General features: G+C 39.7%; 2 protein-coding genes across 3 annotated transcripts; both read right to left on the bottom strand.

Moving 5' to 3' along the window:
- Positions 1-4716: 4716 nt before the first annotated feature.
- LOC105929405 (histone acetyltransferase KAT5) lies at positions 4717-24919 on the bottom strand. 2 transcript variants are annotated; one of them, XM_012867175.3, is made up of 16 exons: positions 24776-24919; positions 24630-24696; positions 22300-22368; positions 21895-22031; positions 16439-16489; positions 16204-16272; positions 13410-13580; positions 13255-13329; positions 9653-9715; positions 9110-9358; positions 8406-8495; positions 8171-8311; positions 7979-8072; positions 7721-7880; positions 7544-7625; positions 4717-6285 (listed from the first exon to the last, which is right to left on the bottom strand). In XM_012867175.3, exons 1-16 carry the CDS (start codon positions 24803-24805, stop codon positions 6151-6153), a joined length of 1683 nt encoding a protein of 560 aa, XP_012722629.1. In that variant the 5' UTR covers positions 24806-24919; the 3' UTR covers positions 4717-6150. The 2 variants fall into 2 exon arrangements, with proteins under 2 accessions (XP_012722629.1, XP_035999103.1); XM_036143210.1 differs by having other exon boundaries at positions 16198-16272.
- A 7752-nt stretch (positions 24920-32671) lies between these two features.
- Positions 32672-55164, bottom strand: abcg4a (ATP-binding cassette, sub-family G (WHITE), member 4a). Its single transcript, XM_012867222.3, has 15 exons — positions 54174-55164; positions 48584-48821; positions 41311-41428; positions 41034-41166; positions 40876-40926; positions 39148-39293; positions 38922-39045; positions 38569-38683; positions 38337-38476; positions 35574-35672; positions 35285-35453; positions 35082-35182; positions 34839-34997; positions 34130-34248; positions 32672-34043 (listed from the first exon to the last, which is right to left on the bottom strand). The coding sequence occupies exons 2-15, from the start codon at positions 48810-48812 to the stop codon at positions 33815-33817; spliced, it is 1932 nt and encodes a 643-aa protein (XP_012722676.2). The 5' UTR covers positions 48813-48821; positions 54174-55164; the 3' UTR covers positions 32672-33814.
- Between the last annotated feature and the right edge of the window lie 352 nt (positions 55165-55516).

Consider the following 55516-nt stretch of genomic DNA (forward strand, 5'->3'; position numbering starts at 1 on the left):
GAAAACTTATTTGGTGATATGAAACATTTAAGTGTGCCAAAAACAAAAAGGGAAAATCCATGAGGGGGGCAACTATTTTTTTTTTCACCTCCACAAGAATATATTTCTAAAGTGAGTTTGATTAATTTCACAGAAAGGTCTGGCCGGCAGCTTTAAGACCTCCTACGTGAACAGAAAAAAAACCAACAACCTCTCTGCACGCTGGAGATAAAGACACAAAAAGCTGCAGGGGGGGGGGGCAAGGGTGAAAACGGGAGTGTGTGCATCTGTGTCACAGTGTGTTTATTTATAAAGACCTTTGTGAACTTTCTACACGTAAAGCCAGTGCGGCTCGAGAGCATCACGACACCCGACCTGCTTAGCAGCAATGAGATTACAGAAGTTTAACCCCGTCGTTGTTGTTTTTTTCATCCCCATCATCATCATCATCATCATCAGCCGGCAGCACATCCAAAGAAACGACATACCTGCAAATTTGAGCAAAGCGTTTGGTGATGCTCAAGGAGAGGAGAGGATGAGTCAGTCTGCCTAACCTCAGCAAAGTGTCCGGCACCATCCCCCTAATTACAGCGTGGAGGTTCGTCCCAGCCGTAACATATGGCTGTGTGTGTGTGTGTGTGTGTGTGTGTGTGTGTGTGTGTGTGTGTGTGTGTGTGTGTGTTACGAGGTCAGCAGCTCCGGTCTGAGGTTGGGGGCAGGGAAGAAGGAGAGGCCTTGCCGTGTTGGTGGAGCGTGTCTTGAGGAGATAAGAAAATTAGAGACAGAGGCAAGAGATGATAGTTTCAAACTGCTTTCTCCCAAAACGAGCTCACTTCTTAGAGTGTCCATTAATGGTTGGGGGGGGGATTATTTTTTAAATAAGTATTAACCAGACAGGCGACCAACAAAACTGTACAAAGCTCTGAGTATTCACAGCGTGTAAGAGCAAAAAAAAAAAAAAATCATGTTACATTTTACCAAGATGACATTTGCGTTTACGGCCTGAGAGAAATAAAAGTGCAGTTGAATATTACTCGTTTTCTGACTGGTGCTTTCAAAACATCGTCCACGCCGTCACTTCCACACACACATGACGCAAAATATCTACTTACAAGATGGCAGCACTTTGACCTAGAAAAAGGAATTAAACCGTCTTTGATTTTTGCAGGTAGAGTTCCCCCCCCCGGGCAACTTTTGATATTACAGTGACACCGTGTGGAGATAATCTCGTCTCAATAGGTAGAAGCGTTTATTGTTAGAATGGTTTCATCGTATTTATGGGTGGACTCTGGAGAAACTACAATTTCTTCAAAAAAGTTAGTTTGAGCGAGTCCGTCAAAGAAGTGAAACACATCATATATTCATTACACACATATTCAGGTGTTTATTTCTGCTAACTTTGATGGTCAATGTTTAAAGCAAATGAAAAAACAAAACTGTGTTTCTCAGAAAGTATCAGTATTATATGAAATGGATTTATAATACAAATATGTCTGAACATTAAAAAGTACCATACGCAAAATCATCTCTGAAGAAACCTCTCTCTGGACCTTAAAAAATCTTCTGTGCCTCTAAAATAGTCACGGTCTGTAACTAGTGGCTCATTGGACCTCCCATGATGACTCTTAATAACTTTCCCCAAAAAATTATAAAGAAACAACAAATGTTTTTCAATAATGGTATAATACCAAATGCCGGTTTAAACAGTTTTTCAGTTTTTAGTTAAAGTACCTGTAATGTGTGCTTAGATCTATTTTTTCCTGTCATTACATTGGAAACACTGATGTCCTTTTATTTTGCGTTGTTTTTCCACAGTATAAAAGAAACAACATTAAACTAGAATTTTATTCATTATTTCTGTTAATTATGATTTTCAAACTACAGCGAATGAAAAGGCAACATTTAGGATCAGAATATTACACCAGACCAGGCCATTTTTTTTACTAAAATAAATTAAAATAATTTCTGTATTTTAAATTATTAAAACAATTTAATACAGAAATGTGGACTTTCAGATTAACACCTGCTTGATGTTTATTTTTAAATGATCTGACAACGTAACCTCATTGGAAAACATGTTCTGTTTCATGAACATAAACGTAGATATTTATAAAAATGTATTTTTTTGAAAGGTTAAAAGGTGAAAATGGCTTTTTAGATGGTAAAGGCCACAGACCCCTTACTTTGCCTGTAAGATGAATTCTCTTAACGAGATAATGTGCAGAGCTAGAGTATCAATCTAGCTGGCCTGGTTAACGGACCCCAGCTTTCTAAACTCTTCCTCTGGACTCTGATTTCCAGATAGAATTAAGTAATATACTATCATCGTAAAAGAGGAGTTTGCAACACCGAGCAACAGCTTAGTCCTTTTTTATCTATAGCCCAGGTAAGATGGTTCTTACATTGTCTCTGGTTCATGAATGGTTTAATACAAGGAATATATGAGTTGTAGCCCATATCATGGTGACTCTCAAAACTCTGACTCCAGCCATAGGGCAACATTTCCAGATGCACACCAAACTCTTTATTAGGCTTCCACAATCCTGTCAAGGCTAGATATCCCTAGTGTTTTCGCACCTTTTCCAAGATTTGTTCCTTCCACTTAACTTTCCCATTAATATCCCAGGATAAAGCACTCTGTGAACTGCCAACTCTTTTTGTTTGTTTTTTTTTTTTGTTTTTTTTTGCAAATACCTTTGGTCAAACAAAAACAAACCAAACAAAACAAGCACCTCCTCATGTTTGCAGATGACACTATTATAGTCACTCTGCTGCAGGATAGAGGGATTCAACATGGACCTGCTCGACTGCTTTGGGAAGCGATGTGATGAACATTACCTGAAGTCGAGTATCGGTAATAGAAAAAATAAAAAATAAAATAAAAAAAAGACATGGCCATAGACCTCAGGAAAACTCCCCACCCAGCTCCACCATCAACAATCATGGGAACTCTACTGGAGATAGTGGACAGTTAGAGCATCTGGGAAAAATTCGGAGACGGTTCTCTCAACTTTGACCAACACACTGCAGCAAATTGCAAGAATATTTTTTTTTCCAAGACCTTTTTAGCATCGATAAAACACAGATGGTTTTATTCTATACATCTTTGATTTAGTCTGTTGTAACGTTTGGTTTTATTGCTTGGTATGGGAACTCGTCCTTGAGAAATAAAAACAGTGTTTAGTCTTGTTCAAAATGCCAGCAAAGTAATTTGCATTCAACAGTACCCCCTGTCTTACCAAGCTTGGTGCACTTCGGATGCTTGATAGGTTTTCTTTATCCTTGTTGATATGTTTTATTATTAAGTGTGGAGGTTGTGTTGACGTGTGGATTATCAGTGGATAGTTTTTTACTACTGTGCATTAAATTTCCCCCTGTGGGTCAACAAAGAACTGAGCATCTGGCTGAACTTCCTGATTGAGTGTCACCGACTGTGTCTGACAACTATCAAATCAGCTGTCTTCCCCATAATTATGTAGACCTTAGTATTTATACATCTAAACTTTTTCTGTTGTTGGTATTGGGTGATCAAAAAGAAATACTTTGAATTTTGAAACTAAACGAGACGCAATGTGTTTTCTGCATGACACTGTTGTGGCTCTCTGGCAGCTGGAGCGAACATGCATGCTGGGAGAGACTTAATCAGAGATATAGGCTACTATGTGGTCGAAAATAATGGAAAATCGGGTGTTCCAGTCGATTCCATGTCCACAGGTGTATAGAATCAAGCCTCTAGGCACGCAGACTGTTTCTACAGACATTTGTGAAAGAACAGGTCGCTCTCAGGAGCTCGGTGAACTCCAGCGTGGTTCCGTGACAGAATGCTCCCTGTGCAAGAAGTCCAATCATGAATTTTCCTCGCTACTAAATATTCCCCAGTCAACAGTCAGTGGTATTATAAAAAAGTGGAAGCAATGGGAACGAGAGCTACCCAGCCACAAAGTGGGAGGCCATGTACACCAATGGAAGAGGGGAAGCAGACGCTGAGGAGCATCGTGCTCCCACCTTCCAGTGAGAAGAACTCTGATTGCTTCACCTGACCAAGAGATTTTGGACACCTCACTGCTCCCAACCTTGTGGGAACAGTTTGGAGATGATCCCTTCCTCTTCCAACACGACTGAGCACCTGAGCACAAAGCAAGGTTCATACAGACATGGATGAGAGTTTGGTGGGGAGGACCTCAACACAACACACTTTGGGGATGAACTAGCAGAGACTGAAAGCCAGACCTTCTCGTCCAACATTGGTGTCTGGCCTCACAAACGAACTTTGGAAGAACGGCCAAACACTCCCAGAAACACTTCAGACCAACGTCACATTAAACCCTGTGGATTAAGAATGTCACTTAATACGAGTTAAGGTTGCAACGTACTGTCCTATGTACGTGGTTGGGTTACGTTCCTTTATCCAGGACATTTGTCTATTATGTCACAAATATCTTAACTTTGCCATGCACAGCAGTTACAAAATGGATAGTTGATCTAATACTGCCTCCTAGTGGCCAAATGTTTCTCAATCAGTGTAAACGAATGTACTGTTTTCTACAAAAAAACACCCTGATGCAACATTTCCCCCGATTAATGTAGCATCTACAGAAGTTCTGCACGCCGCTTACCTGATTGATAGGTAGGTGGACATTGCATGACTTTCTCTGCATGCAAACCGCAAAACATCGGCCATAAAAAAAAAAAAAAGGCTAAATATAAACTATTAAAGACACCGTTAAAAGACACTTGTAGGGTTTTGGGGCATTTTTTTTTATGAATTCAACAAGGTTGCCATATCAAATGTTCAAATGACACTAGAGTGTTTTACACAAAGATATGCTAAGTAATTTCAACAGGACAAATTCACCTTTTCGCCCCCCCACACATGTAAACATTAAAACAAGTTTTTCACTTAATTCTTTCATATTGTGCAACCTGTTAGATAAAGAGCTAAAAATAAAACAAAACTGTACAATAAATTTTACATTCCTCTAACAGTTCTGCATGGCTTGTGTCTTCAGTATTTAGTCTCCGGGAAGATGTTGAACTGACGGTAAATACTCAGGATGAGAGGAAAATAAAAATCCTAAGGATCAGCAAACAGCAACATCTGTACTTCTGCCTATTTAAACATAGTGTAACAGAAAAAAAAAACAGAACTCGGCCTGTGATAAACCTGAACAATCACGTTGGTTTATACACTTATGTACAAAGAGGATGTGAAGAATAAATGTTTTTTCAAATTGCCGTTGTTCCAAGATAAGCTGGTGCAAGATACGGCAATTAATTTGACTGAGAATGGGCAAAAATGTTATTCTGTAAATCCAATTGTTCTGTATAAATGCCAATAATATACATTTCAGTGTAAGATGACAACAACAATCATCTTCAAATCTGATCTGTGTCTCCCCCACTAATGTTTCCACCCATTTACCCACCAAGATGGATTAGAAACACATCCGGCTGCCTGGCTGCTCTGCAAAAGGCAATAATGTCACTTAAAACAGTAAAATAATATATATTCTTTTTTTGCGTGTAGCACAGCCATGTCATTGTTTAAGGGGGTTGAACATTGTTAAAAAAAAAAAAAAAAGAACAACAGTGTATAAATTAAGATTACATTTGAAAAAACAGAGTTCTGGCCAGAGTTCAATTGTTTTTGAAGTCTTTTCAGGATAAATAAATTGGTTGACAACATTCCCACTGAAAGATGAAAAAGATATAGACCAAAAAAATATATATAAAAAAATGAATAATAATGTCAATTTCAAGTTTTTACAAAATGTGGAATTATGCCAACAGAATAAATATTTTATTTTTGATCTAAAACTATAAATGCCACCATTGGACAGCCTGAATGTTTGCAACGATGGGTCTTAATTTGACACTATTAAACAACTTCAGTCACTTTAAATGCACCCTTTTAGTCATTAACAGCAAGGTTTCGACAGTGGAGAGTGTGCTGAATATCGTTACAATGCTGTTAACCATTTCCAAAAAAAAATGTGCAGCTCTATTAAACAATGAGTCCCAGGAACTGAAGCTTATTCATCTCAAGTAAGTCCATGTTCACCGTTTATCTAAAGAGAAGTCCAAGAGTAAAAAAAAAAAAAAAAAAAAAAACTCTGTCTGATCCAACATGTCCTCCAGGGCTGAGGGTTCAGTAAAACGGGAGCAACATTTTTACCACTTCCCCCTTTTGCTCCAGTCTTTTGGGGTAAAGTGTAAGCATTTAGGATCTATACGCAGGTGCCTCTTCTGCATGGCTTTTTCATGTCCGTCCACGATGTCCTCAGAGAGAGTTAGGATGTACTGACCCTGGAGGAGAGAACACCGTTATCATACATGCTCTACATCACAGAGCACGTGTTTATATATATATATATATATATATATATATATATATATATATATATATATATATATATATATATATATATATATATATATATATATATCGCAGCTCTACAATAGTTCAGCAGACAAATATTGTTAGAAATTGTGCCAGAATCTTAACTTTCTTCTTTATATTACTGGATAATATTGGCTTTGAAATAATTAAACTTAAAAAATAAGAAAAAGTTGCCCAAGTTTGAGATTTATTTATTTTTTTGCTTTAGTTTTAATACTGCGTTATGCACTGTATGGATATTTTTCACTATGCAGCGCTTTGCATTAGTATTCATGTACAACCAGAAACCTCAATGCATTTTATTCATATTTCATTTGACAGACCAACGCAAAAGGAGCGCATAAAAAAAAAAAATGCATCGGCCTCAAATTTGAAAAAATGAAAATTAGTACAGTGCTTTTCTATTCCAGTCCGTGAGTTAACAATTTGAACGCCGCAATCTTTTGGAGTATCTTTACCCATCAAGAGACTAAATCTTTTGATGATTATTCTTCTTTCCAAAATATATATAAGAAATTTTATGTCTAAACTTTAACTGGGCCACATACACAAATGTGCTTTGATCTAAGCTAATGTAGCCTAGACCAGTCTCTAGTCTTTCAGTCTAGCACGTTTTCCTCCAGGAATGCCATCCGTATTCATATTCACTCTGTCCAACATCCCTGCCTGCTTGCATCTCTATCTTAAAGGCCAGGTTTAAAAAAACAAACAAAAAAAAACAAATAGTTTGAATTGTGAACACAAAAAAATTAATAAGTTTTACTTTAAAAGACATGTTTAAGGCCATGTCGAAGAGGGATGTATTCAAATCGAAAATATCTGGTAAAGCCAGACGGAACAAATGCAGCGTTGTTTTATACTTGAACACATACAGAATATTTATGTGCAGAACCGCGAACAGAATGCAATATTCTGTAGCGTGACTTTAAGAAGTGACGGCAAAACAAAACAAAGGCTCCCAGCTAAAATCTGCCAACATTAAAGTTTCTCAGGCAACTACAGTGGAGAAAAAAAAAAACGGTGGATTGAACCAATCCACCAAGGTGGAAACTGTCATCATTAGTATTTTTTTTTCAACTTCGGATTTAATAATACATTTGCAAACTGTAAAGAAGCATCCTTGTTTGTGAATTGGTGTATTTACAATCATTTCTGGTCTCTCACCTTGTAATAGTTGATTAGGTTCAGGTACTGGAGCGTTGAAATGACGTCTTCCTTCTTTATACTTGTGATTTCACTGATCTCACTGTTTGTGTTGAAACAATGAAAAGAAAAAAATGCTTAGATTAGCGTTTCGAAAGAGACTCCTTGAACAGATGGTGAGGATAAACTGTTCTGTACTTTATGGTTATCTGCGGTCTCTCTCCGTTTTCAGGTTTAAGGTCCATAAGTATTTCTAGGATCGTTTGGGACCAGTAGGAACGATAAGACAAGAGGCCAAGATCAGACAGCGGCTTCTCCGGGGTTCCCGTCTTCCCCTCTACCTTTGACAACTCGTAACCTGGCAAAATAAAAACACTTTAAAAACTGTTCAAAAAAAATCAAGCCACGCGAAAAGCGTTACGGTTCTACAACGCCGGCTTTCAGAGGCAGACTTACTGAACTCGATGAGCAGTTTCCCGTAACCTCTGCGCTGGTAGGGCGGCAACGTCAGGATGCAGGCGACATTATAATCTTCGGTCGACTCTTTCTCCTGAACAAATCAGGACAAAATTAGAGTTTCTTTTAGGCAATTAAATATAAACCTGTTTCCAGGTGAGCGTGTTAGTTTAAACTTCAAAATCTGTGTACCTTAGAGAAGTAACCGACTATATGGAAGCCCTTGGAATCATACTCCGTCATTACATAAAAGAGGAACGGGTCGGTGTCGTAATACAACGTTTTATGGTCCAGGAAACACTTTGCCAGTAAACACAGGTTTTGGGAGTAATTCTGGAAAAGTGAAAATGACATACATGAAAAAAAAAGGTTAAAAAAAAAAAACACACCAATAAACATAACAGAAGCAAAACTATATCTCTGTTACTTTGTTTTTTCTGCCGTCAATCTCAAAGAATGAGATGGTGCCTTTGCGGTAGATCTCATTGCCTGGAGGATGTCTTAAATTACATTTAGTCTGGAAAGAAAAAAAGAAAAGAAAAACAACAATTACAGCAACGTGGAAGAGAGCAAAACTGTTTTCAGACAGAAAAAGTAATTAACAACGACCTCATGGAGGTGCAGGACATGTTTTGTTTTTGATAGGCTCAAAGTTTTTTGCACAAGTATTGACAGTTTGCAAGGAAACGTCTACAGACGGACACTTTTTGCTCATTCAGCCCAGATCCTGGCAAACATTCTCAGTCTAATCCTTCACTCTGTCTCTCTAACAAAAGAATTGGCTGCTGTTGGTTTTCTTCCAGGACGGTCCTGTATTTAGCTCCATTCATCTGCACGGCTTCCCTGGTGCTGCTGAAGAAAAGCATCCCTGCAGCGTTAAGCAGCAGATACCATGTTGCCCAGGGGAGAGGTGGTGTGTTCAGGGCACTGAGCAGCGTTGGTTTTTCCTAAATAAACAGAGTTCTGTGGTATGTTTGCTCGTCTTGTGGCAAACTGCGAACTAGTTTTTTTTTTTCCAAGGAGCATCAGAGCAAATGCAGCCACTTTATTACCCAACGACTTTAAAATACTCTGTGTTGCCATTGGCTTCCGCTGGGCATACAAGTTAGGACGTGACAACGAGGTTCTTACCAAATGCCTCTGAAGACACTTGAGGCTTTTGAGGTATTTCAGACAGAATTCACAGAGGTAGAGGATGGGCAACGTGGTGAGCTCTTGTGGATACGGGGAGAAGTACCAGGGCTTCAGTCTGTGTCGGCCGAGCTCTATACACTCGATGTTTTTCATGCGGGTGACGATGTCGTCGTGGCTCCGATCCGACACCAGACTGCCCGTCATCCGCGGAGCACTCGGGATGCCATCTGAACTATCCTGAGAATCCTGATAAGGAGGGGAAAAAAAGGCCATAGAAGACATTAACCTGCAGCAGGTAGTCATTGCCTTCTGTTATAAAATTAAAAGATCAAATGAACAGCCATTATTTTTATGGATTTTGATTATTCAGTTTCCTTTAAATCAGCATGAGCAATCACGATGACGTTTATTGTTTAGCCAGAAGAACTAAACTAGGGTCAGAGGGAAGCACCGCCTCTTGTTTTATTGGACCCACTATGGCACAGCTCAATCTGGACACCAACACACAATCAACGGGCAATAGTAGGAAATCCAACAGACCTCTGGTGGTGGTAGAAAGACACTGGCACTTTGAGGCTTGTTATACTGCAAAACCTTTATCATCTAGCAGAAAGAGACACAAAAAACACGGGCTTTTGGAAACTAATGAGGGGAATAAAATGAATCATTTCACACTGAAAACTTGAGTTACGGGGAACACATTGGGCGCATTTCTGAACTAAACAGTTTCAGTACGTTCCAGTGTGAGCTCATAATGAGTCCGCCAACCAGAGAGGATATCATGGATCACTAGAGACTTCAGTAAACACACATTTCCCTCTACATAGTCGGGATAGAATGATGAATGCGTAAAGATTCCCTTTAGCACTGTGGCTTATATGGGCAAAATTTTGACTTTGTTGAGAATAATAACATATTGCCACTGATTTTCAGCGAGAGTCACCCGGTGTTCTGATTAAACAAGAAAAAAGATTCACAACCTGCCACCTTACCCCTTTCTTCTATGATGAAATTAACAAAACCTTTAAAAGATGGCTTCTGGGTTTTCCTCGTGACATTTGCTAAAATTTAAATGAGCAGATCAGAGACTAAACACAGCAGTATTCATGGCGTACTAACAGTTAACAGACTGAATGCTGGGAAATAAAAATGCAGAAAAGCACAAAGTCTGGTTTTCGATAACTGCTGGCAGGTAACACAGGTGCATCTCAATACATCAGAAATATGATCAAATGGTTGATTTCAGTAAACCTGCTTTAAAAGGTAAACTCATACAGTTGTTACACCCCAAAGTTATATCAGTGTCTGATATAATTTGAATATTTCTGTTCATTCTGATTATTATCTTACAGTTAGCGAAAAGGGAAAGCTGTTTCTTGGATAACTAGAACATTACAGAGCCTTTGAAAGAAAAATGTTTAATACAGAAATGTTGGAGCAGGGAAAGATATTCCCATCTACTCTACAGTATCTGCAACCACTACTTGGTCAGAGCTTTTTAGACGTCAACTGCAGCATAAATGCACCGCAGCATGGAGGCGATCAGCCTCTGGCTCTGCCCAGGTGTTATCAGTGACCTTCAGCTCGTCTGTATTGTTGGATCTGTTGCATCTTTACATTACTCAGATTTCTAAGGGAAGCTCAAGGAAGTGTCAAGTCCTGCTGGAAATTAAACCAGCATTTTCATACAGCTCATCAGCAGAGAAAAAGGAAGAAGTGCTATGAAATGTCCTGGTAGACTGCTGCTTTGAGTTTGGACTTGATAAAACAAACTAAATCAATGCTCACAGATGAAATGGCTTAAAAAAAAAACAAGGACTGTGGAAACACTGCAACTAAAAATAGTTGATTGTGTCTCCCATCACTAACTGGAAGCCATAATCAAAATGAACAGAAATAAATGCTTGAAAAAGTATCACCGTGTGTAAACATAGGTTTGATCTTTTTGAACTGAATTGCTGAAATGGATAAACTTAAACACATTTTTAATTTATAGAGATGATCCTGTAATCCATCCCTTCTTGGAATCAAATTCATAATCCTATAAATCAAATATTATCTTGCAACAGAGCAGACTGTTCAACGGAAAACCGACATGATTAAATAAAGATCTGGAACATGCAAAGAGTTTTGATATAGTTTTCAACATAAAATGTCTTTATTTGTTCTTTGCAGTTATTGTTCAGGCTGTAAAATTATAAAATTACAATAGAAGTTTGGTTAATAGATTGTAATCCATCTAAATTGTTTTACGACTCTTACCACATCTGTGATGAAAGGCAGTTTGCATCATTTCTTTATACGAATCAGAAAATTGATCGATTTAATTTTAGAATTAAAGTAAAGATTTTAGTCTACAAAGTTTGTCCATACTTATTCAAGCTGCAAATGACAGACACTTATATATAGATGTAGTATAAGAAAAAAAGAAGAAACGGAAATTGAAAAAAACAAAACAAAAAGAAAACATGAAATGCAAAATTTGCAAAAAAGTACAATATGATGGGAAATGTAATTTAAATAATGACTTATTCCCCTTTTCTTTGCAAGAACTTAACTTTTTACTATCTGGGTATAGTTGCGGCAAATACAAATGGTAATTTGATAAAATTACATAGATATGTTTGTAGAATTTAAGGTGACCTTCCTTTTAAACATTAAGGATAGGTCTATGGGCCATACAAAACATGCTTATTCCAGTTTTTGCACAAAATCATTCTCACATAATGTGATTTCACCTCCCCTGGTTGACCTATTTTGATCTCCTTTCAGAATGAGCTGTTTTAGGGCTCTGCCACTTTTATGCAAATAAGCTGTTGGCCACACACCCAACTCATTGTTTACATTTGCACTTTATACGCGTTAAAATGGCTGCAAACAGATGCACGACGGTACAACAGTACATCTTTGACCCTGAGTCAGACTCAGAAGGCGAAGAAGAGGATCCTCCGGCACAACCAGCAAAGATGCAGCAACAACTTCTGAATAGTACCGTATTTTTATGGACTATAAGTTGCACTTTTTTTCATAGTTTGGCCAATCCTGCGATTTATATTCAGGTACGCTCTTAACGTCCCGTTACTCTGAAATTTAATAAATTGGATTACCAGTTTTTAGTCTTGGATTGTGTGAAATAAAAGTCTACATAAATGCGTATAGTCCTGTGTAGGGCTGAACAATTTTGGAAAATAATCTAATTGCAATTTTTTTTAATCTTAATATTGCGATTTAGCAGCATTATTTTTTTTCTGTTTAATTTATCATGTCTTTTTAAACATATAAAAACAAAAAAATCAATCTGTTTCATCGCTGTGCAGATTAGGTGCTAACTCCTAAAGGACGTGTCTGATTCACTAATTGTTAAAATTGCGATTATGTTGCAAATGCGATTAAATCCTGTGCGACCTATACATGTATTTTCTTCTTTATGAGGCATTTTTTGACTGATGCGACTTCCAAAAAATACTGCAGCTTATTCCTACAGGGCTGCCTTCGAGAGCGTTCCAGTGCTACGATGTTCCTACAGTGTCAAACTTTTTGGTTGTTTTAGATCAAAAGAATCTGAGAAACAAATAGGGTGCTAATAGTGCTGGCATCCCTATGGAATTTTCAATGCAAACTAGCATCATGCTAACCATTAGTTGTCTATCTTTTCAGCTGTAGTTAAGTCTAAGAGAATTATATGCGCATTTTTCCACATGTATTAATGCCAATTTTAAGTTATAACATTAATTATAAATTCAATATAAGATGTGATTTAAAGTAATTTTTGTATATTGTAGTTTTACTTCAATTGATTGCTAGGTGAGGGGCAGCGACCGCTGATTGTTATGTAACAATTGGGACGTTTTTGAAACGGCTGGTTTTTCAGACACCAACAAAACATTCACGTATTGCCAAAAATCAGCTGGATGCTTATTTTCTTTTTAGCACTTGGACTGTTTCTAGAACCAGTAGAGACCCAAACTGAAGTACAAAAAGAGATGATTTCATAATAGGTCACCTTTAAGTTAAATGCTAGAGAATATCATAATGTAAATGTAATTTACAGATATAAATGAAAAAAAAAAGAAGCAAATGAAAACAGATGATGAGACATTTAAAAACAAATAAGCTGACATTAAAATATAATAGCCACATACCTCATCTGTGCCCCCACAGTTTGTTTTTCTCTTTCTTCCAGGCTGGGCGGGGATGAGACGCCTGGCAGTGCCATTCTAACAAAAGACAAAACTAAGATGTTTACTGGCCATAAAAAAAGCCTTTCAAACTGAATTAAAGTTGGGTGTTTTGCTACCGTTGTGAGAGAGGAGAGCTGTTCATGGTCCTCTCTGGACTTGAAGGTGGTGGTCTCTCTGACAGCGGGGAAAACGGCAGCCTGAGAAGCTTCAGCTGAACTCGGTAGAGAGGGCACGGGCGCGGCTGGGGGCACCTGTGTCACCAAGGGAACGCTCTCGACTTTCCTCTTCTGCAGCAAACAAACGCAGACGTTTAGCTTTAAATGCACCAGGAGCCGACAAATGGCACATGGGACTAAACCAGACACAAAAGACACTTTACATCACAATTTAAACTACCCTTTTTTTTTTTTTTTATATAAAACCTAACTCTACTCAATGTGACAGTAAACCAGGCTACATGATTCCTTTTTTCAACATAAGCAAAATTATTTGATTTGCTAAATAACAGAATATGGAGAGGTTTTGTTTTTTTAAAGCTTGTTTTGTAACTTTCACCACATTTAGAAGTCTGCATTCATCTCCCCAGTATCTGGAGGAAATGTCCACGCTGATGATCTTCTCTGCTGACCTAATTGTTTTGTTGCTCTTTGGACCGGCCCTGTTTTGTGGAGCCAATCCAAACAGTGATTGGTAGCAGTCTAGAGGATGACCAGCAGCTTTTGTGGAAGGTGGTATTTCATGAGTTGCTGCAGGAAGAACTTCTTCTGAACAGTGTCTGTGTGTGAGTGAGATCCTGGGACAGGGTGGCTCCTAGGAACCGGAAGTGATCCGAAAGTTTTCTCGAAAAGGTCCGCCATCATCTCTACAGTCTTGAGCGGGTTCAGTTTCAGGGGGTTCTGACTGCATCAGTGAACCAGCCGATCCAGCTCCTGTCTATATGGGGACTCGTCAGGCCAAAGACGGCGGTGTCGTCTGAAAATTTTAGGAGTTTCTTAGACAGCTCCATTAAAGCGTAATGAAGATCTGTTCCCAAGTGAACCGCCTAGGTCTACTGGTGGTTCCCAGAGTTTCTAAAAGTAGAATGGGAGGTCGATCTTTTAACTATCAGGCTTCTCTCCTGCGAAACCAACTCACAGTTTTTTTCCGTGTGGTAGACACCCCGTCTACTTTTAAGACTAGACTTAAAACTTTCCTTTTTGACAAAGCTTGTAGTTAGAGTGGCTTAGGTTACACTGAGCTGTCTCTGTAGTCATGCTGCAATAGGCCTAGGCTGCTGGAGGACATCAGTGAGTTCTGCATTATTTGTTGTTATTTCACCTTTTAATTTTATGTTCTCTTTGGGTTTTTTCTTGTCATAGTAGGTACATCTGGCCTGACCTTCTGTTCGAGGAGCAGATCATCTGCCATTACCCTCTCTAACATAGAATAGATTCCTAGATCAATGTGTGCTTCTGTGCTTTTTGTGTTTTCTCAAACCACCAGTCAGTCGAGGCAGTCAGTCATTTACACTGAAGCTGGTTCTGCGGGACGTTTCCTTCTGTTCAAGGGGAGTTTTCCTCTCCACTGTCGCTTCATGCATGCTCGGTATGTATGAGGGATTGCTGCAAAGCCATCAACAATGCAGGCGACTGTCCACTGCTACGCGCTCTTTTAGGAGGAGTGAATGCTGCCAGTCAACGACTCAATGTAACCTACTGCATTGAGATGACGTGTGTTGTGAATTGGTGCGATATAAATAAAATTTAATTTAGTTGAAAAAAGGTAACCTGGCATTTTATGTTGCTTTCACTGTAACTGGTTGTTCCTTTCTGAATGGCTTTTCAGTCAATGTGGATACAGAAGTCCTTTCACTCTGGATAAAGACTCTCAGCAGCTTCAGCCAACATCTTCACAAGGTCTTTAGCTTTTATTTTAGGATGGACACACATTTTTTAAATCAGAGACACGTTCATCTGTGTGCCAAAGAACCAGTTTGATTCCTAAAGGGTTTGATTGCTGTGCATGATAATACTGTTTGGAATTGCTTATAATAATTTGGATGGGTTAATGTGGCCCCTTTGAGACATCTGGGGAACGTAGCTAAAGATGAAACCAGTTTTGGAGGTTTCACAATTCTGATTCAGATTTCTTTTGGATTTTTCATAATATTACAAAGGGGAAACGTGTGGCCAAGGTGTTGCTTTAAAATACATCTACAGGTGGCCCTCCAGTCAATTAGAAAGTTGTATACCAGAACCTTACAATGCCACGACATCATCATCATCTGGGCTTTCCCAAAGTCTTTAAACAAATAGTAATCTGAGCGAACGCCAATTAAACCAGCGTACGCTAAAAAAAAAAAAAGGTTCTGTGTTATTCTGGTATTTAGCAAATAGAAATAATTTTGGCAATGATAACTGATCATAAAACAAGAGCTTAACTTGATTAAATGTCAGATAAGTTGCGAATTACACCACATTTGAACCTGACATTAAAATGAAACAGAGGCAAACAGGCCAATTTGCTTTTCTACAAGACAGAAATACTTAATCATGCCCTTTTCCATCTGTTATTTTAGTTTACTTATGTTGGCTGGTTTAGGACTTGCGGTTCTCCATGTTTTGATTAACACCTCCAGTTAAAGGCTCAGAGTATAACCCACCCTGATCGTGACTACAGAGGAAATTCCCACAAGCATCAAGCAATGAGAGCTACCCATCAAACCTAAAAACCTGTTAAAATAGATAATATCTGCACAACATGCTCAAATCTATGAGTATCTGAGCTCTGGATAACAGGGATACAATCTTCATATGATTGCTGCTTCCTTCGCAAACATGAGAACGTGGCTGTACAATCAGAGAGAGAAACATTGACACCAGGTTTAAGAAGGTCTCAGTAATCTGTAGGATGGGTAAATTTAACCTGTACCGGTGTGGGGAGGGTTTTGCCTCTGGATGGAGGTGTGGCCGATGGTAGGTTGAGATCTAGACTCTTCCTCTGAACACAAAGGAAGAGAAGAAACGGGATTAAATTGACATCCACATTTACTCTTATGTTAGCACTCAGGTTTTGCAAACAGTCAATACAAATGATTTAGCCAGCTTTGGTAGTAAACGTGATCAAACAGTCCTGCTTTGGTTAGCTTGACGCTGCGGTAGATTACCTGTTTCTTCTGTAAAGCTGGGTCAGTCTCTGTGTCTCTTCTCTCACTCACCTCACAGGAGAAAAACAAGCAGATGTTAAATGGCTTATACGGGAGGAAAGAGGCGTGACCAAAAATTCATTCAGCTTTTAAAATCACATTAAGGAGAAATACCAAACATGCATGGTGCAGATGAAGGCATACGTTTAGTAATAATCAGCAATGGTGATTGGCTCACACTCGCTGGTCAAAATTGCCCATCAAGTTTCTCAAGTAGTTAATAAAGAAGAGGCAGAGGGCATTACAGACACAAAAATCGTAAATACAAAGGCCGATTCAGCGATTGTTTCCAACCTAAGAGCAGGATTGCAATCTAGCAATAGATTGACACTTGACAATTACTCGTTTAAACTTTTGCTCATCTTTTAAAATTACATTCATACATTTACTGAGCATTTTTCTGAACCAATGCAAAGTGCAGTGAAAGGAAAACAAAACATGATTTTAAAGTTCTTTTGCACAAATATGGGGTAGACATCCTAAACCAACTTAACAAATCGGACTTTTATTGCAGAGTGGCAGGAAGAAAGCCCAGTTTGTTGTTTGCCACAGGAAACCTTCAACCTCGTCTGGTTTCAAGTGTTTTTCAGACTCTGAGCATAGACCTGAATGGCACAAGTCCAGACCTAATCTGACTGAAAAGCTGTGGGAAGACCTGAAAACTGATGTCCAGATTCCCTCCATTCACTCTGACAGAACTTGAACGATCTCCAAAGAAGAATACGCAATAATTTCTGACTCTGGATGAATAAAGTTGGTAGAGAACTATCCCATAAGTAATGTAGCTGCAACAACAGTAAAAGTTGGTTCTATATAATGTTGACTCAGCAAAGATTTTAATTTGCATATATTGAGATAACCATCAATCATTTTCCTTCCACTTCACAATTATAGAGCACGCTGTGCAGGTCGATCGCATGAAATACCAATAAAATGCATCAAGGTTTGTAGTTGTAATGCGACAAAATGTGAAAAAGTTTAGAGGGTGTGAATACTTCTCAAAGCGCTGTACTTGCAAGTGAAAGCAAGCTAAAATAGAAAGGATTAACCTGTATGGGTCACAATTAACAGTTCATTAGGACAGCGCACAATGGACGATGCACGATGTTAAAGGCGACACAGATGAGTCTAAGATGAGTTTGGCTGCTGCAGAGATCATTTTGTGGGAATATGTAGTCCATTTGCAAAGCACTAATAATAATGTGTTATATTTTAAAAATAACCACTTAATAGGAAAAGGTTTTTTTTACTTATGAATAGGGCTGTGCATAAAAATCGATATAAAGATTAATATCGATTTTTTTAAAAACGATTTAATATCGGTATTCTGGTTTTCAATATCGATATACCTCCCTACCCCTAGGGGGCGTTGTTACAGCGCCCCGTTACTGTTCACAGCGAGGAAGAATTTGCATAATGGCTGAAAGAATAGTTGATGCGCCTTCGTCTTTAAAGTCCGACGTTTGGGCACATTTTGGTTTTAAAGTCAATGAAAAAAGCCAAGGACTTGACAAAACAAATGCAATATGCAAGTATTGTAATGGTGTAGTACGCTATACTGGAAACACGACCAACTTGCGGGCTCACCTACAGAGGCACCACGCTGACAAGCTAGCAGCACCAAAGACGCAACAGAAACCCGTAGACCCGAAGCAAATGACTTTGGACAACGCCACGTATAAGTTTCCATCTACCTCACCCCGTGCCATCAGGATTACCGACTCACTGGTGCGTTTTATCTGCCTGGATTTGCGTCCTTACTGCGTGGTTGAAAACAGAGGATTTCGGTACATGGTAAATACGCTGGAGCCACGTTACGTCATCCCAACCCGTCGCTATATTACCGATATAGCTGTGCCGAAGAAGTACGAAGAAGTCAAAGAACGTGTCAAAACTTCGCTAAGTTCAGCTGCAAGAGTGGCCCTGACGTGTGATGGGTGGACGTCTCGAGCCACAGAATCATATGTGACGATCACGTGTCATTTCATTACCGAGGACTGGGAGCTGAAGGCGTTCGTTTTACAAACACGAGCCATGCATGAGAGCCATACGGGGACCAACATAGCGGAGTTACTGAGAACGGCGCTGGATGAGTGGGGCATAGCAGCCAAAGACCCGGCCATCGTCACAGACAATGCAGCTAACATGACCATCGCAGCTGAGCTAACTGGTATGTTGCATTTCAAGTGCTTTGCCCACACTCTTAACCTGGCATCACAACGCGCACTGAAGCTTCCCAATGTGGCCCGTTTGTTAGGACGAGTGAGGCGCATAACCAGCTTTTTCAGGCGGAGTGCTACAGCGAGCAATGTCCTGCGACAAAAACAAAAGTTACTTCAGCTGCCTGAACATAAACTCCTAACTGATGTCATAACGAGGTGGAACAGCGCTCATGACATGCTCCAACATTTCCTGGAGCAGCAACCCGCTATATCTGCCACTCTACTATCTGGTGAAGTAAGGAAGACAGAGAAAGAGGTCTGCACCCTCAGTGAGTCAGACATAACATCTGCTGAGGAGATTGTGGATGCCATGAAGCCCATGAAGACAACTACACTTGTAATGTCTCAGGAAACCTCCCCAACCTTATCAGTTGTGGCACCACTTCATGCTCAGCTCCTCCATGACTTTCAAGAAAACCGATCTGATTCTGCATTAGTGAAAGAAATAAAATCTGCCATTTATGAGGACCTGAACAGGAGATACAAGGATCAGCAGAGAGAGACTTTATATGTGTGTGCAGCTATGGATCCAAGATTCAAGGCCCTCCCCTTCCTCTCCGAAGATGAACGCCAGGACATCTACATGAGGGTAGTTGCAGAGGCAGGAGAAAGCCAACAAACATTTCAGGTGATGTATTTGATAAAATTTTCACTAAGTTACTAATTTATAAAAAATTAGAAAAATATTTTTTTCTAACCCTGTTAAAATGTATAGTCGTATGTTTAGGTTTAAAAAATGCTTATAATGGGTACTTCCATAATGTTTGGAGGGGGGTAGAAACATGGTACATTGTTAACTTATGGAAAATTTAATTTCAGATACATGTTATATTAAACCTGATTTTTCTTTTTCTTACTTACTTCTATAGGAAGGGGCTGAAACCAAAACTGAGCCTAATGAGGTGCCAGTGAAGGACAACACTTGCGTGAATATCGACAAGCAAGACATTGCTACTAGTCTGCCCACAAAGAAAGCAAGGCAGTCATGCAGTCTAGCAGATCTTCTAGGTCAAACGTACAGTACAGGTACTGCAGCGAGACACAGAACCACACAGGACCAGGCTGAACAGGAGCTGACACGGTACAAAGAAACTGCTCCCATGTCTCTTGCAGGTGACAATCCACTCAACTGGTGGAAAGAGCACCAGACAGAATATCCACTTTTGTCACGTCTTGCAAAAACCTACCTGTGTATTCCAGCAACAAGTGTCTCTTCAGAACGTGTATTTTCTACTGCAGGGGATATAGTCACTGCACAGAGAAGTGCGCTTAACCCAGAACATGTTGACCAACTACTGTTTCTAAACAAAAATATTACGGAGTAGAGTTGCATTTGTAGTAACTTTTTTACACATTTTTTTGAGGAAGAGTTCATTGACAATGTCAAATTGACATTCTGTTCTGTTTTTCTTCAGTACTGATGTTTCAGCCAGCAGATTTTGATAGGCTAGTGAGAGTGGGTGTCACTCCTGGTTTTCAGTATGTTAAAAGCAATATAGTAGCACTTTTTCTTTGTTTAAAAAACTGAAGATGAACATTTTCTAGGTTTCTTTTGCACAAAAAGTTGTTATAAGCTAACTACATTGTCCTAGAAAACTGGGCAAAATTTGTAATATATTAAATGTATTGAACCACATGCACTTTATTGCACAGTGTTCAATAAATTGAACATTAATAGAATATTTGGCTGTTTTTGTTGATTGCATGACTTTGAGCATTAATTTAATAGTAGTAAATATCAATATTGGAGTCAAATCAAATCATGCTGAGCTATATCGAGAATCGTATCGTATCGTGAGCTATGTATCGAGAATCGCATCGAATCGGCTCATCCCAGATGATACCCAGCCCTACTTATGAATATTTGTATGTTTAACAGCTTCACAAAATCTAAGTCAAATTTAGTCATTCCTGTACTTTGGGGTTATAACCTCATTCTTTGTGTGTTGATTGCTAGATTAAAAACATAGATATAGTGTATTGAACTTTATTTAACCAGAACACTTACAATAGTTAGGAAGTGTTGTGTTTAAAATATACAAATCTGAAACCCTGTTATAGTTGCATCTAGGCTGATGTTTTGTTTAGTGTGTTGTATTAAACTGGTGTAAATCGTAGAACACCAAGTCCTCGCGTTCTGCCCACCATCAGACTTAACGCTCGTCTGCTTCAGTGCCACGCTCTGTCTGTGCTCTCATTTACTGCAATTTAATATAGCTTCCTATAAAACCCACATTGTTTACACTTCTGTTTGTTTCTCTGGTTAAACAACAGGATGAAACTGAAAGAAGGACGTCAGTGTGGAGACTAAACTGGCAGTAGTGAGATTCCACACTCATAAAACACAGACAATGAAAAAGGGGCGAAGCTACAAGGTGAGCGCAAGAACAAATACAACCATAGGAGCTCTACAGATTAACCTAAATCTCTAACTATTAATCTAAAATTCAGCTCGTTATTTTAAATCGAGTTAATTTGTCATTCAACCTTTCCTGAAAAAGCAGTATTTCAATTCAAACATTCAAACTGGAGAGCACTTTTGTACAAAAAGGGAAGAATACATATTTAGTGTTAACTCCGCACAGTCAGACCCTGCAAACAGAGTCCAGCTCTTTTCATGGACGTCAACATCAGGCATGGGAGCGTAAAGCGAGGAGCATCAAAACGTGACAGTCTATGGGACAGGAGACGGGTGACTGATGCTGCGGAGGCAGAACTGATCAGTTTAAAGCTGACCGGTGAACAACAACTACACGGTAGAAATAAATGTTTATGTTAGGGTAAAAAAATAATCACCAACCAGAATCACCGACTTAGAAACTGTCAGGAATATGATTGGACTGAACTGACTACACACTCCCTTTGTTTTTTTATTCATTCTATTTTTATTTATTTATTATTTATAAATAATAATATTTATTATTTATGAATAAACTAAATTTATCATTTTCTTCTTTAGGACAGTGAAAATCTATATTTTTATGATAGTTTAGTGATAAGTAAATGTGTCCCTCCAAAGAAGGATACGTGTACTGATCTGTTTTGGGTTTTTTTTTGGTAAAAAGGCATCAGAGATCTTCGGTTTAAGGAATAAAATAAATAAGTCAATGGTGGCATTCAAACAGCATACATAGTCTTATTTGAATCCCTCCTACCAACATCATCCAAAGTGAGCTAAACGAGGTAAACACTTACCACCTCTCTCTCTGGTGAACTGGGACGGGAGCCCGACAGACCATTCTTCGTAGGAGTTTTAGCTTCTTTCTTAGGAAACTGGAGCTTCTTCATGTCCAGCCGCTCCGTTGTGACCCACTCATCCAGGCGCTTGTTGACTGTGACAAGGAATTTTACACAGACAGGGAAACCATTTTTTTTAGGATTTTAACATTTAAATATATGGAGCAAGAAAATGGCTATTATTAAAATAATCATAGAAATTAGTTATTAAGCGCAAAAGCCTAGCAAATTAGAGTGGACATCAAAGACATGGCACGCTTTAGTGGATAAACTGAAACAATATATTTATCGATAATTCCAGGAACCTGGTGACAATTTGTATTTATTTTGTTGAAAAAGTAAGGAAGGAACAGCTTTACTCACAGTCGATGTAGTGAACATAGTACAGCTTTCTCCCGGAAACTTCCTTCACACTTAGAATCTCAGCCAATGCTGTAAGAAAAGCAGAAAAATATAAAGTCACCCGAAGCGTGCGTCAACAAACTATGTTCTTTTAGGTTGCTTAATACCGCTTAAAATATTATCACGGGTACGTAAACAAAATTTTCCAAAAAGTTCCAAAACATTTTAAAATGAAAGAGCGTTTAAATAACTTTAAGAAGCTTATTATAAATGATGGAATCATGCAAAAAGTTGGTTAGAAATGACAAAACTGACTTGAATGCTGCAATGCCGATAGTTTTCCCCTAATTATATCTACTGAATTCTACACAATCAACATCAGCTGCAACTACTGTTTTGCCCCGTAGATTTTAGGTTTTGGGTGTCATCGACCAGCTACGGCAGAGGTATCCAAACTTTTCATCACGTCGGCCAAAATCATCAAGGCAAAAGTACTCAAGGGCCAAAAAATTATTTTTTATACAGAATTTTTTTTTTCCGTAACTTGAATACCTCTAAAACTGCTTTTTATCTGCTCCACAAAATATGAGTGTGCAATATTTGAATTAAACAAATTAGTCAGATTTCCTGCAGACCCACATTCTTGGCTATTCTTAGCAATAAGAAAGGGATTTGGGTCAGTCTTTCTTTGAAAACGTTTGTTTTATTTTACCCAATTTTAAAAAATGAATTTAAAGCAGGTTATAGTTCGGCAACATTTGCATTTGAGTAAAATGTGTTGGATAAATGTGATCCTAATCACTATGAAACTAAAGAGAAGGTACAAATTGCAGTCATTAGAAGACAAATGCTTTGTGTTGTACCTGAGATTCAAGTATAAGAAGATTTCAACTTTTCTTTAATCATTTTGCCCTAATTAAAAATGAAAAGTCACAATCTGCATCAACCACCTGTACTGGTGCTGGGCCAAATGATCCTGAAATCGCATCTGGGGTGCCGCACAAAATCTGGGGCCCCATTTTGGACATGCCTCAGCTGCAGCATCCTTATGGACAGCACAAAAGTCTGAAGCCCCACAATGTAAATGTGCGCCCTGATATGGAAACAGTATTTGTACACACATGAACATTTATCCCTGCATCCAAGCTCTGCTTCTTAATTTATGCATTAAAAGCATTAATGTGCTTATTAATAGTTAGTCCATTGATTTCATTTGTGCTACTGGTCAAAAACAGTGTTTTTATTTGCCATAGCAGATTTGAGTTTTGAGAATTTCAAACAATTATCTAAATTAAATGCACCCAAAATCTCTCTTTTTTTTTTTTTTTTTTGGTACAATTTATTTTCATCTGTGTTGGCAGCGTACGGCGCCTTATTGTTGAAGTTTTGGTCCAACTAAACCCTGTTTGATTTACCAAAGGCAAGTGAACATTTTAAATGATCCGAATGGTCTTTTAGTCTTTTTTTTTTACCCCCCCCCACCCCCGATAGATATAAATCAAAATTCAACTGATTTAAGATTTTGATTTAGCTATCATCTTTACGTTGACAATGTAAGCAAAATGCTTTTGTCAAGGCAAAACGCACTCTGTCAATATGTTCCAGCATATAATTATTTTATAAACAGTTAACAACAAATGTCCCTGTGTGTACAAAATCAGTTTAGTAGGGGGAAAAAAACATACATTTTATTTCATTATGTAAATTATTTTTCACCTTTTCAAACTGAAGGCAGACTATGCGAAGCAGAGACTGTGACATTGTGAAGTATGAGCTCCCTAAACCAGTCTGCAGCCAGAGACCTAAAGTGTTTATTATTTTTATTTTATTTTGAGCAAGACTGAATGGGGTTGCGGCTGCAGAACCTTTGCACAAAAATACTAACCACCTTCCTGGGTAATTTTCTTTGGAGGACAGCGGTAAGGACCAGGCAAATGTTTCCAAGTTTGAACGACACTGCTAAAAACGAGTGTATGCACTGCACTCAAACACACCACCACGAGCTTTACGTGGATTTTACTTGTATTGCCTCCAATCACGTCCAGCTGTGTTTTTATCCTCGCGGGATGAACGTAACCTGCGGCGTTCAGCCACTTGATTGACCTGTCCAGCCTTCAGTGTGCATCGCTCCAGGTTGCAGCTGAGATGAGTGGTGTCAACAACGTGGTGTGTGTGAAATAATAAAAGCGTTTAAGCGAAGGGGCTTCATGGTGGTCCCGGTCACACGGCAGAGTTTAAGTTGAACCCTGACCGCACAGCGTGGTGCTTTAAACGCAGGCCGTGTGTTTGTGTCCGTTAACTACAGCCAGCTGAGGCTGGGTACTTAGCTTTAGCTTTCTGGCAACACTTACGCCATTCGTCTTCGTGTTCTTGGTTTTTACGGAGTACGGGGAGGCGGCAGCCCTCGACGATCTCCACCTGAACACGACAGCAGGTTATTTAACACCGTAACAATGCTCAACGTCGCCGAACAACGTTGTTTATTCGGAGGACCTACCGAAGACGAGTTGTCCGCCATTTTCGTCATCTGTGAGTGTCGGGGAGCGGGGTGTTGTGGGAAAATGCCGGTCGACGTCAAAGACGAGGTGCGCGGCAAGATGGTTCTTCGGCAGCTAACCGGAAATGGTAACGTAATCAAAGAGTACGGCTGTCAAAGAGAGACGAGAGTGGTGTTTAGGGCTGCTAACTTTCGGAAAATTAGAAAACACCAAGGGAAATGCAACAACTCTAAAAAACCTTTGTCAGAAAAGAACACACAGGTGCATGTAAGAATGAAGCTGGCATGAATTCGGTCAAATTTACACGATTTTGTCGACGTCAATTCGTCAAAAATAAGACCCTTTTCCCATGACGTCACTCAACTTCCGTTTTGAAGCGGAGCAGGGTATCTCTACATCCGGCTACATGCTTTTACATAGAAAATTCGGGAGGTCAAGACGTGTTTCACTGATAATCAGCGCGATTTCATAAGGTAAGACTGAGACCACAATATTAAGCGTGTCGTATTGACTCTCTTTATTTTCCTTAGTATTGGTAGCGATCATTGCAGTTATATAGATGCTTTGATCGGTACAGTAACATGAAGATCAAAGCTAACATGCAGCAGCTTGTTAGCTTACCATACCGAACTTCTACCTATCAGAAATCAGCGCGATTTCATTAGGTAAGACTGAGAGCACAATATTAAACGTGTAGCATTGACTATCTTTATTTTCATTTGTATTGGTAGCAATCATTGCTGTTGTATAGATGCTTTGATCGGGACAGTAACATGAAGATCAAAGCTAACATGCAGCAGCTTGTTGGCTTACTTTACCTATCATTAATCTGATGTAGATGTTAAAAAATTATTACTGTAGCTTTGTTATTATAGGAATAAATCTAGTTTTTCTCTGAGTGAAAAAAGAGACATTTATCTGCTACATTGTTCCCCTTACTTGATTATGGTGACGTGTTATAAATAATTGCAGTCACTTAATTCAAAAGATCTTATTCCATTTGAATGTTTTTGTTCATTCCTAAAAAAATAACAACCGTGGGTCTATTGGACAGTACCTCTGTGTCTGAATTGTGAATTTTCTGTGTATTATTATGAATTTTCTTTATAATATTATTTGCACTTATATTAATGCCCTTTTTTCCTTAGTTTTTGTGCACAATACTGTGTATTTTAAGTAGAGGCCTGAAATTGTTTTGTTTATTATACTGTATTAGTAATTACATGTGCTGCAGACCTCCCATTGAGATCTCAGTCTCAATGGGAGTTTATCTGGTTAAATAAAAAGTTTTAAAAATTATTATAATTAATCTATTTTTTTCTCCCCTTGTCCTCCTTGTGTCCATCTCTCAGCAGCATCATATCCACCAAGCATGGCACAATCACAGAGAAACTGCTACTGCAGTGTCCCACAGTGCTCGAACAACAAAAACTTTCCATATCTCAGTTTTCACAACTTCCCGGCTGATGCTGAGACTCATGCACGTTGGGTGACGGCAATAAGAAGCGGCGAGGGGCCAGATTTTAAAATCCTTCGCGGCAGCACTTACGTCTGCAGTCAGCACTTCTCTTCGGAGGAGACCAACGTTTCTGCAAGTGGTCGAAAGAAGTTAAAGAAGGGAGCAGTACCATCTAAATTCCCGTGGAGTGATTGGGGCAAATCTAAGAGTACAGTATTTAAATTGGTAATAAACTACTAGATAACTTTTACTCAGAACTCAAGAACTTACCTTAAGGGGTTCATGCTAACTCTTTCTTTTAAAATAGTGGTTGCTGTTTTAAGTATGGCAATCACATTGATAGTTTGAAATGACATCTAAACAACAACATTTTTTATTGTAGGTGAGCAATTTGCAAGGCGAGCAAGAAAACACCTTGCAGCTGACAATGAGATGCCCGTTCCATGGAGCAGCACAGAGGATTGGTCCCAGCTGGAGGCAGTGCAAAATGATCATGACTACAGCTGCCAACCCTCTCCTGGTGATTTTTTTTTTTTTTTTTTTTTTTTTACAAATTAAACTCCATCTGTCTTTCTTAAAGACAATTGAGTTATAATAAGTTTATTTACCTTTTACCAAGATAATTTCAGTGGGTCACCACATACATTTTTATTAGAGCTGTCAAAATCAATTTGTTAATGAAAGGAAATTAATCTGAGAAATGAATGTTTCTAAATGAAATTTTATCCACCATCATATTTGGCACAATATAGCAATAAAGACCTAATGTTCCTTTCTTCACCTCATGAAAATTAAGAATTATTGTTAAGCTTACTGATAGCATCCAATTATGTGGATGAACCTAAAATGTATAAGTGATGCTAAAGTGTATTCTCCTCTTTTCTCTAAAGGTAAAATGGACAGAGCTGCTTGGAAGATTCAGCAGTTGGAGGTGCAAATCTTGACACTTGAACACAAAATCCAGCAGCTGACCCTATAAAATCAGGAGCCATTAATTTATAAATTTTGTGTGACCGACGAGGACTACCGTTTAGGGCTGAACGATTTTGGAAAATAATCTAATTGCGATTTATTTATTTTTTTCTTAATATTGCGATTTAATGCGATTTTTTTATTTTTATTTTTATTTTATTTTTTTTTTTTTTCCCAGTTTAATTTATTATTTCTTTTTAAACATATCCAAACAACAAATCATTTTGTTTCCTCGCTGTGCAGATTAGTTGCTAAAAGACCCACAGCGTCTAAACTCAGAGCAGAAATGATTGCGTTCTGCCTACAATATATTTCAACCAAAATTGCAATTTTGACTTTTCTCTGCGTTAACCACAAGCAACAAAAATGGTGTCTAAATAAAGACATTTGTAAACAAGAACTTTTAATGTTTCTATTAATCAGAATATTATTCAAGAGAACAGCTTTTAGTTGAGTTGGACATTAATCCTTGTTGAACATAAAGTGCAACCAACAAGCAAGTCTATGTATTAAACTGATTGACCTGTACTTACTGCTATGTATGATTATATAAACTCTAAAACAAGTAATAAAGTTAGATTATCTCACTGCTGCAACTGTCTTCCCTTCCATGTGGAGGCAAACCCACTATAAACATTTTACCAACACCTAACTTAATTGACGTGTCTAATTCCCTAATTGTTACATAGCCAAAAATTGCAGACGATTTGGAAATTGCATTTTTTTTTAAATCGCGATTATATTGAAAATGCGATTAATTGTTCAGCCCTACTACCGTTACTACACAAGATTCAGCTCCAAGAAGGTCTTCACTCTGTTTTGGGAGTCCGTCAACCCGTCTGAATCAAGGTTTATCTATTGGTCTGAAGCACAGCGTGCAGCAGAAGTGACGGCAAGTCCACAGCGAAAGCTTGAACTGATCGATGAACTGTTCATGTTTCTCTGTTCGAGGTCAGCGTGTCGACTGTTAGTCGCATCATCCTTACATGGATAAGCTACCTTTATCAGGTTTTGGGCTCATTACCATCTTGGATGACAAGAGAGCAGGTACAGGCCACGATGCCTGACATGTTCAGATTCTATTGTCCTCGGCTGAGAGTCATCATAGACTGCACTGAGATCCGCTGTGAAACCGCAACTCCCCTCTCCTTACAGTGAGAGACTTTTTCAAGCTGCAAAAATCACACCACATTTAAAGGACTGATTGGTGTTGCTTCATGTGGTGTTATCACATTTGTTTCTACACTATACACAGGCTCTATTTCAGACATAGAAATAACAAAGAAATCCCAGCTTCTACAGCTACTCCAGCCAGGGGATGAAGTAATGGCTGACGAGGGTTTCCTGATTGAGAAAATGCTGTCAGAGGTGGGGGTAAAATTCATCATCCCACCATTAAATAAAGCAACCCAGCTCAGCAAACCAGACACTCAGACGATCCAGGCCATCGCCCGTTTGAGGATTGTAGTGGAGAGGGCCATACGCAGGGTGAAGGAATACCACATTTGGGATGAAATTGTTCCGCTCTCCATGGTAGGATCAGTGAATCAGCTGTGGGCCATCTGCTGCCTGATGTCAAATTTCCAGGGACCTCTTGATATCAAGGGGGACAAGCCCGTCTGAGGCCCGCTAGCTTGGATGTTATCTTACTGCAAAAGGCTTTACAGCTATGACGCTGTAAGATTGTGATTGGTTGAATGTAAATGCTAAATGGTTGTTTTGAAAATGACATTGTGTCTTGCTTTGAAGTTGAGAACTAAAATAAAAAAAAAAGAAAACATTATTCATTAAATGGTTACTTTAATTCACAGATATGTCCACTGTTTACAAGTTTTGAAGTAACCCAGAAAATTGCTCACACCAAAATCAACAAATATCCGTAGATGCTGCAAATACCTATGTCTTTTCTAACAAATTTTAACCAATTTTTTTTTCATTTCTATACATCTGTTGCTGTGGAGGAATGTCTAAGTTTTTTTACCAATGGCCATCACATGAAGATCTGGAAGAGGCCCTGTCAAAAACTGAGAAACTGAGTTTGAATTTAAAAATCCCAAATGCGGATAATTACATTCACTCACATAAAGCAACAGCTCAAAACTAGTATTATTGTTTTGTAACTATGCTGCAGAAAGCAATTTCCTATAAGCTGCTTTTCTTCAGTACCTTAAACTACTTTCAGACAACAACAATTATGACTAAACCTCTTACATTCGCTTAATAACCCTGTTACACCATGGAAGCAATTGATTCTATCTCATTACACAACATAATTTAAGCCTGCAATTAATGATCTTATACTAACCTGCACTACGGAGCCAATTTGAAGCTGATCAAACACCAATTTTTCTTCCTCTTTAAATGCTTCCAGTGTGACTACATGGAAGGTGAGCAATGTCGCCTTGAAAACACAGGCTCAGTGATTCATTGTTATTGCAAATGGTGTTAAATAGCAAGAGCAACCACTTTTGTTTCGAATCACCTTGAAAGAGTGAGGGCAAAGGTTATAAATTATCTTTATTATAATCCTTGGAACAGCATTCAGTATACAGAAGTTGCGATTGTTGACAAAAAATAAATTAAGCTGTAGATGATAAATTATATTAGATATATATATTTCAAAAAAGAACAATACATGAAAGTAAACCTCAATTGGACCACTTGCTCTGTAAAATATTTTGTAGGAATAGCCTGAATTTTGTCATTTACCATGCATGAAGGAGTGCTGAGGCTTTATAATAAAATGTATGAAATGCTTAACTGAGTCTCAAAGTGAATTTAAAAGAAGAAACAAAAATCATCTCGGTTTGCTGCATCCCCTGTATCATCAAAGCCCAAATTCAGTAAAATTATTTAGCATCTGCTAGTCCCAAACCATATTCGACAAGGACATTCCTCAACCAGCCTGCCATCTCGAGCAGATTGCAAACCCCAAACTTTGGGGTGCCAGAATTAAAGATATTTCCCCCCTTGAGATCATAGAACGATACCTTTTGAAGCCATTTCAAATATTTGCTCAATATTGATTGCTTTTTCAAGTTAGTCTTTTACCAAACTGACTGATTTAATGTGCAGAAAAAAATGTTTCTCAGGCAGCAACTTGATGGTCAATTATACGGGCAAGGCATTACATTTAAAAGCCCCGTCTGCTTAAATTCAACAAACTTCCACCAAAGACGAAACAACAAATGAGCAAGAACAAATCATAACAAGAAAACACAACATGCTTCTGATTGAAGTGTCACAGTTCCCTTTCTTAAAGTTCAAAATACCTTTGGATGATTATTGCACATAATAAAATCAACAGGAAGATAAGACTTCTAAAGTGACTAAAGCAACAGCAGGGGGAGGTATTACCCTAAAAACATCACAATGTTAACTATTGCTGTCAGGAAACAACCCTGCTGCACCCTTCTCTCTCTCTCTCTTTCTCTGTCTCCTCTTTTATTCAATTGCTTCCCTCTTGATACTGACAATCTCTTTAGCTACATATTGATTCTAGGGATGTCCCGATCCACTTTCAAGTATTGGTTTCCCCAGCCTTTTTAAAAAAAAAAAAGTTTGGGACCTGTCTAAACCCGGCTCCTGATACCCGATGACGGTGTGGTACACCATTTAATGTAAGCTGCACCCTCAACAAATCCTACTCTCATCACTCCTATGTGACAGCACACATTATTTTTTTTAATCGAACAAATCTTGTTGTTCCCCAACAAACTCATTGTTTTTCACCATTTATAATGACTTACAGAGTTATAGAAAGACTGCTTTGGCTCTTACAGTTTCTTAACCATTCCAGCAATTAAAAACAACAGGGGCTGTAAAAGAAAAAGGCCAAAGCAGCTCAACCGGAGGTTATATTTCTGCGTGAGGAATGTCATATGTGGCGTGAGTGTGTATGAAGTCGGGAAAATGTGCGTATCTCACCCTTAATGTATAAGACTTGACAGCTGGTAAACATGCAAGCATTAGCCCAGCATTTCACTGAACCGCTGCGCAAGGAACCATCGCCAGCAGGAGCAAGATCTAAGGTTTTTCCAGCCTGTAGCTATTTCTGTAAGTCAGATGTTTATTTAGGAATTAAAGGCTGTCCTGCAGAAAGTGCAGATGGGACAAAAGACCTGTTGTTGTCAAGAAAAACAGAGACTACAGCATCCTGAACATCATTGGCGAGTGAGTTAAGCATGATGGAATTTGCTCTGAACACTTCTCTCAGTCAGCTGCCACTCTTGTTCAGTTATGTAGAGAGCAGTTGAAACACTATTTGTTTTATTTTATGCCAAAGTACTACTTTAACAAGCCAGAAAAAACACAATTTGACAAGTTTTTTCCACTCAAGATTAACTGGAACCATGCTGAAATGTCTTATCAATAGATTAACAGAGTAATGCATGCTAGTGTTAGCCTAGCATATAGCTAGCTAACTAAACCTTTTCAGCAGGAGTGAGAAGTGAGTTTATTTAAGAATGTTGCCGTTAGAAACTAAATCTGCTGCCATTAAGAAAAAAAAAAAGGTAACGGAGTGTCTGGAAAGTCATTGGTGAGTGAGCTAAGTTTTACCGTCTTTTAAAGCTACTGGTTTTCAAGAGTATTCCAAGCAGTGATTTTATTGAGGAATCAAACTGGGATTTGGTGTCGGCAACAGCGTACTCTTAAGCGACTCTGATCAGTATTGGGGCCAAAACGAGCTGATCGGAACATCCCTACTTGGTACATTTGGTTGACGGCTCAACGCCCATGTCTCGTCCCGGCATATTTCAAACATTTATACGATACCTTCCTAATCCCTTGAATTTTAATATTTCTGCCGCAGTGCACATTTCGTCCTGGATATTCTAAAACTGTTCACCAGAAAGCAGAAGGTTTGGCTCTCTTCAACCAACCAAGCACAATGGGAGAGGAAAGGAAATCCTCATGTTAACCTCCAAACCTATCTCAGAAAGTTCCTTTCTAGAGCTACCTTACAACATTCATTTGTCCCCGTTTTTTTTCAAGCAGCGCTTTCCTCGGATACATAAACATAAAACACAAATAAACATAATAAACATATACTTAAAAGTGCCAGTGTACATTTGTTTACAGCATGACATATATTCACTGTACAATCACTGATTATATGCTCACATCATGTTATGCATCATTATAAGGATTACTAAGTAGCATAGTTTAAGTAAGAAATATTTCATAGCAAGTTTATTGGAAAATATTTGCATTGCCATGTGACGAGGAGAGGCTCTTTTAAACAAGGTAAGTGTGTTTGTGGGTGTCTGTATGTGTGTGCGTGTTTCTGTGTGTGTATCTGTATGTTTGCGTGTGACAACTTCCATACCGTAGGTACGTAGACATAAGACGTATTTCCAACAAGAAGCGGGAGTAAACTCAAATCATTCTAGTGCAGAGGCACACAAAAAATGCCCAGCCAGCATTTCAAGTATCTAGCATTGCTTTTGAACAACACACTTTCTTTTTTTTTTCATTTATCAGCAAAGCAGAAAGAAAGATGAAGAAAGGACACAAGGAGTTACTTTTCGTTTTGGAGATGGGGGAAGAGATGCATACAACGAGTGGAAACAAGCATTTTAAAGAAGAGAGGTGTCAAAACTGTGCGACTGAATGGACAAATGTCGTGTCTTTGCCTGTAGTTTAAACGTTCTCACTTTGTCTAAAGAATCATTCACTCAGGTCCTTTGAATTTGGTTGGAAACTCACTTTTTCTGATTTGGCTCCCAGCTCAGTCAATGCTTCCTTTGTTATGGCAAAAAGAAACAATAGGGAAAAAGTAGGGACTCTTAGAGCTGGACGCATGTTGAATCTAGATCAGTCTTTTACATAAGACACGCATTTCACAAACACTTCATCCAGGATTAATGCTCCACCACCATCTGTGGTAGGGCAGAAGGCCCGTGAAAATGCTCTACAATGGAAAGCAAAGTCAGTCATCCAATGGCAGAAGTCAGCATTTTCAGTGTCTTGGTACAGGTATTTGAAAAGATTGTCCCAAAAGAGAAGTATAAGACACGCAAATGTTTCCTCCCGTGGAAAGTTTGCAATTGTCTGACAGGAATGAGAAGGAATCTGATCTGAGCTCCTTCTTGCTGATCCACTTGACTGATTGCATGTCGGTCAAAGTGATTATGATGTGGACTGAGTTACCTTTTAGGCACTGAATTAATACAAGTCACTAAACTTTCTTGTCCCAGGAGGGTAAGCATGTTTTTTTTTTTTTTTTTTTGTTACCTTGAAGTTTTAGCTTCTTAATCATGTCACAATTTCCTTGGTGCCGAGATAGAAAAATTGAACTTTCTTGCGTTACTGAAACATGCTTCGGTTTGTTGGGCATTTGTCCCATTGGGATTTTTTGGGGTGGGCCGGGGGGATTTAAGGTCTGAGAAAGACCACCACTTTGTAACGGGCTTAGGATATAGAGAGATATTTCACAGTCCAAGCATCTTCCATCCTTGTCATACTGTACAGTTTGGGTAATGCTGCAGCACAGTTTTCTGAGGATTTGTCTTTCAGTCTATGTGAAGGTAAAGTAGCGTGAGAGAGAGGAGGACTATATGTTTCATTACACTCTTGGGATATGCATGAGCATCCATGTGACATCTTAACGCTCTGACTTGACTTTGTAGCGGAGAACCAGGTAGGTGGCCAGTCTGAGGATCAGGAAAAAAAAACCCAGCACCATGAAGTCAACGTAGAGCTTTGCGTCCTCTACGTCCAGCAGCTGCAGAACCTCCTCCGGCTTTTGAAATTTACACATCATAACATCCGGACATTGAAGTTCCGACCGGTTCATCCCGTAGATGGAAAGGATCACCCCCTCAAAGCCATATCTGAAATCAGACAATTTCGTCAAAGTCTATGAAGAGAGCCACATTTGAAAACGTAAAAAGTCTTTTTTATACCACGGAGACAATACCTGACATAGGAGACATAGGAACTCCACTGAAGGTATTTAGGAATTGTGTCAAAGTTGACAAAAAAGCCAGAGAAGAGGAGCACCGGAATGGCTGTGACTGGACCGACAAACGTTGCTACCTGTCAACAAACAAATCAACAGCATGTAATTAAAACAGAAATATCACACTTAGAAATTGAAATCTTTCTATTTGAAGGTTTTGGGCAGAAAAATAGACAAGATCTTTAATTTGCCTATTTTCACTTCTAATTTATTAGGCTGTTTATATTAACTCTTCTCACTACGCTTCATTGCCAATTAAAACTAGCTACTTTTTTCACTTTACAAAAGCATCATAGTAAGAGACCAAATGTTAGCATTTAATAAAAAGGAAAAAAAAAAAAAAAAACATCATACAACATGTTTCGCAGATGGCTGCACAGTGGCACAGCTGGTAGCACTGTTAACTTGCAGCATGAAGGTCCTGGGTTTGAATCCCAGCCTGGGGTCTTTCTGCTTGGAGTTAGCATGTTCTCCCTGTGCATACATGAGTTCTTGCTGGGTACTCCTGTTTCCTCCCACAGTCCAAAAACATGAGTTAATTGACTGGTGACCGCTCCAGGGTGTACCCCACCTCTTGCCCAATGATTGCAGGAGATAGGCACCAGCCCCACCATGGATGCCATTGTAAAGAGGGCAAAATGACCCATACCTGTGTACATTTGTTTACCTGCAGAGATGTGGATGCAGCGCCTATTAGCAGTCCTAGGGACTGGGCTACCAAGGCTGTGGATGTTGACAAAGCCATGAAAAGCAGGTAGCGACCCGCCTCTGGAGGTTGTTCTGTCATCCAGTACACTATACTACAGTACATTATTGGACAGATCACCTGGGAAGGACAGGACACATTCAACGCTGGTAGCTTAAATTATACACACACGTCTTCATATTTGAAAAGTAAATCAAATCTCACTTGGAACGGTATGTCAGCCATGGTTTTGGCCAGGTAGTATGCCTTAAGGCTGTACCAGTAGTTGAGATGTTCTCTCAGAAAGACGGACATCTCCAGGGGAACTGTGGAACAACAGCTCAGTTAAAAGACTTTCCACCTCGGTCAGAAAAAAACCCACACACCAGATCAATGTTTCCAGTCTCCAGTGAGGCTCGGTGTCTTACAGGTTAGCACTGTGGGCATTAGGGCGGCAAACATGAGGAACAGCATGGAGAAGAAGAGGAAGCCGGTGTTGTTGAAGACTTTGCTGGCATCATTTCCGATTTTGAGATAAAGCAGGCCAATGAGCACTCCAATGAACAGATGGGACATCACTCTGAGGTGGGTCAGCACCTTGTGAACAGAACAGTGAACCGGATTGTAAGTTTTTGAGATAAAAGGTATTTGAAAAGAGCGAATATCTTACAATTTCATTAGGAAATAACAACAACAATGTGAAGATGACAATTTTACCGTATCCCTGCATATCGTGACAAAGGTTCTTTTGAAGAGGATGCAGAACTGTGTGAATGTACTTGTGGCAAAGCTGTGCTTCTCCAGGGTTCCGGTGTCCTGTGGAAAATGGGGGCCGGGTTGTATGACAAGCAACATTAACAAAAAAAATAAATTCAGATTTATTGCAAATCTTCTCTATTCCACTCAGTCTTAACTGTGCATATTTGCTCCAATAAATACATAAATCCCCGCTAATATTTGGACAAGTGTCTGTTTACTTTTTGTTGCCATCAACAAGCTTTGAGCATAATCCTTGAGATCACACTTATATTGTAGCTTGCTTTGCTTCTCTGTTTTTGTCAACAGAATTTGTAAGTTAAGCCTATTTTAACCATGTATCATTTTATTGTATAAAGTTTTTCTATTTGCCTTTAGTGAGTCATATTTCCATCTTTCTAGGGACAACAGATGCAAAATATAGCCTAATGGCTAATTCTGGTGCATTTACAGCAATCTTAATTAATGCACATTGTCCATGGTTAATAAATAAACTAAATTAAAAATAAACATTTGATCACTCTTTTATGCAGATTTGGAAGACTTCACTTATCTTTTGGTGGTTTCCTAAAGACCCTACTTTGAAACACTGTCCACAAACTTTCATTAGATTTATTGGGGGTTTGAAAAGGCCTAATAATCCAGGAAGAATAATAATAATAATAATAATAATAACAGAAATAATCCAGGAAGCAATAAGGCTCAAGTCAGACACAAAGTGGTAGCTTCTTGAATCACCAACGTCACTTTTCACAAAGAAGGCAGTTTTACGCCAACATGGACTGAGAGGGCGCAAGAAAGAAGTCACTGCTTTAAAACTGCCAGCTTCAGTCATAAATCCGATCAGTTTTCCAGTCAACTAACATAAAGATTAACCCATTTGGCCACAATGACAAGAAGGAGGTTTGGAGGAGTGGAAAATCAGGGTTTTAGCCCTTAGGACTGTATTAACTGTCAAGCATGGTGGCAGTAGCATCATGATGGGGGTCTGGGTACACAGAATTGGATTGGATAATAAGGAGGGATGACCATCCCAGATCCTTTAATTTCACTTTTAATTATGATAATTGAAACTTGGGCAGAATTAAGTGTTTGGCTGCACAGTTTTTGTTATGGCTACAAAAACTGTGCAGCCAAAGTATAACTTGCTAAGTAACATTAAACCAAATATTAGTGGATAGTAGGTGTGAGTATACCATCATATTCAATAGAATTTGAATATGGGTTCCCATCAGGCTCATTTGTCAGATTAAAAATAGTTTTTTTTAAAAAAAAAACAACCTTTAAGAAAGTATTAAACATATTTTCATTACTATTCTAATGTTAAATTAAGTTTTTCATTACATTTAAGCACAAAATCATTATTACTAACAGAAATAAGGGCTTTAAAACATCAGTCTGTGAGTAATTAATTAATGTAATGTGTTTACCGTAGTTAATTGGTTACTGAAACAAATTAACTTCTTGATAATATTCTAATAGTTTTGACCCGGATGAGAGCATCAGAAACTAAAGTCATGTACATGTTACTAATTTTAGAAAATGTGTGTTTTAAGACCGTTCTGTTCTGAAAGAAACAGTTCAAATAAATAATTAAAAGCTCAAAATGAATACGACATGCCTATGAAGACAGTACCTTAGCCGCTTAACAGATCCCCTGTCATTCTTCAAGCTAAACGTTTAGATAACGTACACAGCAGTACTCAGTGTATAAATAATGTATGATATTCCTGCCCCTCGTTTTTGACCCAGGATGGAAGAATGATGTAAACCATTTTAAACAGCAGAGTCTATGTCAGAAGGGTTAAAGGGTTTGATATACTGGTAAGCAACTCAATGGTTCCCAGTGTAAAAGGTTCTATAAATCTTACATATAAAGCAAACTGTGTGAGAGTGAGTCCTTTCGGCTGCTCCCTTAATCAGAGGCCGACATAGCAAGTCATTACAACTTGCACACAAACTAGCCAGTGTTTTATGCAGTAAGCCTACAGCATATTTCTTAATTTTATTCACTGCTAAATTGTGTCCCAATTTAAGAATCGGCACAATAATTGAAATCTGTATATAGAATGAATTTGTTCTTAAATGGTTAAATCAAGCTCGATGTCTTTAAAAAAAATGTTGCTTACAAGGAGTAAAAACTTGTCTTTTGGTACAGAATGTCACTACTTATTCTGTATGTTTGTAAAGAGTGAAATCTGAGCTAATCTTTTAAATAACATACAAGGATGGGTGAGCTTGGACCCATGAAGTCTCTTTACCCTGGATTATGTAACGAGAAAGGCTACAGAGTTCATACGATAATTTGTCGCTGCTGGAAATATTGATTATCTATAATCAAAGGATAAAACTGCATTTCAGTTGTATGTTGCCAAGTCACTGATATCACTTAAAATGTAAGCAATGTTTTTCTAAAGAGATGATACTCTTCAAATGTTGATCTGCGGAAAGGCATCTTAACATTTCAATAAAATGAAGTTTAGTTTTTTTTTGTTGCACTTTTCATTTTTTTGGTCAACTATTTTAAAAATAAATGCTTGTGACTCTAAAAGACTTTGAATTTCATACTGTTGGTCACATATCTTCTCACCATAGACTGTGAGTAAAAATAGGGGAATATAAAGGGAGAATACAAACTGACACACGGTTAGTACAAAATGTCCTCGCTTTGGGTACCCATATGTGTAAATGTATATGAAAGGTCCAGTATCCTGTCTCACTTACACTGTGACACTGCGACGGACAGGAGGCGTCGCTTTTGTCTCTAGAGTTCTTCTTGCCCTCCTCTGAACACAGTCCACCCTGCACCGCCTCAAACAGCACTGGGTTCAGGTCGCCGTACTCCCCTGACGCCACCTCGATGACTGGGTGCAGAAACGGCAAGTTAGTTAGAACAAATACAGCGACAGCATCCCCACATGTACACCCGTGGCTTAGAGCACTTTTCTGGACTTACTGAAATCAGCAGGATTGTGATATGTTGGACAGTGAAGGTTCAGGTTCTTCAGATAAGGGATGAGATAAGGGACCGTTCCCTTGTAAATGCACTGACCCTGACTGAGGATGTACAGCTGGGGGTTGGACAACACACAAAGACACACACACACACACACACACACAGTCAGTAGACTTCCCAACAGGCGGCCTCCCTGAAAAATAGATCAATAGCCGGCAAAACAAAAGAACGGGACATCGACTGCCTTGCTTCCTCAGCTGTATAAAATGAATTACGCCAAGCTGTGCTGTCCCAGTCTAAGCCGCAGCTAATGGAGGCACTGACGTGTCCGGCAGTAAAAGCACTCAGCCTACCTTATCAAACATCTCAAAGAGCTTGGCACTGGGCTGATGAATGGTGCAGATGATTGTCCGTCCTCCCTGAGCCAGAGACTTCATGAGTGAAACGACCTGGAAGCATGATGCGCTGTCCAACCCGCTACGACGGATTGTTAAAAAAAAGGAAACAGGGAGATCGTTTTGACTAGTTAGGGGTGAGTTTAACTGGAAATACTAGCAAAGTCAGCAGGTAGGAATTTACCTGGTGGGCTCATCGAAAAACATGACTGGTGGATTATTGACCAGTTCTAAAGCGATGGCCAGTCTTTTACACTGACCCCCGGATAGAGCGTTGGTGCGTGTCTGAGCACATTCCTGAAGACCCAGGGCTGTCAGGATCTCATCCACCTTGCATGCAAGTAAAGAGAAAAGGTGAAAAACAATCTAGCTTCTCTGATTTTACCCAGTGTGGGATTTTAACCTTAAAGGTTATGCGTGATATATTTGTATAGTGACGCTTTGGCCTTGCTGCTCCTCCAATCAAGTAAATGAAGAACAAAGACAGCAAACAAACAAACACAAAAAAATCCCAGTAAATTATAAAGTAGACATTTAACCAGATGAGGACATTTCCCGCTCTTTAACAAATGAAACCTACGTTGTAGTTACTAGTAGTAACAAATAGCTTATTTATTGATTCTATTAGTGATTAGATATGATTAAATTTTCATTGAAGTGACAATATTTACGTTCTGAGAATGAATGCATTTTATAAAACATTAATCTCCATCTCTATATTATGCAATTAGAGCTCACTGACTGAGTAACAGTGTTTACTCCTTCAGATTGGTTAATGATAGGTTTGAGACTGATGAGGCAACAGCAGGTCTTCTTAATGAGACTGATGGTTTTTGAAACATAAAGTGCTGTACATATAATTCAACATAGTCCATCATTTCCAACACTGTTCTGCAGAAACCCGTGTTGAGACAACATATCTGTCGCCCTCACAATGCTTATCTGGACCATGTAACACTGAAAAGATGTAGTGATTTAATGGTACAGCTAATTATTTAAAAAAAAAACATTAGAAATGTTTATCTTAAAGGGCCTATATCATGCAAAGTCAACTTTTATGACCTTTTAATTATGTTATGATGCGCTTCCTTCATCAAGACCATGCCCAAAGTGATGTTTTGTTCAATTCATGCATGTCTGAGTTATCCTGGTAGTTTTTTCTCTCTGCGCAGCAGCTGCTCCATGTCCTAGAAATGAAGTGGCCACAATTGGTCTATGCAGAGCGGTCATTATCCACCCCCTCTAGGAAGTTACCCACCTTGACCATGCCGCCTCTGCCCTATAAACAACACGCCCACTTTCTGCAATTTCTGTGCGGCAATGTGAGACAGAGCGCGACCATTTGTGGTCAAAGTTGAGACAAAGTGACTCTTTTAGCACCTGATCTGCACGGTGACAGCAACTGCTATTTTGTTATCTATAGATATGTCGTGAAAACGTGTTTTTGTCAACAAGAGGTCGCTGACTGTTTTCAGCCTTCCTAAAAAAGAGCCGAATTGTCAGAATTGGTTGGATTTAATTTTAGGGAGCATGCTAAGCATATGTTTGTCTGTGACCGTAGCGATGACAAGCAGTAGAACCTCCCGATGGAGAGGACAGAGCTGCAAGTAATTCAAACTGTTTGCGAAATTGTAACAGTAATGTCAAGTTGCTGCAGCGGCTCTAGGGCGAAATGGGCGGCATCGCAGTGAAGGCAAGCGTCTTACTTCTGGGTTGGAAAAAACAGAAAACAACTAATATTTCATAACAAATGAATACTCTGTAGGGCCAAAGGCAATATTTCACCATATATATGCCTATATTTGACTTTGGAAGGCTAAAAAAGCACGGTATAGAACAATACTATCCGTATTCTCTTATTCATGACTGCCAATATAATTATAATGTTCTCAATCAACATATTCCGACTTACAAGTTCTGTTTTGACCTGCACCGACTCGTTCAGCTTCAGATGGGCGGAAACCTAAAAGAAAAAGAAAGTAAAAAAAACTGAGAAAACTCATCACAACTTCTGCCTTTGTTTTATCTGCACGTTGATATTTTAGCATGATTTTATTTCAACTGCTTCACCATCATGGCCTCCCTAGCAGTGAGGTGCGGCAGCAGCATGTCGTCCTGCATGATGTAGCAGGACATCTTCCTGAAGGTCCTCAGGTCCCTCGGCCGACCGTTCACCAGGATGGTGCCCTTCATGCCAGTTTCCCTGTTTCCAAACGTGAAACCATTTCAGGAGTCTAATACGTGTCTGCTCATGTAAATGTAACAAAACCTGCGCAAAACCAGCCCTATGCAATAATGTATTCTTCATACGGCTCTGTGTAATCTTCATGCAGGTTAAAAGGCTCACCTGTAACCTGCCAGAATATTCATCAAAGTGGATTTCCCAGCTCCAGAGGGTCCCATGATACCAATCAGTTCTCTGCTGCAGAATCTTCCCGACAGACACTTGAGGAGAGCTTTGTAGCCTGATAGAGAGAATGAAAAGTCAGTCAGTCAATCATTCATTAATTTTCTATACAAGCTTTATCCTAATGAGAGATACTATCAGCCGGGAGGAGGGGTGCGTTCTGGACAGGTTGACAGACTCCTACTGCTGTCACTCATTCACACGGGTGCAAATGCTTTGAGTTGTTCTTACAGTCGTCCTGCAACAGTACGAAAAATACATTTGTGTCCTTCCAGCTTGCCTTAGTCTCTCAGTTTCTTCAGATTTCAGTCAAGTTAATGTGAACCTGCAGACCCTTGAACAACACTCCGATTCCCATCCTGTGGATTCCAGTGGACATTTGGTTTTAAAGAGCAGCCTGACAGAGGAGGCGCTTTTAAATATGAAGCGGAAATATAATCAAACATGAACAAGTAGCTATAGGTGTGAAAGAAAGAAGCTAGGCAACAAAATGTCTTCATAACCTGTGGACACTTGCCCGTTTTATTACTTCACAGCCACAAACTTCAGTGTTTTTTGTTTGGATTTTATGTCCTAGACCAACAAAAAGTAGCTCACAATCATAAATTACTTAACAAATAAAACATTTAAAACATGGTATGCATTTGTATTCAAAGTAAACACTTTGTAGAAACACCTTTTGCTTTAATTATAGCCACAGTTTTGGAGTGTATGTCTCAGCGTTGAACATCCACAGACCAATATGTCTTTGCTTCTTTTTTGCAAAATAGTTCAGATTGGATGGAGAGTGTCTGGCAGCATCAGTTGGTCCCACATTCTCAACTGGTTCTTTCTGTAACATGATGGCCTTTGATAATAATAAAAAAAACATTCCATTACAGCTCTGATTACATGTTTGGAGTCATTATTCTCCTGATTACTGTTGGGGTCAATATTCTGCCCTATGAGGATCATATACTGTAGATGGAAGAGTATTTACGCCAGATGCTCTTCGAGAATCCAAAAGTCTAAACCAATGACGCCCATTTCAAAGACGCTGACTTACCCTGCTATGCATAATATTAAAAGATTTTGGGACCAAATTTAAAATAGCCTAACGAATATATTTCATTAATTTTATGAATATATATCATCCATCAACACAACCACTGTGCCTGAATTTCAAACTGACGTCTAGGTTTGGCCTCCAAGTCAGGTTGGCTCGGGTTTCTGTGATGTGTTTGCACCAGGACCGCGAATCCTCAAGTGCAGTGGGAGCTACTGCACAATTCAATTTAGAGCTGACATAGATTCTGAAAGCTGTCACCCATGTCTCCTCTCCCTTGAGCATCTCTCCTGGGTCTGCACAGACCCTTCTTCCCGTCTTGAGCTGGATAATTGGATGATCTCAGTAAAGCTGCACGCTCCCTTAAACCGTCTGCCAAGCAGTGGCGCCCCCTCCTCTGCCACATAGCTATTACATCAAAGAGCCTCCTCTCAGACTCAGAGGGCGCGGGCTGTCAGTGAAGCAACCATACCCTGCCATGAGCCGCATACTGATGATCTAACCCACCGCTGTAGGTCGAACGTGGTGTGAGTCTCAGAGCTCATCCTTCTGTCTCAGAGAGCCAGAGTGCACGTCAGCGCGTGACATCACTATCAAGCTCAGTCCTAACCACATCTGACGGTGTTTACTCTGTGATTACAGCCTAAACTCCTGAGATATTTCAGTGTAACAGCTAGACAGATTTTTAGAGGAAGTGTTAAATGTTGTATCACAACAGGAATGGAGCCACAAACGATTCAGGTAATCCAGTCTTGGCAGATTTTTAAAACGGAGTGGAGCCAATAAAAAAAAAATAACCATATGGGTTACTTCTCAGAAAACTATTCAAACCCTCAACAGTTGTCCCATCACAATTATAAACCTCTGTGGATTTTAGTGGGGATTTATGTGTTAGATCAACACAAAGTGTTGCCTGAGATTAATTGAAGTCGTTGATCTTTTTTTGTGCTACTTATGTATTTGAATCACAGTTGCGTTAATTCTGTAGCAGTTGTGCGTGTGTGCGGTGTTTACATGGCATGTGGGAGTTGTGGCTTCCTTGCGGCAGAAATTTTTAGACCTGTCAAAAAATATGTGGCCAAGCTTGGCTGGTAATAAAAGCAAGTTATTTACCTGTGGCTTTATGCCTTCCAACACTACTGACATAAAAGGCTGATATACAATAATGCAGTGGTGTCCAGCTCTGGTCTTCAATGGCCGGTATTTTCTGGATGTGCCCCTTCTCTAACAAAGCTGATCCAAAAGGCTGAATTACCTCCTTGACACTCAGAAGCCTGACGATACACCATTAAGTTGAACAGGGTCTATTTTCTTGATCAGCACCTTTTCAGTCTATGGTGAAGTTTAACTCAGTGTTATGATGGTGACACTTAACTTAATGTAGAAAGTTATACTTGTGTTCCAGTATCTTCTAGGTGATGACAGGCTTGAGCCTTGATTGTTCTGGAGTTGTTATTGAACATATGAACCCATTTTCCGTCATCAGAGTTTTTGGTCAGCTTGGACAGAGCTAGCTGTTCCAGAATCGCAATGATCCCAACCACACATCAAAAGTGGTTTTGGAACAGATAAATTAGGCTTCTGAGATGACTTTACCAATATAATTTAACTGTTGTGAACTATTTTTAAAAGCCAGGTCTGTGCCAGGAAAACAACTAATTTAAACGAACTCCAGCTGTTCTGCCAAGAAGAGTGATCAGATATCTATGCAGAATTACACCAAAAGCTTGTATCTCAAGTGTTTTTGTTGAAATTCATTGAAGCTGTTTGCTGTGTATCCTTCCCAAATGGAAACGAATTACACTTCTAAGGCATCATCATCGTTGAGCTTTGAATTTACATTAAATACTCATTCCAAACATTTATGCACCTGATGCTTGCAGGCCAACTTTCACAAGGTGTCTACTGTATGGTACAACCAAACAGGGAAAAGCGTTTTGTTTTAACCCTTTGTCAATTCACACTAAAAGGTTGTAAAGTAGATTTCCTCTTCGTGTTCATCCTTGAATAGATAAATATCAATGATACTTTAACGATAATTTTGTAAACTGATTAAATCAGCACTGATTGCCTTCACCCCAGTCACATGCTGAAGCACGTGGGTTGCGATGCATGACTAAGAGAAGTTGAACCATGGAATATTCTAAGAATAAACATGAGCTGAAATTTGTGCTTCCTCTCCTGAAAAACTGAGATGATGAGCACAGGTGCAGAGAAGCAGCTCACTGAATCTGAAGCAGAAATGTAAACATTTCCTGCTCTCTCTCTCCCTCCTCCCTCCCCTGTCTTTCCCTGTTCAAAGCCCGGCTTGAGTTTCTCCAGATATATCCCGTGGGATACCCTGAACATGAAAATGGGTCACAGCAGCTCCATCCAGAGCAGCAATGGATGGCCAGTCTGACAAAGGAAGAGCCCGTAACGATAAATGCAGATGGAGGGCGGCTCACCCGGGACTCGGTCCGACAGCTCTAAATTTACCGCCGTCACATAAACTTGTTGTTTTTTTTTGTCATCTCCTGGTCATCGCAGACCTTTAGTAGCGTGACTCATTAGCAGCGAGACACTGACTCAAACTGTGGCACTTCAAACGATAAATGACATCATGAGTTCTGGGATTATGATTCATACAATCCTTGTTTCTTCCTTTTTCCTTTCCTACCACCTGCATAAGCGTTGTCTAATTCAGCTCAGTTGGAAAGAAATGTGAGCGTTTCCCCTCAAAGAAAAACTAATGTCTAGTCGAGTAAAATGACAAAACAGAGTGATATTATTATTCTATGTTGGAACGCAAATAATTTACAGCTCTGAGCAGACCCTCAGGTGACTTAAATACATAAATAAACATCTCTCTTTTACTGGAAAAGGAGTGTCTGTAGAGTCGGACGATCATGACTGCCGCCATAGGCCTGTGCTGTGTACAGATAAATGCTGGTGCTATCCGTGGTCCTGAAGCTGTGATTATTTTTCTTAGTCCATCTCCCTGCCAGTTTGACCTTTGTTTCATAATTCCTCGCTACCTTTTGCTACTAAAACTGCCTACATTTGTTCACAGTTATAAAATAATTTTATTCACAAAAACAGTAAAAGAATAATCACTGTATAAGAGCAACAAGATTTTCAGTGAGACATAATCCTATGGCGCAAGTATAACTGGATTACTATATAATATCCCTTTAGCATCAGTGCTGCTGAAAACACACCCGGAATAGAATAACCTCCAAAACAAACAAATTTAGGAGAAATATGACTACATACAGTGGTAGTTGTGACCATGAATGTGCAGTGAAACCAGGTGTATGATGCTGCTACTGGCAAAAGTCTATTGTTGTGGCTTACTCTCTTTCTGTCTTTTTACTCCAAAAGAAAGACAGCTGTCAACATTTTAATCCTCAGAGTGTTAGCTTGTTAGGACTCACTGTTTCTTTTAATGTGAATAATCCTAAAGGGATTTTACTCTACTCAGTAAATTAGACATAAAACACGAAAGGGTAAAAACCATGCATAGTTCAAAACTACCAAAAAAATCAACCTTAGTCTGATGTGAACAAAACTGTTTCATTTTAAGTCACAGAAGACCTTAGCAAACTTTATATGTTTATATTTATGATGATAGAACAATTTTATTTATTCTAGCATTGCTCTCAAACAACTGGTTGGCATGTAGGTAGTCTCCAATAGCTGTCATGGAGACTTGGCGCCTTTCATTCCCGCAGTTCTCTCACAGTGAGCTTTTTACCTCCCTTACCATCCTGCTCACTTTACATACTGGCAGGATAATTGTGGATCCTCTTCCAGCCTAGATGCCGGTTTCTAAAAGAAATGGCCCTCTATATCGTGTCAGATTCATACCCCAGCAACACACAAAAGCACCGATTAGAAGTTCACAGAAACACTGAACAACTTTTAATCTTAACTTTTGTTTCTTCTATTGAAAAAGGTTCCTTACATTGAAAAGCAGCATATTCCTAAACATTTTTCAGAATGAGATTACGCTACCACTTCATTTCTGATGCTATTTGAATGCCTTTAAAATGTCCTGATCTAAAGCTAACCAACAGAAACTAGCTCAAGCGGATTCATAATTCTATTTTACTCCTGGGTAGACACAACATACACTTTCCACCCAAAGGCATTCACTGACCCATACAAATTATTGAATTGAGGTGCTGCAATCACAGCCGTCTCCACAGATGTATGAAACACAGCACTTAGGCATCTAGACTGCCTCTACAAACATTTTTTAAAGAAAGGTTTGCTCTATGATGCCACCTGTGCAAGCAGCACAGTCTTCGTAAAATAGTGAGCCACAAAAAAAAAGGAAAAGAAAAAGGAGAATGTTGTAGGACATAGTGCACAGAGGTCACCAACTTTATGGGTCAATAGTTACAAACCTCCAAACTCCATGTTGTCTTCAGATTAGTTCAGGAATATTTCCTTGAGAGCTTCATATAGCAGGGGTTGGCTGGGCAGCTGTTTCAAGTTTTGCATCAAGTGCAAGGCAAAGCACACCTCTACTGAACTCTAAAGCAGTGGAGATGTGTTTTATGAAGGCGAATCACGCCTCTGTGTCTTACTTTCAAATGGAGTCTGGTTTGGCAGTGGTAAGGAAAAGTAAACTCACCTGACCAGTGAAAAGGTTTAAGCTGAAAGGATTGTGGTGTAGGGATTTTTTATTTGTTTATTTAGGGAATTTTGCTTGGCTCTTAGTTTTTATGCTTCCCCGTATAGTTTGGGAATTGGACCTTCCTGTTCCAACATGACTGTGCACAAGTGCACATATCAAGGTCTGTAAATGAGCTAGTCTGATATAGAATAACTTGACTAGCATTAACAGTATCCCGACCTCAGCCTGACAGAACCTTAGAAAGCACCTTAAAAAAGGAATTGGAGAAGAAACTGGGAGCCATGCCTTCCCATCTAACATCAGTGTCTGTCCTTGTGGATGTTGCCCTTAAAACATGATCCAAAACTCCCATTAAAACATTTTTGCAACTCGTGGAAATTCTTTCCAGAAACTGTCGGTGTGTAGACAGTTGAGTAATTACTGTACTTTTGGAAATATAATGTAACAGTCGCTTGAGGACAAAAACTGACTGTCAGAAATTAACAGAGCAATATTAAACCGTCTTTTAGTCTTTACACAAACAGAGGGGCTTTCAGTCAAGCAGCATTTATGTTAAAAGATTAGTCATCCACTGACAACAGCATATGTCAAATAATGCCATTTGCTAGTCCTTACACAATAGAAAAAAACCCAGAAAGGCTTATAGATTATGTTTGGTTTATGACCAGAACGGTGGCTTAGTGAGATTAGTTATAAAAACAAAGCAGCAAAAGTCTTATAAAGCTTTTCATGAATGACTGAAACAAAAACAAATAAAGAAGAGATAGCTTGCTCGGTTATCATTAGCTGGATGAGTTCAAGCAAAACCTTTAGAGAAATATTTCCAAAAGCTGTAAAAACGACAGCGAAAAATTCAGTGAGACTAATGAAGACAGACGGCATCAAATGAATCAGTGCTCAGCTCCAGGACCCATCTCTGATCTTTCCACTCGTCATGATCCTCCATACATCCAGGTTGCACAACGGAAGAGTAAACACTCCGCTGCCAGACTTTCATAATGTGCATCAATATTACACAAGACTAAAAATAACAGAACCTGCAATACATCACCGCGCAAACATCTCACACCATGTGGAGAATGTAAACACACCCTGCAAAATCCACACAGCCACAGCAGCCAGGTTTGACCATTTGCAGAGGGTGAGTTCTTTGATATGCAGATGAAAAGCTGCAGCTTAATCATTACTGAGGGTGAAGAGGTCATATATAGTTCATGTGATCACAATGTATTGATTGTGTGCTGGACTCCCAGCCACCGCCTCTTGTAAGAAAACACAGGCAAAACAGATGCAAGGAGTGTGGCGACCTGCAAGTGTAAATTATTTACTATGTCTAAAACTCTGCTGATTGCAGCAAAGCTTGCAGGCAGGCACGCTTCTGCATGGTGGAGGTCTGTTAGTCAGCACATTTAACACCCAGGATAGGATGCATTTCCCCCGAAATACAAAACAAAGAAAGGACCACAAAAAAAAAGAGAAAAAAAAAATCTGAAATGTCACAAGAGCTTCTGAATGCAGTTTTATGTGAGCCGAGCATGCTGTACCTCTCCTCTTCCACCAGGGGCCTTCCCGGATGGTATAGGACACCTCGTTGAACTCCAGGTCCACAGCGGAGCGCCGCGGGAGGTGGGAGAAGCGCTGAGCCTCAGTGATGTGGTTCTCCACCTTCTTCAGGTGGGTGAGCAGCGGCGCCTCCGGGGGGGCTCCTCCAGGGAGCTTGGTCTCTTCCATGGGAATGCTGACCGAGCTAGGGTCCAGGGTTTTCTCAGCCATCCTGAAAGGCTGCAAGAGAAGCGAGACTTAATTAATAGCTTTTTAGTGTTTTAGCTATAGAAATTAAATGAAGAGTGCTTTCACACGCAGTGTCTATTTTTTGTTTTGATGAATTAGATAAGCTGTATAATAAAAGTATTCTCTAATAAGGGTCGTGACTTATGTGTTATTACATGGGATGAAATGCAAAAAGACCAACTGGATAATTGCCATATTGAATATGTTACAGTTCTTTTTATGTACCGTCTTTGAATAATATGAAGTATTTTATCAACTAAAAGAGATTAAACTGAGATTTTCCACACTCTTTTACATTCTCCCCACAAAACCTCAAGGTATTTCATTGGGATTTTATGTGACAGACCAACAAAATGTAGAGCGTGATCCAAAGGGGCAACTGGTTTTTAAAACTCTTTAGACAGAAAAATATTAAAGATGCAGACTAGAATCTCTAGTCAGTCTCCATCACTCTGAGACCTCTAAATTTACTCCAGCATCAATTACCTTCACAAGTCACTTCATTAGTAAATAGAGTCCACCTTTGTCTGTCAATCTCATTGTACATTTAGATGTTAGTAATCAAAGCGCATCATGAAGATCAAGAAACGCAGCAGACAGATCAGAGAGAAGGTCGTGGAGAAGTTCATATCAAGGTAAGGTTGATACATTTTTTTTAAAAAAGAGGATGGCCCAACTGTGAACGTATTTAGCTGTCCACCTAAATTGACATGTTGGGCAAGAATAGTATTAATCAAAAAAAAAAAAAAAAAAAAAAAAACGACTCTGGAGGAGCAGCAGAGATCTACAGCTCAGGTGGGACCATCTGGTAGTAGGACACACTTTAACTTTCATTGTAGAGCAGCAAGAAGAAAGCCAGTGCTGAAAGGAAGTCATAAGAAGTGTTGCTTGCACTTTGCCTCAAGCCAGGTAGGTAACACAACAGGCAGGGCTTTGGTCATATGAGACCAAAATTGACTTTTAGCCCGCAGGCAAAAAAACAAACAAACAAAAAAAACTATTGATTGCTGTGGAAAACTGCATTTTATCTTAAGCACACCATCCCCACCTGTGAAGCATGTTGGGGGCAGCATCATGGTGTGGGACTGCTTTTCTTCAGCTGGGACAGGGAAATTTGTAATGGTTGCATCTAAAAACAGGGCCATCCTGGAGGAAAACCCGTTGGATAAGCGTTGAGCATTGGGCCGAGGTTCACATTGCAGCAGGACAACTACCATAAAATACAGCTGGAGACTGGCTCAGTCAAAATCCAGACCTAGATCTAATCAAGAATCTGTTACAGATACTCCCTATCAATTTGGATAGAGTAGAGACACACCTCAAACACTCTGCAGCTGTGATTGCAACGAAAGGTAGTTCTACAAAGTACTGACTCAGGAGGCTGTGTTCAAATGTCTCCAACACTTTGAAAACCTTGTATAATTTTTTCTTTTTTACTTTCATCCCTCTATCCATTCTTTAACACGTCTTTCCCTTGTGGGGTCTGGTGCCCAGCTGTCAATGGGCAAGAGGTGGGGTACACCCTGGACAGGTCCTTTTTACTTCCTTTAATTCAATTCAATTTTATTTATATAGCGCCAATTCGCAACACGTGTCATCACAAGGCACTTTACAAAGTCAAATTCAGTCAAATCATACAGACAGATTGGTTAAAAGTTTCTGATCTAAGGAAACCCATCATATTGCAGAGTCTTGACAAGCAGTATTCACTCTTCCTGAAATGTAGCCCACATCGTTTTCAGGACACCACCTAGACAACCAGCGGTTGAATGATGACATGCCGCGAAACATGTCATCACTGATCACATCAGGCCTTATCCTTTGCCAGAAGGTTCAGGTAGGATTTGATGTCGCCCGTTCTGGCCCCTGGCAGGCATTTGACTATCGTCCATGGAGAGCGTAGAGCCACAATGGACAGTCGTCTGCATTGTCCATGGCTTTGCAGCAATCCCTCATACTGAGCATGCATGAAGCGACAGTGGAGAGGAAAACTCCCCATTTAACAGGAAGAACCCTCCAACAGAACCAGGCTCAATGTCAACGGTCATCTGCCTCGACCGACTTGGGGTTAGAGAAGACAGAGCAGACACCAAAAAAGCACAGAAGCACACATTGATCCAGGAATCCTTTCTATGTTATATGGTAATAGCACATATAAAAGCAGGAAATATAAAGTCATCTGGGTTTTGATGTCATCAAGACATGCCTGTAGTCGAAGTAGTTGATTGGATTCAACAGGATTTATTGATATGTTATCAGCATAACAGCGGAAATGAATCCCATGCCGTCTGATAATTTTACCAATCAGGAACATATATTAAACTTCACATGCATTATTTTGTGTGGGTCGGTTACATGAAATCCCAATAACATTGACGTTTGTGGTTGTAGCGTGACAACATGTAAAAGGTTTTAGCCATGAAATCGTTTGCAAGTCACTGTATTCGGTTTGATGGCACCCAAACAAGGTGCTAAGCATGATCTGACAAGCATTTAGTCTTTGGAGCAGCCGCATGAAAGGCAATGAGATTGTGAGTGTAAAGATCTGGTTTCAGTCCTGCAGCACACTTACAGTCCGCTACTGCTGATTCACGTAAATTTCCCCCCAGACCAGGCTGCCTGTCTAAAACGTGATGCGGCGAGTGCTCAGGAATCCATAAGCTTTTCAACTATTTGAAACAAAACTGAGGAGAAGAAAGTAGATCAGCGGAAGTCTGTCTAAACCTGCTCTGTGATGGCGAATAAATCTAAGTTGTCAGTTAGAAGATAGTTGTTAATCTGTAAAGAGATTCATGCAGCAGCGAATCGATTTCTGCCCTCCGTCACAGAGTCCTAATCAAATTTAGGACACATTTGTACACATGAAAGCACTGCGTAATGAATCCACCTGGCAGTTTGGCTTTAAAAAAAACCTTTTTCTGTTGCAAAACGTTTAACAGGTTATAGCAAAACTATAGCATCTCTAATGCGCTTTACAAAATGCATCTAAGACTCCAGCAGACTGCTTTGGAAATGACATGAGCTTAACAACATGAGAAGTAAAATGTTTTTTTTTTTTTTTTTTGTGCACTGAGGTAAGCTTTTACATGTCGTAGTGCCCGGGGAAGTTGGTGTTACACGGTATCCCTTCAGGTCTGAACATTTGGTATCAATGAAGGATTAAATAGCTTGTTTCTAACCAAATACCACAACAATACTCCACCAGACCTCAAACTTCTTTCAGTGCTTTTCTGTAAAAGCACTTTAGATACAGATTGTCCCCTGAAGAACAATATGACATTGTCTGTCTCTTCCTTTGTTTGTTTTGCTGTGAGCACAGGCTTCTAATGACATTACATATAGCATAAGGCAGATGATCAGAGTTCTTTTGTGTACGTTCACTTGTAGCTTTCTTGTTTTCCTATTTTGTCCCCTGCATGCTTCCCTTTGCCTATATCTGCTGGTACAACTGAATTTCCCCATGAAGGAACAACAAAGGAGGCGTCTACTCTATTCTATTAATGTTTTTAATAAAATTCCTACCTCAGAGGACTTTATTTGCCATCTAGCTACAGCAAAACGTTTAAATTGTACTTATATTCTCCTTCAATTCAGACGCAATAAGCCCACGTCGTCAAAAAGAAGGCTACACAAATACGTTACCTAAAAATCTATCTTCAAGCAGATACCTTGAAGACATTGTATGAATATCAGGAACATTTGCCAGCAATTAAACACATGGAGCAGACTGCAAAGGCCAAAGATGATTATGAGAGATCTTCGGGGATCATTACAAAGCCAGGGTATAAAAACCCACAACGATCTAGTCGATGCGTTCCATTAAAATGAGTTTTCGAGTCCCAAGAAGGTTTCCTGCAGAACTGCTGCATCACCTGCTATTTCCACTGGAAACAAATGGCAGGGCAGGGATAATTATGAGGAGCCAATGCTACTAGTTAGTCCCATCATGCATGCTCCTGTGGGGGGGAGGAAAAAAAGGCTACACCATTAGCATCATTACAGTCTACACCAGAGGAAGGAAGAAATGAAATAGTCCCATCATCGGGCAGTCTGAAAGAAAGAAATTGTTTGGCTAAACTGTTGTGATTTAGTTCAGACTGCATGCGGTTCCACTGTGCTGGCAAATCATGTAGCTAATAGTGCTGACAAGCAAAACAGTGATTTTATTTGGTTTAGAAGTGATGAAGACTACATGCCAGGGGACCACACAAGTTCCAAGAGCAATAAACAGATTTTAACCAGTTAAGTTTCTGAAGACAGTCTTTGTCATCATCACCGCTTCAACTTCCTCCACAGCAGCATCCATCCTGGCTTGGAAATCACTCAGCCTTGCTTTCATTACCGATATACTCATGTTTGTGAGAAAATAAAATACGCCACTGGATTGTGTCTTTAATTCGTCAAGGAATACAGTCCTGATAACTGCTTGGAAACCACTCTTTGAGCTTTCCCCCCCACTGTAGAGCAACAGTTCACAGTAGGGTTATGGTAAAAAGAAAGCACACCTTTCCATTTTTTGGGGTTGTACTTACTTGTTTTGTTTTTTACACACTTTTCAACTTTTGGCTCCATCTTTCTTTAAATTAATCACCGGAGACATAGCAGAATCTGTGGTTTGTGGTTTTTTTGGAAGCTTCAGAATAGATCTGAAAAGCTTCGGAAACTGAACAAGACTTCACAAGGAAACCCTAGAGAGTGTGTCTTCTTTTGGCGATGGCTGTAATGCCAACGTGCAGAAACAAGGTCCAATCACCCACACAGTCATCCTGTCGTACTTTCCTGACCTATCACCCGCACACATGCATGGTCACACAATGTCCCGCAGGGCTGTAGTACTCTCCAGCTACTATGGCCCACTTCAGCCATATTAGCATGATGAAGTAACTTATGTGAGAATAACAAGTGATGAAAATTGACTGTGGCTTTTTGTTATCGATCACGCTGCCATTAACGAATCACCATTATCAGTCCGGCTATAATCCATGTCCAACATAGACAGGCGGACTTTAATGGCCTTTCTGACAGACAGAGAACTCCATGTTCAGCTTCAAGCAGCAGGACATGTGAACGGCACAGGGCCATCGCAATATTGGGGTGGGGGGGAGTTGCAATCAAATTAACCAATGCAGCGGTGATTCAGTGCCCTGCTATGACTTCTGATGTGGCAATCACCTGTTAACCTGCAGCAAACACAAGCACAACTACAGAAACGGACAAACCAGGGAGATGTTTTAGGCTCTATACTTTGTCTGGTTTGGGAATACGTCTCTGAAGCAGCTTTAAACGGTCAGCTTTTAGGTTGGCCATTGCATGCACACGCTCACATGCAGACATGTAACGTACTTATTATACAGTGTCTTGAAAGGACCAGGTGAGCAGCTCAGTCCTGGTGTTCAGTTGATCTCTTCGGATAAACCAGCCCAGTCCTTCAGCATCAGATCTCCGGCAGTCCCGGACGGGAATAATAAAATAAATAAATAAATAATAAAAAATAAATAAACAACCAAAACAAACAAGATCTTCACAGAGTGTACCACAGTCCAGCTACAACCCGGATTGATTTCGGGGCAATAAAGGACCGAGCAGTATTATCCTCATCAGCATCTCTCGGGGTGCGGCGCTCATCATCCCGCATCCTCTACAGCAGCAGCAGCAGCAGCAGCAGCCCCTGAGATTAAAATCATGTCCGGCCCGGCCTCAAACTAGGACTGCATCCCAGAGACTCGTCAGGGCAGCGGAGTGCAGATCATGTTTTTTTTTTTTTTTTGTTATTAATATTATTCCACCCCCTCCTCCGAAAGATTACTCCACTCATGAACTGCGTCCAAAAACATCCCGAGCTTCGACGTGCATGACTGTCTCCAACCAACCAGTCCCCCCCTGCTGGTATCTGGGATCAGAGCGACAGCGCCGGATCGGACAGACGCCTCCTGCTGCAAATGTCTCAGCAACACCAGCTGCAGCCTGACGGAGCAGCCGCCGCGTTCCTCTTTAGCCGCTCAGTGCGTCTGCGGGGCGCGCACCGCACGCTGGCTAGGGATGGATGCAGGGCGTTGCTGGGATGATGCTGGAGGAGGAAACATTAGCTTTGGTTCTGTTCCCGTTCCCAATCCCGACTGCTCCTAAAGTGGAGAGTCCATGGGTTAACCATATTTCTTGCTATTTTCCTAACCTTTCAAATAGAAAATTCCATCACAATCGAATCGAGCTCAATCACTGCAATAAAGTTGCTGAGAGAAAAACAACATATTTTTTTTAATTCCCGGGATGACTTGAAGTGTTCAAAGCAAATCGTTTAGACAAAAAAGCCTATTATATAGGGGCATAATATTCAGACGTAATCCGCACAGATGAATCGGTTCTGATAGATTTAGCTTCGCTACATGACTGCTGACAGTCGGAGTAAACATGAGGGAGTTTTTTTTTTTTTTTTGGTCTGTCTCTTTAAATGGCGCACCTGCGCAGCTGCCTGCTGCTGATGCTGCAGTGCCCGGGTTATTTTCGGTAAAATAGTCGGGGTTACTCGCGTTCAAGCGGGCCCTACACGCCTTACATCACCCACTGGGAGGGAATCAAGCCCATTTTCAGCCAATCGCACCTGCTTCTTAATCAGACTCGTTTAAAAAAAGAGCTCCCAGGTCGCTCCCTGAGCCCTTTGAGCCCTCCAACCCATCTACCCCCCCTAT

This window comes from Fundulus heteroclitus, chromosome 11 (genome assembly GCF_011125445.2).
Source record: "Fundulus heteroclitus isolate FHET01 chromosome 11, MU-UCD_Fhet_4.1, whole genome shotgun sequence".
Taxonomy (NCBI): Eukaryota; Metazoa; Chordata; class Actinopteri; order Cyprinodontiformes; family Fundulidae; genus Fundulus; species Fundulus heteroclitus.

Bases quoted from the DNA above. Each gene is read 5' to 3' on its own strand.
- LOC105929405 (XM_036143210.1), bottom strand. From the start codon at position 24,805: ATGACGAAAATGGCGGACAACTCGTCTTCG. The intron at 13,581-16,197 runs GTTAAATTTACC...TGTTTGCTGCAG, and splicing joins CCCTCCCCACACCGGTACAG to AAGAGGAAAGTCGAGAGCGT. The intron at 8,496-9,109 runs GTAAGAACCTCG...TTTTCTTTCCAG, and splicing joins AGTGTCTTCAGAGGCATTTG to ACTAAATGTAATTTAAGACA.
- abcg4a (XM_012867222.3), bottom strand. From the start codon at position 48,812: ATGGCTGAGAAAACCCTGGACCCTAGCTCGGTCAGCATTCCCATGGAA. The intron at 35,673-38,336 runs GTAAGTGAGACA...CATTTTCCACAG, and splicing joins GTCCGTCGCAGTGTCACAGT to GACACCGGAACCCTGGAGAA. The intron at 34,998-35,081 runs GTGAGATTTGAT...TGTCCTTCCCAG, and splicing joins TGGCTGACATACCGTTCCAA to GTGATCTGTCCAATAATGTA.